Source organism: Tauraco erythrolophus, chromosome 6, assembly GCF_009769465.1.
Source record: "Tauraco erythrolophus isolate bTauEry1 chromosome 6, bTauEry1.pri, whole genome shotgun sequence".
NCBI lineage: Eukaryota > Metazoa > Chordata > Aves > Musophagiformes > Musophagidae > Tauraco > Tauraco erythrolophus.
In genome coordinates this window covers 30,950,224-31,011,171 of record NC_141470.1, presented here as the reverse complement: position 1 = coordinate 31,011,171, position 60,948 = coordinate 30,950,224, and the positions used below count along the sequence as shown (strand labels likewise).

The 60,948-nt window shown below is 41.0% G+C and overlaps 2 protein-coding genes across 2 annotated transcripts; both read left to right on the top strand.

Moving 5' to 3' along the window:
* The first annotated feature begins 1,694 nt into the window (after positions 1–1,694).
* On the top strand, positions 1,695–24,552 carry LOC104378489 (cytosolic phospholipase A2 epsilon). The gene is given in 21 exon segments (XM_086613603.1): positions 1,695–1,830; positions 2,855–2,991; positions 3,812–3,940; positions 4,622–4,662; positions 5,224–5,266; positions 5,672–5,735; positions 6,667–6,836; positions 6,959–7,051; positions 8,162–8,199; positions 9,412–9,470; positions 9,473–9,546; positions 11,048–11,184; positions 11,345–11,569; positions 11,704–11,707; positions 13,003–13,114; positions 13,551–13,688; positions 15,790–15,897; positions 17,968–18,156; positions 19,026–19,192; positions 19,910–20,096; positions 24,242–24,552. Coding segments are annotated over 21 exon segments (2,562 nt in total).
* A 3,716-nt stretch (positions 24,553–28,268) lies between these two features.
* EHD4 (EH domain containing 4) lies at positions 28,269–59,746 on the top strand. Its single transcript, XM_086613017.1, has 6 exons — positions 28,269–28,504; positions 35,819–35,995; positions 40,601–40,698; positions 48,849–49,261; positions 53,561–53,725; positions 56,669–59,746. The coding sequence occupies exons 1-6, from the start codon at positions 28,269–28,271 to the stop codon at positions 57,203–57,205; spliced, it is 1,626 nt and encodes a 541-aa protein (XP_086469143.1). The 3' UTR covers positions 57,206–59,746.
* Positions 59,747–60,948: the final 1,202 nt, after the last annotated feature.

The following is a 60,948-nucleotide window of genomic DNA, read 5'->3' as shown; positions in this document are numbered from 1 at the left end:
CCTCTGGACTCGTTCCAGTAGCTCCATGTCCTTCTTATGTACATTGATAAGATCTCCCTGAGCCTTCTCTGCTTCAGGCTGAAAAGTCCCAGCTCTCTCAGCCTCTCCCCATATGTCAGACGCTCCAATCCCTCCATCTTCTTTGTGGACTTTTGCTAGACTCGCTCCAGTAAGTCCTTACCTCTCTTGTAACGAGGAACCCAGAAATGTGGCCTTGCCAGTGCTGAGTAGAAAAGGACCATCCTCCACACTTTGGAAACTCCAAATGCAGCCCAGGAGGCTGTTGGCCTTGTTTGCCACAAGGGCTTGTTGTTGGCTCATGTTCAACCTAATGTCCACCAAAATGCACAGGTCTTTCTCTGCAGAGCTGCTTTCCAGCCGACCAGCCCCAAGCCTGTTTTGGTGCATGTGTTATTCCTCTTCAGGTGCAGGACTTTGCATTTCCTTTGCTGAACTTCGTGAAGCTCCTATTGGCCCATTCTCCAGCCTCCAGTCCCTCTGAATGGCAGTGCAGCCATCTGGTGTGCCAACCATTCCTCACAGTTTTGTACCACCTGAAACTTGCTGAAGATGTGCTCTGTCCCATCACCTACATTGTTAATAAAGATGTTAAACAGCATTGGCCCCAGTATCTGCCCCTGGGGTACATGACTAGTGACTGGCTTCCAGCTGGACTTTGTGCTGCTGATCACAATCTTTTGAGCCTGGAAATTCAGCCAATTTTTAATCCACCTCACTGTCCATCTATCTAGCCTGCATTTCATCAGTTTAACAAAGAATTTTCAATATCTTATTTCAAGTAAATATTTACCAAAGCAACACCAAAGGAAAAATAATTTTAGAAAGTAGCCTTATGAAAATGTTTCGTCAAAGAAAACGCTCCAGCATATCAGTAAATTCCAGATAAAACACTAACAAAAGACATTCATAAATGCTGTGGCTGTTCACTTGTGCTCGGCTCAGAGTTTTAGCACTGCCAGCTTTCTCAGTTCTCTTACGAGTCTTGTTTTGCACAATGTGTGGTTGAAAGCTGGAATTTAAAAAGGGATAGAGGATCTTGGTTTTCATTAAGGAGAAGAAAGGAAAAGAAAAGAATTGGTTGTTGCAACCACAGCAAAAATACAGAAATGTGTTCTTTCTGCACCTTATGATGGCCAGAAACACAAAAGAAGAGAAATTACATCTCAGATCAGTTTAACATTTGTGAAGTACATCCCATCTCAGCCACTTTGGCAATTTTGGGGATGCTGGGTTCATGTTTTCGGAACATTCAAGTTCAGCAGTGATAAGTGTGTTAATGAGAGGAGAGATGGTCTAGACAGCCTGAAGCCACGTTCGGTTCTTGGCTTTTGTACAGACCTCCAATGTGCTCTTGAGAAACCCTATAGATATGAGCCAGCGATACCACTCTTCAGGATGAGTATGTCACAGCTTGGCAGGTCATCAGACAGTACAGCGAGGGGACATGCTACAGTTAGCGGGCAGATCGGTAATCACAGCCCTCCTGCACATTATAAATTTAATCTTACACTGGTAATTGCCAAAGTTAATATGTTATCCTATCACTTCGATTACATAAAAATCTGGGACGCTGAAATGTTGCCTGTGGAAATAATTTCAAAGACAGAAAGGCAACCTACATCCTTCATGAGGGAAAACTCCTGGCAGTGTCAAGAAATTCCTTCAGATTCAGCATGAAGGATTACCTGGAAATCTCCCTGCCTGACAGGCATCATCCTCCAGGCATGTCCCAGTCACAAGGCCTCTGGATTTCAGGCAACATCTTACATTTAGGCAAAATATCCCAAAGCAATACATCTGATATCCTGGGTAAAGACATCAGGATGAACTCTCTTTTAACCTTGAGGAACTAACTCAAGACCTGTGTGACGCTTACAGATAGTTAAGTGTTCGTCTCTCTGTTCATAAGGTAGTTCTCTCTATTGACTGCCATGGGACCAGACTTCTCCCCTTCTCTTTTCCTATCAAAGCCTGTGTTTACACAACAGGATGGATCAGTCCTGTAAAAAGTTCCTGTTTGAGGCCTGAGAATCTCTTTGGTGTTTGCTTGGTTCATGTTTGCTGGGAGATGGTCTCTTACAGTAAGAGCAGGCTCACTCCCTTCATCCACAAGATGCAAATACTTTCTGCCACTTCATTTTTCCTGGGAAGAGATGTGGAGTAGGAAATCACTTCCAGGTCTTTCAGGCATCAGCAAACACAAGGAAAAAGCTCCAGCTACCTACTGACCTCCTGAAGAAGCAATTGTACTGCTGGTAGACCCCTCCCTTCCTACCCCACCTAAGGAGGCAAGGCTCTAGGTAGCTGGAATAATTAATTTTTCTATCGTGAAGTGTTAATAACCAGGTATGCCAGGTATTTATTATCTGAATCAGACTCAAACCTGATTCTTTTAAGATTTATCGCAAAGCTTAAGTGTCACAGAGACAATTTATGCTCAATCTCTCTCAGGGTCTGAGGCTTACTCTGTGCTGCATCGGTCGCAGTTTCTCCTCCTGCCAAATTTGCTGAGAGCTGAAACAATATTGGTAAGGGGCAATATAAGACTCCTGGCTATTCATATTGTTCTATCTGCTGGCTAGGACTGTATTTTTTTAAATTGTGTAGGATTGTGCATAGTTACTTGAATACACTGTTTATTAAAAATAGTGTTGTAATGAACAAAACATTAATTTTATCCAGCTGTGTGATTTCTATCTTCCTTATTTGGCCAGTGTATATCAGAAAGAACTGGCCATCTCTCATCCACATTCACGCTATAGAGCATTTCAATGCCTTCACTTCTTGTGCTGTGCTTCCTACTGCCAAATATTTTGTGTCTGTGTTTCTGTAGTAAGCCAACCTGATTGCTACGTGAACCTCTGGTTGCCAACTGCTTCAGATGAAAAATTCCACACCAAAACCATCAAAAACTGCAGAAATCCTGTGTGGAATGAAACTTTCTACTTCCGGATACAGAGAAAGGTCAAGGTACACAAACAGAAACCTCTCCTCTTCATCTCATCTCTGTGCAGCTTCTTTTGGTTTAGCCCAAAACAAAATGTCTTCTAAAGCATTTCTAAGCTTTCTTAAAATTCCCGTAGCAAGCTGGAGGAAAACAATTTTGGCTTTTGCTGGAATTCACTTCTGTCCTAACAGAGAGTTATTATTTATATATCAATAATGTGAGCCTGACCTCCTTGGAGAAGGTTGATGGGACTAGATGGGCTGATGGGACAGGGTTACACCACAGGGAAACCATGAAATGAAAATATAAAGCAACACTATAACAGAAAAACACATCTTTCCCTGAGAGGACATGAAATAATGGCATATTAATGCCAGGAAGCTATTAAGTTCTAGTATGATTAAGATTTTTACTCACTTTGCTGCTGGTAATTGCACTACACTCAAATACCTATGAACAGGTGGCTAGATGTGGAAAGCCCAAGGACACAGAAAGCTGGTTATTGATATGAAGTGACCTCTATTCCCTCTATTAGTAAGGAACAATATAGGACTTCTGGCTATCCATACTCCTTCCTAAAAGACTGCATTTTTGGTAACAGCTACTGAAAAGCATAAAAGGTGATCCAAGAGAAATCTCAGTTTGGCCTTAATTGACGAGACTAGAAGCTGTTTCTTATAAAGGAGACAACCCTCATTTTCTTCCTCTTCCTTGTGACACTTTGTCATCAATACTTTTCTACTTCCTCTCCATAAAGCAGGTACTGAACCTGAAGGAGCTGCAGAATGTCATACTTTTTGAGTACATGCTAATGAATTGGACATTTTTCACTTCTTTTCCCAGAATATTCTGGAAATTACTGTTTCTGATGATGACGTCATTCATGACGATGACCATGCAGTTGTGCTTTTTGATGTAGCTAAAATCTCCCTTGGGGAAAGAGTGTTTACAGCATTCCCTCTAAATCCACAGGTAAGAGCTCAATCAGACATTTAGTATGTCTTGACGTATGTTCTCTCTCCTCTGATTAAAGAAGTGTGCTGTCTCCTCTATCTTTTGTCACCAGGACCAGCTTGGTGGTAAAAATGTAATAAAATTTATTAAAATCTTGGAAATCGCACACCAGTGACAAAATTGATGGCCTTCTCAAATTCCTGTAGGTTTCCTCTGGCACAGATTACAGCCAAATTCCCAAGCCTCAGAGTAAATGCAATTTTAGGAAAGCTTTGCACTTTTAATAATCTGACAGAACATAACAGATTATCTAATCTTCATGAAGATTATAAAAAGAAAAACAATGCAAGGACAGGCAAATGGCCTGTTTACACAATATTTTGCTAAACACTAGGTCTTAGCATATTGTGTTCAAGCACATGGAAACTGGCAGGAAAGAAAGTGTGAAAAATAAAGGTTTACTAGGGAGACTTGTAAGCACAAAACACCCTTTGTTCTGCTAGTACAATTGAGATCTTCTTTTCCTTGGGGAATAAAAAGCTGCTTCTGTCCTCTAATGCTGACTATAGCAAGCATGAAACAGAATATAGTTACTTACTAAAGCATAAAGGAAACTGTGCTTGCAAAAACGAAGGTCACTTTGCAAACCTCTGCACATGCTAATTGAGACTGCTTCATTTTTCTTTCTTTCATTTTCAGAGGAGGGAAGAGCTGGAAGTTGAGTTTGTATTGGAGAGCATGTGAGTAAGACCCTATTATTATGGGAGCAGCAGCTTTGAGTGGTGCATAAGTGCAGGGATAACTTCTGTACGCCCAGTATCATCTCAAAAGCCAAATTCACTCTTTTTCCAGACTTAATGTGTGCATCAGAAATGATTGTATGAAAAAAAAAAAAGAGTCATAATGTGGAAAATTATTTCAGAATTTTTAATTCTGTGACTTTCTCTTAAAATTGATATATTACTTACATAGTTCAGAGCTGGTTTTCTGAGGCTGGTAAATCTCACTGCAGTAAGTCTGCATTTTCTGGAGAGGATTCTCTGGGCATCTCCTGGCTGAACAGAATGTTGATACCCAATCTGTGGCATATCTGTGCTATTAAGGCTGTTTCAAGCACTTTCCAAGTGCTTTGTTGCAATTAAATCATTTCTGCTAGGTAGCTATGCAGCATCTAGTAAAAGGAAGCATACCTCTACAAACAATAGGAAGGAGCAAATAAATAAGAGAGAAATACTTGTCCTGTTTAGGACAGTATCCAGATTATATTTTTTCTAAAATATGTACTACTTCTTGTTTTCTAGCCGAGATCCTCCTGAAACCATCATCACAAATGGAGCAATAGTGGTAAAATATTACTTGTTTTGTTCTCTTGTGTTCTTTCCCATATCATTCGTTACCTTAGCTGACTATGATGGCAGTGAGGGAAACATTTCAAGTCTTCATTCTTAAGTGGTGCTTCTCTTAGGAGCTTTATTTTTGAGGAGGCCAGCATGATCTTAGAGGATCCTTCAGATTCCTATCATCTTCCCTTGTCTTGTCTGCATCCATTGAAAATTACAATGTGTTTAGCATAGCACCATCTTCACATGTGACAATGACATTAATTCTCACTTTCACTGGGTCTGGCAGAAGTCTCCAACACAGTTGACCTCCACATTCAAGCAGTGACCCTTCCACCATCTGCCAGCACTGGTGGTGAGATGGTTGGGTGAGTAGTCTAATTTTCTGTCCCCATCACATCTATTCTAGTGTCGTGAAGTAGCCTGCTTGGAAGTTCGCTTGGACAGCAGGATGAAAAAGAAGCACTTTTCAGGTAAGCTTATTAATCCTTTAATGGCATATTAGTGATTTTACTCTCTCTAATAATGCCTAGAAATTGCATCATCCAAATACTAGGGCATTAATTGACCACATGCAAGGCAATTTGTAAAAACTTTGCAGTAGGGAATGCCTCCCATTCATTCTGCAGCAGGTGTAGGTTCAGGGTTCTGACTTCATAGGGAACCTTGTGCCAGACTAGAAACAACATTGTACAGAGGTATCTAAACCCCAGGCTGAGATCCTGAAAACCTTTGCTGTCGTACTGCTGAACCCTGAAGAAGCTTACTACTTTAGTCATGACAGTCCATGGCCTTAACTTTCCTCAGGATCTCTGACAGTTCAGCTTCTGCATATGCACAGAAACACCTCATTTTTTGCAGGAGTTAGCCACCCAGCAGCTGGCTCCTGCCTGACCCTGATCAAGATCTAAAATCTAGAAGTTCCTCTGCTCACATCCCCTGAGGGACTGGATCTGGTAGGCAATCTCAGAGCATGCGTAACACACAGCAGCAGGATTAGCTGATGTCTTCATATAAATAGGGTCATCTGCTGCAGAAACAGATCTTATTTTAGGGAACTGAGAACTTCTGTTGCTCATTATTTGGCCTGGGATAAGAATGATTCACAATGCCAAGTACCTGGTTGCATTCACTGTGTCGTGATGCAACAGCAATAGAAACACACCAGCCTAAAATTCAATGCCATTCACATTACATTCCCATCCAGCTTCTTGTTCAGCCAGTTATAAAGATACAACCACCTGTAATGTTTGGGTCTGGGAATCACATTCAGAAGACAGCTTTTGAAACACAAAGGAAGAGGAGAAGGGGTTTGTTCAAAGCTACATTTGCTTCTTTTCCCCCCTTTCTCTCTGTTTTGCAATGAGAAGTAAATTTTGTGTGCATTTTATCTCATTGTTTTAGAGAATGAGCTAACATTTGCAGTGAGAGGATCCTTTGAAGAAACCCAGAGAGTTTCAGTGGGCCGCGACTCCTGCTTCCCTCTCCCAGATCCCACTTTCTTCCACTATGCCAAATACAAGCAACCCTCACTGGATGCTGTACTCAAAAAGAAGAGGAGGCTTCCCAGCTTTGTATGTTACTCCAGAACATGGTAGACAACACACAGTCCTATGATCCAACCTTAAAGTGTGGGTAGGCAGCAAGAGGAGAACATTTCTGTCTTAACTAAAAAGCACTCCGTGTTCATTTTCAGTGTGGTTGCGTGTCCTGCGGAACAAGAAGCAGAGACATCACCCTGACGCTCCCTCTGAAGTCACTCCCCTCCGAGCAGGAAGTAGTCAGTGAGGTAAGTGTCCACTGGCCATGGGGAATCTTTTGCAAACTTTTAAAAATTGTTGCTGGTTCCCAAGAAGCAGAAGCTGAAGACCAACTCTCTTTGTATGGAGCCAGTTGTTTTCTAACCTCCCTTGAATCTAGGGCAATGCATAATGAAGTAAATTATTTGGAGCAAAATAAAATGGGAAATCCAGGGGAGAAGGAAGAAGAAAAATGTCTAAGCTGTTACTCATGCTTCTTCTATTGTCCATGTCCTTAGCTAGGCTGGAGGTCACCGGGTGCCACCGGGACAGAAGAGAGAGGCTGCAGCCTAGCACATTGGCACCGGAGGCAAACTCCTGCCACACTTAAGGGGTTCTCAGTATCTTTGGCTTCCCCTTGTATCTCACATTGGTGTGTGAGAGACTATAGTCTGCTCTCGTGAGAGCCCACCTGAGGAACTGTGTTCAGCTCTGAGGCCCCCAACATAAGAAGGACATGTACCTGTTGGGGCAGGCCCAGAGGAGGGCCACGAACATCATCTGAGGGCTGGAGCACCTCTCCTATGAAGACAGGTTGAGAGAGTTGAGGTTGCTCAGCTGGAGAAGAGAAGGCTCCGGGGAGATCTTAGAGCAGCCTTCCAGTGCTTAAAGAGGGCCTATAAGAAAGCTGGAGAGGGACTTTTTACAAGGGCATGTAGTGGAAGGTATCCCTGCCCATAGCAGGGGGTTGGAACTAGAAGATCTTCAAGGTCCCTTCCAACGCAAACCATTCTATGATTCAAGACCTATGTTTAATGGCGGATCCTTCCAGGGAGGTGAGGTGTAGCACTGCAGCTCTTTTGCTATTTATTTGTTGGCTAAGTAGTACCAGCGCAAGCTACAACCTGAATTTCACAACAGAGCAAAGATGCAGACTATAGATGATAATACCAAAGTCTTAATTTATTAAACTGGTGCACATCTCTGGGTATCGAGGAAACATTGAGAAAAGTGTCTATCTCCCAATCTCAGTTTACTGAAGTTCAGAGCTTTGTAAATGTAATGATGACCCAAAAGAGCTATGTTTCATTCTGAGTAGGGAAAAAGGACTGTTTTTAACAAAATATCAATATTCATAATTTTACCTTTTTAATTTTCAGCACAGAGAATTTGATTTGCACTTTAAGGTGAAAAAATGGTAAGATACCTTATTTATCTTCCTTCTGTGCTTTTCCCCTCAGTTATTTGAATTTGGATAGTTGTCAATCAAGTTCCAATCCCTTTGTTACTGCCTACATCCTGAATGCTGGCTTAGTGTCCTTTCAGACTATAAAATAAAACAGACTCAGTACACAATACAGAGATTTTCAGTGGCTGAGAGTTTATGTAATGAGACTATACAATGAGTTAAGAGAAAGTTTTAAAAAGAACGTGCTAATTTTCTATTGATATTTTGCTGCAATCAAAATTATGTGCTAAGGGCCACTGTAAACAGTCTTTGATACCTCTACAAATTATTGCCAAATGCAGATTTTCAGCAAAAGCAGCATTTAGAAACTAATTAAAAGAAACTTTTCTGTTTCCAGAAGTCAGAGGATAAAAATAGAAGACCAGTTTCAGAATGCCTAGTCACTCTAGGATGTGGGAAAAAAAGAAATAATAAATGTACCTGCATTTATTTTTTAATGTCTACTCAAAGAGATACATGCAAATTAACTCAATCAGGTGGTTGCTTATTTCTAAACCAAGGAAACACCTTGTGTGTTTTGAGATATGGTTAAGGCCTTAGTAAGATTTAAAGGATGAATATGTTATACTATGCAGGAAGTTCTCTTTCTTACAAAAGTAGATGCATTGTCTATTGTGCTGTTTATTTTCAGTAATATGCTATGAGAGAGACATACATTTTATAGCTGTCATTTAAAAACTTCCTCCTTACCACACCTAAGAATGATTTTCACAGCAGCTTCCAAACTGCAACAGTAGTGCTTATAAATATCCGTAAATTACTATACACACCCACACACAAAAGCCCATCCAAACATGAAAGTCAACAACTTCAGTCCAAGATTTGCAGGTACCAGCAGATGTTTGTGCAACTTTGAATGTGCATTTAAAAGCCACCTTTAAGACACTGCCCTCTGCAGGCTTTGGCTTTATGTCTGAAAGGGAACAATTCTTTCACGTCTGTACTTAATTTCAGGCATCATCGGCAAGGAACAAACAAACCCTCTCAGTCCAAAGGAAGATGTACTGTTGTTGTCCAGGAACAAACTAAAACATTTCATCTCTTCCTGCTTTGCTTTATATAGACCTGATGGTGAAGGCATGTCTATTTATGAAGTAGAAGCAATTAAAACTCTGAATTAGACTATAAACGTGATGTGAGATACCTGATTCTCTGTTCCAGCCAGGAAGATCTAGACGTACGCCTGGGGTTTGACCTGTGTGCCCAGGAGCAGGATTTCATTGCAAGAGGAAGAAGGTGGTTGCAGCTGCTCTGAAGGACATTCTTCAGCTGGAGGAGGACTTGCAGGATGATGAGGTATCTGAAACTTGGTTGTCCTCTGCTTTCTCCACAGCTGAGTGCCAAAATGTAGTATTTGTGTTCCATACCCGTTTTCCTGGAAGTAGTGTAAAGTTTCATGTGCAAGCTAAGGCTGACTTCTCTCTATTCTAGGGAAGAAATGAGTACTCACAGGAAAAGTAAATAAAAACCTGTAGCCATGCTGCTACAGGATCTAGCTTTGTGTTGGATAGTATTCCGCGCAATAATGCAGAGAAGGGCTAGGTGCTCTCAGGACCAAAGCTAAAGCTTCTTTTAGGCCTCACCGTCATCTTGGCCAGGTCTAAACCACTGATTCAGCACTTCTTTCCCTCACGGTTCAAACTGGACTTTATTGTGTTGTGCCTTTTGTGCCAGCATTTAGGCTCCGATTGTGTGAGCACAGCACGCTACCAGTCTGACTTCATCATCCACTGCAGCTAGAGCGTGCGCTTGCCTCACAAATGGGAATGATAACAGACAGGCCAAGGTAGGGAAAAATCAGGTTTCTCTTTTTTAATTATACTCCCATGACTGCAGGGTGAAGTCTGAACTCAGATGCAGAGATGACAAATTTTCCTCAGTTTGCCCTAAACTGAGCTCGGCAGTTTTTTTGCACAGCTGGACTGTTCACAGACAAGACCTTGCCTTTAACTGCCAGCACTAAGCTGTTGGCCTTTTCTTCCCCTCAGATATAGAGGCACCCAAACTTCCCTGAAGAACAATCTCCTAAAGTCTCCTGAGGATTTGCACAAGAGATTAATTTACCCCAATGCATGGCAGCTATCTTTACTGTTAATAGAGTCGATTCATATTTACAGATTAATCCTTCCTCTAAGACTACCAGACTCTGGATTTCTGTATCATCACAGAAAGAAGTAATTGCAGCTCACTTGCAGACTTAGTATTGTATGTACATACACGGCAGGTGGTGTGAGTATGGTTTCTCTTTCCCTCCAGCAAAAGGGAATGGTGTCACCAGCCTCTGGTCTTGCGGGATCTGAACCGGTCTGTGTTCTTAAAACCATCAGTCATGATGCATCTAGTATGGTCTGTGAAATAGCTATACAATAGTAGAAATCAGCTTTAGCAAACCTCAGTAATACAGAGGTTATTACTACTCACATGGAAACTGCGAGACAGCACGTATGTTTTCTGGTCTATTGCATCTGATAAAGATCTAGTTCAGATGGCAGGAGGTACCACTCCCTTTAGTTTTTTTGCTAGTCTGTGTCATTGGTTTCGCAATAGAGCATTGGAAATGTGATGTTTGAGATGATGGATTTCATGCCTTAATGCACAGCTGCTTGGCAGAGGAAACACAAAGTATTTCTTACTTCTTCTATGCCCTATTATTAATTAAGGTTCTTGTTCTCCTTGCAGACTGGTGGCATGCAACATCCTTATTACTTTATTATTCCTGTAACTTTCTCTTTTCTAATCAATGATGTCTCCCTTCTCAAACCATGTCACTAAATACATATATTTTGTGATTGAACAGGTACCTGTGGTGGCAATCATGACAACGGGTGGTGGAACCAGAGCTCTGTCAGCCATGTATGCTCACCTTCTCAGTGTGCAGGAACTGAATGTCTTGAACTGTGTCTCATACATCACTGGTTTATCAGGCACGACATGGTAAGACCAAGATAAGCATCCACATTAAACATATGGATGGTACCACACACACGTGCTTTTCATGTAAATCAAGGCATGATAAATTCCTAAATCTCTGTTTCAGAATTCATATTTTTCCATGTCTTTCTTCTTCTTCTTTCTTTTTTTTTTTTTTTTTTAGGACCATGTCAAACTTGTACGAAGATCCTGACTGGTCCCAAAAGGATCTTAAGGAAACACTCAACGATGCCCGAAAGCATGTACTCAAAAATAAGTTCTTTACTTGTTTTGCCCCCAATCGTCTTAAATACTATTTGAAAGAGTTGTGCCAGAGGGAACAGGAAGGACATCACATATGTTTCACAGATCTATGGGGACTCATCATTGAAACCATGTTACATGAAAGGTATCATAGCAGCACCTTTCTCTTCAGATTTGCATATTCAGTGAATATAGAGGTGAGGGCAGACAGTAAATCAAAAACTGTTTGAGATTGGACAGGACCTCTGGAAGTCCTCTTGTCCAACAGCCCTGCTCAAGCAAGGTTAGCTAGAGCCAGCTGCCCTGAACCGTGAGCTGTTGAAAGTCTCCACAGGAGAGGACTCCACTTCTCTGGGTAATATATGCCAGTGTCTGACTACCCTTACAGAAAAGGGGGCTTTTGCTTGTCTGTTTGTTTGTTTGTTTGTTTTTCAGATAGATGCCTAAAGCGTGTGCCTTGGCAGTATCATTCCTTGTGTTTGTTGGCTGTCTTATGCAGCTCTTAACTTCACACCTGGTACAGAAAGGGTGGGAATAAAGAGAAATAACGGGAAACTTATAGTATCAACAACTTTAAAATTAATTCACATGTAAATATTTAAATTAAAATCCTGCTGTTCTTTTAAAAGAGCTGCACAGTGTGACAAGGCAGAGAAAAATCACAAACGCACACCGAAAGACAGTATCTCTGAGTTGTTAATGGCATTACGTCACCCTGTAAACATTGCCACCAAAAGGCAATGTTCAGGCTCTGTTTCAGTGTTCATTAATATTTCCTTCCCAATAGGCCTTTTATACTTAAGAAAGAGAAAACATTCCTCCTGTAATACAAATAACTCCACACACATCCAAATTGCCACTGCCTGAGCACAGCACAGTGGGACAGACTCCCCAGGAGTGGCTCGGTGGGGAGCTGTGAGTGTCCCTGCAGTGCCACAGCCCTGTCCCCTGGACCAGCACCACTCCAGGGAAGCCCAGAGGGACAGCCATTCCCCCAAGGGCTGCTCCAGCAAGGGGGAGCATCTACAGCTCACCTTCAAGGAGGGTCTGATCTCAACACCCTCTCAAGCCTTGGCACAGCTCCCAAACCGTCCTACCCTTTCCACCCTGCCTGACTATGCAAGGTGCTCTGCAGCAGAAGCAGTAAGGGTCAGGGCTTGCTGAATATTAACTGAGGCTTGGCTCTGTAACAGGGCTGAGGAAAATATGATTTTTCTGGGCAGTCAGGGCAGGGCTTACTCTTTCTGAATGAAATATGTGATGCCAAGAGTGCTTTTCAAATATTTCCAGACATTTTCCTGAAATAAATAACGTGAATAACAACACTTTCTTCCTACCATTGAAATCTCAAATTTTTTTCAGCATAGAACTTAACATAGGACTACTGGTGTGCTGAAGTGCTGGGGCTGGGGAGGGTCAGAAATAGGGATGATAGCATCTCTCTGAACTAAACTGGTGGGAAGCATCCTAGTTGGAGTCCGGTGTGCACTGTGGTGTCAGAGCCTAGGCCTAGATGAAGCGGGAGGCTCTTTGTGTCATCTAACTGTCCTCAGCTACCGTCCTTCTTCACAACAGGAGGACGCCCATAAGCTCACAGATCAGCAGCAGGCACTAAATCAGGGTCAGAATCCCCTGCCCATCTACCTCTCCCTCAATGTGAAGGATAAAATCAGCGACCAGGATTTCAGAGGTAATACTACTCCAGAACTGCATTTAAGATTTAATCCCAATAGAGAGCAATTTAAGACTGGGTATAGAAATCAGTTCAATGCACAAATCCTCTAAAGGGCCAATCCACCTAAGAGTAGAATTTTAATAGTTAAATTTTTGAATGTCTTAGTATATTCAGCTCTATTCAGGATCAAAAGCAGGATGACAGAGGAAGTTATCACGAAATTACCTGCTAAATTACCTCAGAAATCTAAAGTTTGCAGAGAAATTTAGATGTAAGAGGACAATTCACTCTTCATGTTCAACACTGTGAAATGTACAGTGAATGAACATCTGTTTGCAAAGTGTGTTAGCTAGAAACGAGTCTGCATTAACCTGGCCAATATAATATGTTTTATTCAACTAATTTGTGCCTCTGCTGTTGTAATCAGCCTGTCTTGTGCTTTTTCATTCAGAATGGGTGGAATTCACCCCTTATGAGGTAGGATTCCCAAAATATGGCGCCTTCATTCGTGCAGAAGATTTTGGTAGTGAGTTCTTCATGGGCCGCCTGATGAAGAAGATTCCAGAATCCAAAATCTGCTTTTTGGAAGGTGACTTTTTGCTCCATGGAAATGTAATGTAATATAATATAATCCACTCCTGTGCAAACCTCTCTTCTGAAATGAAGCAGTTAGTTAGTATATTTTTTTATCTGCCAGTAGCAGTATATGGTAAAATACTAGAATTGATAACTATCTGCAACATTTTCTATTTTCTCTGCAATTCTATTCAGCTGAATAGATTTATTTGATTTCATGTGTGGTTATGCTTACTTACACGAGGCCTTTGCAATACTTATACACCTTTGTCAGCAACGAAAGTTGTGTAACATTGCAGCTAAGTTAAATAGAATCATAGCACCATAGAACAGTTTGGGTTGGAATGGGCCTTAAAGATCATCTAGTTCCAACCCCTCAAACACAGGCAGGGACATCTTCCGCTAGATCAGATTGCTCAAAAGATTGTCCAACCTGGCCTTGAACACCTCCATGGATGGGGCATCTACAACTTCTCTGGGCAACCTGTTCCAGTGTTACACCACCCTCCTAATGAAAAATTTCTTCCTTATAGCTAATCTAAATCTAGTCTCTTTCAGTTTAAAGCCATTGCCCCTTGACCTACCACTATATGCCTTTGTAAAAAGCCCCTCTTCAGCTTTCTTGCTGGCCCCCTTTAGGTACTGGAAGGCTGCTAGAAGGTCTCCCTGGAGCCTTCTCTTCTCCAGGCTGAACAACCCCAACTCTCTCAGACTGTCTTAGCAGGAGAGGCACTCCAGCCCTCAGATCATCTTTGTGGCCCTCCTCTGGACCAACTCCATCAGTCTCTTCTGCAACCCGAGCCTCTAAAATACAGACTTTTATCTACAATGTTCCTGCCACAACTCTGATTAATCCTCCAGGAAAACACTTCCATTTCAGAATGCAAATAGGTCATAATGTTTACCTTCTTTCCCTCTTGCATAAGAACAGCAAAAATAGTGAAGAAATCTTTTTTTCCCTTTTCGAAAGCAATCTCTTGCTTCATTTTTCTTCCTACTTCCACCAATTGCTTAAAGGAAGTTTAAGGGTTTTTTTGAGAAGTTAAGACTGCTTGCCTATGTGGAGATTTCACTACAGCTAGTGGTGAGGTATAAGGAAGCAGTCAGAATCTCTCTGTCCCCAGCTGCAACAAAGTACCCAGGTTCCCCCTTCTGTGGTCAGAAATACCAGCAGGTCACCAACCCTCTTCCTACACCTCCCATCTAGGCACTTTCTTCTTCCCTTCTCTAGAATGACGCTAGAATGTTTGTGTCCCTGTTCCCTGCCAATGACCCACAGTTCCCTCATTCAGGCAGTGTTACTTAGTTCAGGGACAGAGTTATGTGCAAGGTTTTTCAGCAAATCCCTCTGCGGCTTCTTCGTCCATCACTCAGTTCCTCCTCAGAGCAACAGGTTTAGTTCTGCAATTTGGAGGGTTCAGGAAGGCACCGTTGCACACCCAGCACATCTCACCATACCAGGTAACGGTGTTTTCTCAGCCTGAAGGATGATCGCAGATAGGCGGCAGTCTGGACTGCCATCAAGTTTGCTACCTCTGTTAACTAGCGGAACTTGAAAATGTAACCCAGATATGCCTTAAACCCTTAAAAATCAGAAGACAAATCAAGACTCATACATTTACACTTCCTATTTTCGAAACTTTCAAGTCAGCTTCCTCATTCTAAGGGATATTAATGTATGAATTTTGAACATTTTGCGGTTGACAGTTCTGCATAATAACTGCATACCTGTAACAAGATTATGCTAGAAATAAATAAAACCTTTACAATTACAAATGCTGAGAGCTTGGGCAATAAGAAATGTTGAGGTCAGGTGGAAAATATTAAGATGTACTTGACAAGACGTTATTTGCCATGTAGCAAAAATGAATACGTTAGCAGCTGTACTGAAAATGCTGCCAACCCTCTTCATATATCCCAATAAATTAGATTCTTTGTATACCTTATAGATCCACATATCAATTCATAAAGAGATTCCCATTTTTTTGTGCACTGAGATAATGTAATAAATAAAGTTTGCTGGAGAATGCAGAAGACACTGAAGGTCATTGTGAATGAAAATGCTTCCAGGTCTTTACCAGTTTGCTTTCTGTCAACTATATCCAATGCTACAGGGATCTGGAGCAGTGTATTTTCCTTGAATCTTATGGATGCTTGGTATATATCTGTTCATTCAGAAGACTTCTGGCACAAATGGACCCGAGACAAAATTACTGACATAGGTGGGTTATTCTTATGCTATTATGTTATTTTATTGTCTCTTTTTTCTCTTTCTTTTACTCTCTGTGCTGTGATTCTCTAACTGAATTTTTCAAAGCCATTTTGGAATTCCCTCTTTAGAGCTTCCTGTAATCCACACAGAAACCAGAGTATATTCATGCCATATGTTGCAATATGGTACTCATTTCAGTTACATGACAAAAGAATCCATGGGATCTGTCACAGGAAAAAAAATAAATGGCCCTCATACGAGCCATTTTTAGAGCAGAACAGTAAAACTAGAGAAAACTATCCCTGCAGACTAGGAGAGGCTGGAGGCCTCCCCCAGCGATCCACATTATTCCAGTTCCTCTCTTGGAAGTGGAAGTTGGAGTATGGCATGAGGCTTCACAGAACAAGAGCAATCACCATCCCTGCCTCCCTGGAGCCTACAAAGCACAGATACAAACTTCGGTACTGTCACGTTAAGACACAATATTGTGTTGATAGAGGACAGAACGGGGGACTATCTCGAGCCTTTCTCAATTTGACCAGTCTGCCCCTTTCCCAAGAAAGCACAGGCAGCGCACTGGCACAAATCCCTTATATCCTCTGTGTTAACTGTTGAAGTTTCCGGAAACTTATATTTATATATAACAAATTATATTACATATACTCGTGACAGGATACAGATTCGAAGATAGCCGGTGCTAGGGACTGACTGCAAAAACAGATTGATTTGGAATAATATAAAACTAGAACTGATCAGTGATAATACTATCTAGCTAGCAAGGTGTTAGTAAGTGAGTGCACATAACACAGAGCTCTTACCCAATAGGCGTCCCAATGGAGGGGAGAAGAGAGGTCCAGCCCATCGACTGATCCCAGACATTTCAATAGAGGGCTTCTCCCTGACTTCCCCTTTTCTTTTGCCATTTTATATTATTTCTTTATTTTCAGGTGGAGCTTGAGTGATTCTAGTCATTCATACCTTTATTAGGATTGGTGTAAATTTTTCTCACTTTTATTTAAAGGTATAGACAAGACGAAATTCAGAGCGCCTGCTCAGTGACGGGTGGTCACAGTCCGGAGGCAGGTAGCTTTTGAGGTGGAGGTGTGTTTTGGTATTATAATGACATTATAATGAGCAAAGTTCAACTAAAAGACAAGATTTTGCCATTATTGCTGAGGCAGGAGTTGCAATCCATCTTTCTTGACAGCAGCTATGACTCTTTATCTCTGATAACAAGGATGAGCCGTGGTACCTCCATACCAGTCTACTCCCCGTCTCAGGGATATCGCACATTCCATGGGGCCAGACGCAGGCCTTACCTGTTCACACATCCATTCCCACGCACTCTGTTCTTGGAACAGTAACTGTGTGTCACCTCAAAGCTGCTCTAATATTGCAGCCTTTGAGCTGAACTTTGCAAAGCTGTATTTCTCCATTCTCCCAGTTTCAATTATTTTCCCACAGGTACTATTGCAAGTCATTCTAAACTAGTCTTAAGGATGAGATTTGCAAAACATGCTACGAAACTGAGAAAGGTCTGCAGGGTGGGATTTAGAGGAGAAACACATAAGATAGATGTACTACAGAGAAAAAAGACGAGAAAGAAGAGAAAAGTAGCAAAAAGGCTCATTTATTTTATATTCTTGCACTTACAGAGGGTAGTTTTTGGTTGTTAACACAAGGAGCTTGTATTTGCTAGTAAGGAACATTAATTACGTTTGTGTGGCTGAGAGATTGTGATTGTGTGGCTTTTCATGTGTCTGGCTGAGAGATAAACTGGAACATGGAGTAGCAAAGGAGGACAGGATAATGTAGTGAATAAAATCATAGAAAAGCAAAGGATGTAACAGTAGATGAGACAGGTTAATTTACAGTCCAAACAAGGCCTTTACCACTGTGGACTGAGAAGAAATGGATTTTTTCAAAGCTTAGCTGAAAAACTGCAAGATTTGTGGAGATCCTGGAAACAAAAAGAGAAAGAAGTACAAGTTTTACCGAACATGTTAAAACAGATTACAATTGCATAGATTAACTGTAACAATGAGACCACATACAGGAACTGTTATTCTTTCTTCTGCAGATGATGAAACCTTATTCCCTGCAAGACCAAATGAGCTGGATACTCGAGTGGTTTGTCCCACTGACAGCTTTTCAGACATCTTCAGAGATGTTGCCATGTTACGTCCAGCAGCTTCAGAAATCCCCAACTTCCTGAAGGGCCTCCAGATGAACAACAACTACCTAGAGAGCAAGTTTTCCAAATGGAAAGGTATGGTAATAGAACTCCGGTTTTAGTTACATTTTAAACCATCCCTGTGCAAAAGAAACCATGCTTAAAAGATTATCAAGCCGGATGCCTTTTTGTTCTGTTCCCGTCCTCTGATAATATTTGAAACTCTTTTATTTCCAAAAGCTGAAACTAGCTAGCAGGAGAGGCTTCAAAAACGAGTTCTTAAAAATTTCATGAAGACTGTCAACTGATAGATGAGAAAGACTTTGATTAGTCTACCAGTGAATGTCTGCTGATGTGACAGCCAGCCAGCTTGCACACTTGTGACATGGCACTGGTGTCATCACGTGCTGACTCTTGCCCAGTGTGAAGGAGCCCTGCTTCACATTACCATTTTACTTAGAAGTAAGATACAACCTTTGTAACAGTATTGCCTGTTACACAGTTTGGGAACCAGTTCTTCCATGTTGCACAAAGAATTATTCCTGCCTCTTGTGTGTGTCTTAGTAGCTGTGTGCTTGTTCTGGTGGCGTGCAAAGTACCAAACATGTTTAATCTTTAGTATGTTGAGACAATGAGGTGCCATTTTAATTGTTTTTCATATTAAAAAAAATTAAAAATCAACCTGATCAGAGTCACACACAAAACCAGAGGATGGAATTAACTCTGTTCTCCTGAGCCCCAAGTTAATCTCTCTTAATTACTGGAAAGCCAAAGAAATTGCAGAGTAAATAGTGAAAAGAGGAAGCCAGATGAGGAACTGAGAAATGACTGAACTGCAGCTATAAGCTATATAGGTAGGTCTGAGACACAAGAAAAGCTGAATTCTCTTTTTGTTAATGACTGACTGTCCTCAGCACATCTCTTGTATTGAGGACCACACCTGAAAAAAAATGCTTCTTTTCTAGACTGCGAGCTTGACTCTCAGCCCAACTGCCTGACAGCAGCAACAGACTACCTCATCCTGATTGATACAGCATTTGCCTTTGCTACCAGTTACCCGCCCCTCATGAGGCCAGAAAGGAAAGTGGATGTCATTTTGCATTTCAACTACAGTTCAGGTTCCCAGACAAAGGTAAGCCTCGTACATTCTTTACAGATATCTCTGTTTCATCACTGAGTTCCCAGAATGGTTGATCTTCTACTCATAGAAACTTTTTTTTTTCTGGTGTCTGGGGAGCGTAAATAAGCTAACAGTTTACCAAGGTCACATATCTTTATTGAACAGTACAAGTACTGTCAGTAAGTAAGAGTTTAGTAAACTGAATTTGCCCATTTTTATGTGTAAATGTGTTTTAGCTGATTTGAAGGCAGTCAGATGTTGAAGGAATGAAGCTAAATGTATTTAAAAATTGTCTAAGACTTCTCAATCGAATAATACAGATTCTTATGCATGGAAAAATGCACATTCAGGACAATCCAATCATAACAATAGAAGGGTTTGATGCAGAAGGCCAGATATGCAAATAAATGCAAGCATAGTTGTATTTAGGAACTTTAAATATGTTTGAAATAAAATCCTCTAAAGGCATTTTTAATACCCAAATGTGGGATGTAGATTTTCAAAGACAGTCATGTGAACCCAGATCCATGCCATTTAACTCTGGCCTTCCAGATCTTGGCTCCATATACAGCCTATAACACCTAAACTGAGTACACGCCATAATGTCAGAGCTTGACCCTTATCCCTCAAGCATTTCCAGTGAAATTAGGTCTTGATCACTTTCAGTTCAAGTGCTTCCCACATGTTCTGATGTTTTCTTTTGTTTTGTTTTCCTGCTGTGGCAACCAGCCCCTGAAAGAAGCCTCTAAATACTTTACAAAACAGGGAATTCCTTTCCCTACAAAGGTTCCAGATGACAAGGAAACTCCACACCTGAAGGAATGTTACGTTGTTGGTGACAAGGAGAGCCCAGAAACGCCTATTGTGGTATTTTTCCCTTTAGTAAATGACACCTTCAGGGACTACAAAGCACCTGGTAAGTTTATAGCTACCCCTCACATTAACAGAGGCAGTGGCTATCTTCTTTCTCTTTTTTACTGTGCAATATCTGTCCTTCAGATCATCCTGTAAACACAGATTAAGACTATCTTTGCTTAGATCTGAACCCTATCAAGAGGCTTAAAACATGTAAATTTTCCTGGATGGTGGAGCAGCAGCTGGGATCTGCCTTTGGCACATATGCCCTTCTTCAGATTGCTTTGGGGCTTTTCATAGGTAGACTGTAGAGTTTACTGATTAAAAGTATATTCTGTTTATCTGCTATGGCAGAAGTCAGCAGGGTTATTTCCATTCATACTCGTCATCTGTTCCCGTTAGAGAGTGCTTTGGGGAATCTAAGGATTTCATTGTTTAAAATCATTTCCAGGCCTCCAGTTAAGCAGATAACCTTGAAAACAAAAGTGTGAACTACCAAAGTGATGAAAATATAACATTGAGCCATGCCAACAGCTTCTATTCACTTCAGCGAGTCCTACTTTGAAACGTAAGAAGTTTCAATAGCAACATCACTGGTCACTTCAAAACAGATGCTTTCTAAGTCCTGGTACCTTATTCCATGACTCCACACTAACTCTGTTGGTGCCAAAAGTCTCAGTTACTCCTCCAGATGATAAAATTCCTAACTCATGCTGAGAGAACACTTATTTTTTAATCACTTCAAAGCCCCACAGTATTCTGGAAACCAAAAGTTCTAGGCTAGTATACAGTACATTAAATTTTGTAACAAAACAAATGCAGAAACCACTGTCCCAATTCTATTTTTTTTTTTTTTTAAGCAAATCATAAGAAAAATCACACAGTACTTTTGCTTTGTCTATCTTCTTGATTGAGTTCATTGCACATTTGAGATATGCAACTGGGGTTTGGAACAGGATTCAAATAGTCGAAGGGTATTTACGCAGGTACACACACCATTCTACCCCAGCTCTTAACAGAGATCAGATAATTGAAAGGTTGGGTTTTGTAGTTGCCCTTTGTAGAAAGAACTAGAGAAAGGAGAAAAGGAGAAAAAAATAGAACAGGAACTGAGAATTAGCTTCTGTACTGCTCTGTGAGGGAGTTTGCCTCCTTTCTCCCCCTCGATAATTTCTAGAACCTAGGGATGTTATTCCTAAATCAGCTATCTAACATCAGGTAAGCATCAGATGATGGGCAGATGCTACGCATCAACATAAATTATCAGGGAACCTAAACAGGGGTGTTACTAGGTATGTAGAAGATGTATATGAAGATCTACATGATATCTGCTTATTGAGGCAAGCCTGTGCTGCCTGACCACTTCAGCTGATAGCTGCAAGCTGAGACTAAACAGAAAAAGAGAGAACGGGTCCTTGCTGGGCCCACACGGGTGAAGTCTCAGCTGAGCTTCTTTGGGAGGGCTGCCAACCTCCACGATGCCAGGGCAGATGCTGCAGAAAGGTCTGGAGGCTGGGGATGGATGTCTGCCCTTTGTTAGTGACAGGCAGAGATCAGCTTAATTTATAGTGCTTCAGTATGATGCCATAGCCCAGATCTAGATTGTACATCATCTGAAGTATTACTTCAATTACATGAATGGGCAGTTTTTCCATAGCCAGCTCGTCCATCAGCTTGTTCAGCAAAGGGAATTTAAAGCCTGGCAGTAAATGAGTAAAACTGACATATTCAAGATGCATTACTCCTGCACTCGTTAGACTATTCCACAACTGGAGTAGAAAGGGGAAATCTTTTGTGTGAGGCAGCTTAGACTGCTTCACTCAAGCGGTACCTGTTGCTTATAACTCTCTGCAAAGCCGGGAGGAGTATGTCTAGCAGACTTGGAGAGACCCTTCCAGGAAAAACGGAACCCTTCGATCAATATTGTTAGATCAATGCTGTTAGAGAGGATCCCCCAAATGCATGCGGTCCTGCCAGTGAGAGAGATGCTGACTTTTCACAAAGCCTACTGCCCTGCTTTGGTACAGGTGGTGCAGGTATCTTTGACTGTGGAGGTGGAGTTTTTTGCTACAGTAACAACCTCCTGCCAATGCGATGGTCTCGCTGGAGGCCAACGGAAAAATTCTCGTGTCTCTGATGCTCTCTTTTCTGTGATGAGGGGGGATCAAGCATTATACTTCCTGCCTATGTTAACCTGTGTTACCTATCCCTGACAGTATTATCTACCATTAGTGCCCATTTCGGGGTTGTTACCACTCTCTTGCCCTCACACCAGCTGTTAGAAAACCAAGGGAATGATGGGGAAGGAAAAAGCATGTGCAAGCTTTCATGTCAGGCATACAGGCTAGTGCACAGCAGTGGATCACCATACCTTCAGGTCTCTTACCCAGGGGTGGGAGCCTCAGCTGTCCTTTAGCAGGCAAAGGCATATACTGGAGGCCAGGAATCTACACTATCTAACCAAAATAATTGACCTTTTCCCTTCTGATAGTCTGTTTATTCTATTTACTAAAAGGTAGATATAAGTTCAGCCTGCCCATGTGCTGTGTTCCATCAGTACAGAGTCAAGCCAAAACTAATATGGCCAAGTGGGCTTCTGACACTCTCTGAGGGCAGGCAGAGAGTGCTCACTTTTGCTAGGCTCAGGAGGGGCAAGTTTGCCTACTGTGCATTGAGTATACCACTTAAACACACCCTCAGCTCAGAGGGTGCATGTTGCATCTACTGAGTTTAGTGTAGAGATGTGTTTCCACCAACTCACTAAGTGATAGCGTGTCTAAAACAGCAGCTAAATCAAAAACACTCATGGTGTCACTGTCTAGCACAGATGGCCAGGTCCAAGCTGAGATCAGATCTTGTTTTGAATCATAGGTGACTTATGAAGGTCCTAGAAACACAAGTGAGGAGATGTGTTTCACATCTTCTGCATCCATGTATTTGTTGAGATTTGCAGTTCCTATGGTAAGCCTCGGGTATTTTTCTCCCTGTACCAGCAACATTCTGTAGAGGTCCCTGAATATTTTCTCTGTGATAGCCTGCAAATAAACTTCTGCTTTAGCTTTGGATCTGGTTTCTGTGAAAGGAATTTAAATAAATAAGCTAATTTAATTTGTTTTCAGATCATAAGATATGATGAATGTAATATTTCCAGAGATGGCATTTGTGGGACTACCTGTCTAATTATTTTGCCTGGATCTGTGATGCTTATGTTGATTATTCTGGGATGATGAAACAGGCATGAAGAGCTCTTTCAGTATCCCTGTAAAATCTTAGTGATTTCAGAGAAGTTTACTCTCACTGTTAAGTTTACATGGATTCTGTAGGTTTTTATAGTAGTGAGTAGCTCAAGGAAATTACACTAAATATTTGTACTATCTGTTTCTGGGATATGTTCAGACAATGGCTCTGTGAAGTCTTTCCGTTTAGATAATAGAATCTAGGTTTTTAGGTCTGTTTTCTGTATTTTTTGATAATTCTTCCCGGTAGAAACCAAGAGTTGATGTAACAGATTGGGCTAGGGGATATGCTAGGCTGTGCTGGGTGAAAGAATACCTGTTGGGTTGCTGAGAAGGCAGGTGTGCGTTTGGAAATCTTGAATCACTGAAATACATGGATTTTCAGCAGCCTGTTTCTGAAGGTGTGAAAGCACAGCGGTGAGGAAAATAAAACACGTAAAATCAAAGATGGAAGGTGCAGAAAGTGACAGTGGCTTCAGGCCCATCACCTGGAAAGAAATCATGCTGTCACGAGGTCCTTGCTGTAGCTTTCTGCTTTGGGAGAAGAGAAGGAAAGAGAAGAAGAGTAGCTGCCATTTACTGACACCTGGGCTAGAAGTGTAGGGTGCTGTGACAGCTGGGAGGCAGCAGCAAGGTGGGGGCTGGGGCTGGGAGAATATCAGCGCTGAGGGGGACTTGGGGACCATGCTAATGGCTCACCCCGGAGCTAGAGGAGGAGGCAGGGTGTATCACCCTCCGGTGCTCCAAAGAGGAGCTACTCGCTTTGGCATTTCCAAGAGTACCCAGGACAACCCCAACTCCCCTCACCACCACTAGCTTCTCCACCCTCTGCTGCCAACCAAATATCCCAGTAATAAAACGCCTATGGAGGGGAAATTTTGGGTTGTAATCCAATGTATGTGCATGCCTGAAAAACACCCAGACCCTAATAGCTTGTTGCTAATTAACCATGTCATTCTTTGTCCCTTAGGTGTGAAACGTAGCCCCTCAGAGATGGCAGAGGGTGATGTTGATGTTGCCAATAGCTGTGGTCCATATTACATAAACAATCTGAGTTATTCAGAGGAAAATTTTGACAAACTGGTGAACCTGAGTTACTACAACATCCAGAACAATAAAGATTTGATTCTTCAGGCCTTGCGTACTGCTGTGGAGCGGAAAAAGCAGCCTAAGAAAGAGCAACCACTGCAAAAACCACACAGTGAGGAGGATATTTCTGTGCCTGATAGAGAGGGAACACAGCATTTGGCTGACTGTCCAGCACCAGGGAGTATGAAATAAAATATCTATGAATCCTGTTAATGAAGAAAAAAAGGAGTTTGATTATGAAGTGAAGAAAAGCCAGAGAATGTTAAGAATAGCACTTTATTTGTCATCAAAAACGCTAAATCCTGTCTGTCAGTGAAGGGAATAAACACAAAAACCAGAACTCTCCCTTAATGACTTCCGTCACTGACAACCTCAGGAGTGTGACGTTGTGGCTGAGGCTGTGCCCTGCTTATTCTTGCAGAAGTGACCTTCCAGGCCAAGGCCGAGACGTGCGGACAAGGAGGTGTGAGGAAGTTTACGCTGATCGTGTTTGTGCTCTACCTGTGCTGTAAAAAGAGAGGATTGTCAGTCCAGAAACGCAGCAGAGAACAAAATCCATCGTCTCTAAAACAAAACCAAGAAGCTCATTTGTGAACTACCGAGTCTTTATATGAATGTAAATAAATATTAAACTTTGTATAGTAAAACACTTTTTTGGAGTCAGAGTTGCAGCAAATAAACATTTTCCACAGCAAACACATGTTAAAGTGATTTCTTTTGAGTGTGTCTCTCTCTACTAGCAAGACAATTAAAGACAACATGCAGACTTATTTCATAGCTGCTGAAAAATTACTGAAGAAGAAAGAAACTATGCTTGACCCAGACCTACATGTGAACTGTCCCAGGACCCCAAGAAGCCTAGAGTTTAGGATTATAGTTAAGACTCATCTCTACCAGAATAAGACTCATGCTAATTTATCTTATTAAACTGGATTTAAATGCTATTGTTATATATCAAAGGTTTAAAGCTTTAGAGTTTTTGAGAATATTACATCTGAAAAGACACAAGAAACACAAAGCAGATGTAAAACTGTACACCTAATATCACTCACCCAAATGTGATTTTTTAACTTGCTGTAGAGTATTGCAACTGAAGTTAACAGAACATTAACTTTCAACTTTCTGATGTTTTGGTCATCAAACTACCATAGCTCCTTTCAATCAAGCAGTCTGGTTTTTTGACAGATGGAATCCTACATCTCTCTTTAATCTTTTTCTAAATTAACTTTTACTTAATGCTATTTCTTTATTAGATGTCTTATATCTACAAGCCTATGTTTCCTACAGGCTTCCTTGCTCCCCAATTCTGCTGTACTATCTTTTGTGAAGAGATCCTGCTATTGTGGGCCAAAAATGGAAGCCTCACAAATCCCTTTGCCCTCAAGGTCGAGGGTCTCCTCCTTGATGGTACACAGAAACATAATCCTTGTTTACCACTTATGTCAGTGAACACTTACCTGTGGTGCACACTACAGCAGCCCACACAGCTCTTGTACTGGCTATATGCCCAGGGTTTACGTCCCATGGAAACAAGAGAGCAAAGACAGCAGTTGCACTGATGCATGCTGGATTTCATCACAATACAGGACAGGATGTAGCCAGAGGGCACAGCCAGACCTGGGAAGTCGGAAGCACTCCCAGGTTCCCGTATACAGTTAGGGCTTTATTGTCTGAAGGGCAAAAATTATCCCACTGACAGCAGGAAGCATCTAGGCAGGAAGTCTGAAGACAAGCAGAACGAGATGTGTGAGTGCAAACACTTCTCTGCCCTTCCTGCAGCTTTCCAGCCGCCACGAAGGGGTCATGGAGAACAATGAACGCTTTACTCCATTTCAAAAAGCATACAGTGGACCAGAAATAATTATTCAATATCTCTGACTTCTCTCTATTCAATGAGAACACAGAGGAAAACGTCAGGGCTGATCAAAGAGGTGGAACATCTTCCACACAACGGCGGATAGATAAGGAATCTGCAACCTTGAAGAAGGACAACAGGAGTGAAAGGCAGAGAAGAGAGAGATTACAAAATCTGGAGTGCTCTGTGGGAGATGAACAGGGAGTGGCTGTGCACCTCTCTTCTAACACAAGACCTGGACAGGATCATACAAAACTAGCAAGCAGCAGGTTCAAAGTTAGCAAAGTAAGATAGTTCTGCACACAACATGTAATTAAGTTACAGACCTCTTTGACCCTGGATGTTATGTTGTTGATAAAAGTTTATGAGTTCAAAAAAAAACTGAGTAGTGTTCTCTGGAAAATTTTTAAGGACTAAAAAATACAAAGGCTCTACATATGCCTCAGCCCTGCACTGAATCATCAATTCCCAGAGGCTGGGAGGACAGTCTGAGACACTACTGTACCTGCCCTCTTTCTGTGATGTTCTCCTGTCACTAAATGCTGGATGTACCAAAGACGAGTGGGAAAGCGGTCTCACCCCAGACTGCAGTACTTCGTTTTCCACAGCTCAGATATTTTTGCAGATAATAAAGGATTAGGAGTAGCCAGAACTCCTAAAGATGTGGTGATACACAGTTCACTTAAAAGAAATTATTGAAATAACATGGAGAAGACGTAAGTAACTGCAAGGATAACTTAATTACCTTAATAATTGGATTAACCTATGAGGAAAAGTCATGAAAATGAGAGGAATGCAAAACCAAACTACAAAAAGGGGATTTAAAAAAATGAGGAAGCCAGTCAGCAAGACCCTACATGAAATGGTATAAAATCTTTAGACTCAGCATGGAAATTGCAACAAAAGTGTTGCAAAACACATGCACAGCCTTAAATAAAAAGTGAAGCAAGGAACCAAGAAAAGGCAGAGTGGTTAAATGCTCAGGATTGAGCATTATTAAAGCATAACATCTGTTCTTTGAGGAACAGCATGAGGAGGAGGTAGATGGAAATGGCATATCTAAGCCTGCTGATGTATTTAGAAAAGAGCTGGAGTTTATAGAGAAAATGTAGTACTGAAGATGGAAATTAGGAGGAAGAAAGGTACATAGGTACTCAGCAGATGTGCTGGACTAGCAAAAAGGGATTTAAATTACACGGATGTTGCAAAAGACCCAAGGCCGTAAGTATGTAACAAAAGATACACTTCTAACATAATGTTTACATGCAGATTCAGCAAAAAATTCTCCTCTTTTTTTTTTTTTTTTTTTTTTAACTGGGAGCCCAGGCTTTTGTTTTCCAAGTGGTGATTGAGCACAGACAAACTTTTTTGTTAGAGAAAAAATACACATTTTACTGATTTATCCAATGTTTTACTGAATACGGTATTGTATTCCACTAAAGTCTCTTGCAAAATCAATGGAAAAGGCGATCATCCCACGGGGCTTAACATAATGAGAAGATCGAAGGTTAAAACTAACGGCCTAAAACTACATATGTCCCACAGCAAAATTTCAATGTTATACTAAGAATTTTCACCGTGTTTAAAATAGTTGCCTAATGTCGTAGCTAACCCCCACGGCGCTTAGTCACACTCTTCTTTGGCATCCGAAGGCAGCAACCCTCATCAGAAAAACACGAGAAGCATTTGGGCGATGCGCTGCTCAGATCCGAGTTGTCAAAGGGTTTCCGCATTTCATTTCACCGGGCCGAAAGTTTACCGTGGAAGAGCGGCGGGTACAATTAACCCCCAGAGGCGGACTTGTGCTAAAAAAAAAAAAAAAAAAAAAAGCCTCTGGTTCTGAAAAAAAAAACAACTCTCCCACCCAAACCCAGCAGTCACCAAGGCTACACATGGCAGGGGGTGGGGTACTGCCCGGCCCCGCCGCTCAGCCGGGCGCGGCTGGCACCGCCCCCGCGCCGGGGCCGGGTCAGTCGGCCCGCCAGCCCGCGGCTGCGTGCGCGGGGAGGCGCGGCGGCGGGCGGCAGTGCGGAGAGGCTCTGGCGGCGGCGGGATGTTCAGCTGGCTGGGGAAGCAGGGCGGCGGGCGGGAGCGCGGCGGTGGCAGCGACGTGGTGCAGACGGTGACCGGGGGACTGCGGGATCTCTACCTCCGCAAGCTGCTGCCGCTGGAAGAGCACTACCGCTTCCATGAGTTCCACTCGCCCGCCCTGGAGGAGGCCGACTTCGAGAACAAGCCCATGGTGCTGCTGGTGGGGCAGTACAGCACCGGCAAGACCACCTTCATCCGGTAGGCGCCCCCCGGTGCCGCGCGGTTCCCTCACCCGCGGCCGCCGCCGCGCCCGGCCCCGCTCGGGGAATGCCGGCCGGCGCCCTGCCCGCCTCGCCCCCGCCGCCCGCTCGGTAATCCCCGCTCACCTTCTGCCCGGGGCGTTTCTGCTGTGCGATAAACGCCTCCTCCGCGCCAGCCGCGCACCCCGCGGCGCGCTCTCCCGTGCGGGGCTGCGGCCGCCCCGCCTGGCCGCCCCCTGCGGCGTGCCGAGCCGCGGAGCGGGGACCGCCCGTCTCGGTGAAGGGCGGCTGACAGCTCCGCAGCGGGGTTGGCAAGGCTGGCGTCTGGCTGCTGCCGGCCGTGCAGGGCAGCGGTGACAGCCCGGTGGCCCCCCCGAGGAGCGGGGCTTATCCGAGCGCCTCCCGCCCCGCGCCGGGGATGGGAGCCGCTCCCCAGTCGGTTACGTGCTCTGTAACTCTCCTGCCAACTTCCTGTTTTAAGAGTTATTGTCTCGATTTCATGGTCTTCTGAGAAAGTGTAACGCCGCTCTCTACTTCCTTTGAACTTTTTTAAAATCTCTAAATTATTTCCAAGGAAAAACAGCCACTTGGCGTTAAAACGGCATGGCTGCATCGGCCATCACGGACCGTTTAACCTTATCTCCTCTCCCTTCTTTCCCGAAAGTAGTTTAGTGCAGAGATGGGATGTGAAGATAGAGAGAAATGCGACAACGCTTTTGGGCAAAATACACATGGTATCTGGAATGTCTTCCCCCCCACCAACTCTTTTGGTCGATTGCGTTGGAAAAGCAGTGTGGCTAATGAGGCAGCTTAACAGTGTTGCTGTTGTAGTATTTTCTGTCTTTCCTGCCTGTCTTACTGCTAAGTTGGTTAGTAACTGATTTTAGGAAGCTGAGGTGTGCCTCAGGTATTAGGAACTTGTGAATATTTTTCATATATTTGAGTGCGTTTGCCTCTCATATGCCACTTACAAACAGTCTAAGGTTATACAAAACTCTGCAAAAGACACTGAGAGGTCACTTGGATCAAATTTTGACCTGCTTATTATATCTGAAGTTCATTGTAGTCCTCCTGTAAATTTTAAAAATGTTTCTCTTTTGGTTCCAAAGGTTACTGGCAGCCTTGCCATAACACTTTTCTTTTTACGCTGTGAAAAACCTACCTTCCTTCTTCTCCATTGGAGAGAGAGGCTTACTTTCACTCACCTGCCAGCTTGTTAGATGTTTACAGATCTAATCGTGTTTCTTTTCTGGTTTTACAACTAGCTAATTGCAAGCTTAAAGTTCAACTTGGTTCTTATCCAAATATTGCTGAATTCTTGCAAACACTTAAAATGGGTAATTTGGATTTTCCTAACATTTCTTTAGCCATGCTGATTAATTTTCTTCTTTAAAAGTACAACTGCTTTGTTAGTCTGTATATATTTCCAGATAAGTGTTCTTACCTGGGGACAGGGGATGGTGAGAGCATGGGTAACAGGGAGACAGAACAGGCCCAAATATGTACGTACCAGAACCTGTTTGGCCTGTCAGCTGAGCTGCTGTGTCATTGCAATTTATAGGAAACTTTTTTACCCTCCTGTAAGAGTTTGCCTTGGATGAGAACACGTGTTCTTGGTTTATGGACATTTGACTTTTCTTTATAGTTACCCAAATCTGACTGTTGTACAAGTCAATATTGCGTTTAGAAATGCTGATATTCCTCTCAGTGCCTTAGATGTATTTTTGGTACTGTTGCTTTGTGAGCAACTTGTTATCACCTTAACCATAAAATACTGAGCAATAGGGTTGACTGATAGTAATGTACAGTCCGAATGAGAAAAGAAGTATCATTCAGTACAACTATTTGCATCTTTTTTAGCACTGGTCACTGCTGAGCGAAAATACCCAGACAAATTTGACAGCGATAAAGTTTTCAAAGATGTTTTCTAACGTTTTATTAAAATATCTGACTCAATAGAGGAGATGACTTCTACTGTGATGTGCCCTTTTCTTCACCCACTTAACCCTTTCTCTTGTCCCCATTTTAGGTAGATTGCAGAGTAGATTAATCCCTTAAGGTATTGACCAAGACAGGAATTGACTGTTGAGCCTCAATCAGTCATAGAACAGCTGTTACTGCTTCTGAAGGACCACAGTCTGACCTCACCATGATGAACATTCAATACATGAGTGGTCACTATAGAATAGATAATAATCGGCCGAATCAGCAAGAGAAAACGCTCCATTCAAGATAGGCAGCAATTTAGACAATAGCTTCACAGTGACTGTTATTGAAAATCCAGTTTAGAGGAGAAAAAGAAAAGCAAGAAAGAGAAATGCTTGTATGCTGAAGGCAAGACTTAGAAGACGACATGGGAAAATATTATAGCATCCAGGTCAGCCACAAATACATTTCCCCTCTGGTAGGCTGAATTTTCCATGGAAAAATGTCATACGCTCTCTAGATTGTTATAATTCCAGGTTTATTGTAGATAGTTTTTCTCAGAATGAAGTGGGACTATAGGCTTTTTTTCCTACTAGCCTTTTAACAAGCAAACATTATTTTAAATCTTGATTAAAACTGCTTTTTGTTCCATGTTTCTCCATTTCATAGTCAGCAGGGCACACTAGATCTGCTTAAGTGTTTACTATTAGATTTATGTGTGAACATAACAATTCTGTTTAGCTGACAAATATTCGTTTGGGATTTAGTTTGATGTAGACGTTATCGTGAGAACTTCACATTTTCATACCTCTGACACATCCACATCCACCCAGTTCCTTCCACTAAATCCTGGAAAACACTGATCTGGCAATGAGTGAATGTCCCCGGGGGAGTAAGATATGCAAACAAACGCTTCCAGGTTAGTGACAGCTCTTCTGGTCTTTCACTTGATGCTGTTTATCCTCTTTGCACTTGGAACAATGCAGTGAAACCGGCCAGTTTCGCTGTCTAAGGTGTTGCGTGATGATACTGTTTTATTGAAGTATCTGACAATTCAAACAAATATATCCAGGCTCGAATGGTGATACTTGCCTGATTGTTTTTAACGGGGTGGAAGATAGGTGAGAGCCAAATGCTTATCTTGCATGTGAGTTGCTTGGCCTCACAGCTTGTGCAATTCTCTCTATTTTTTCTGACTACTTTAGAGAAAGAAGCGGGGAAAGGAGGGAGAGGAGAGCAGAATCATATCGTGTGGAAAAGAGAAAGAAGCTTGTCAGCACGAGTTTGTAGTTGCTGACCTTTTTCTTTCCTTCTAACAATGAATTAAACTTCTAGTCTAATCATGTTTAACTTGTTAATAACTCTTCTATTTTAAAAGTGTAAGAGACTGACTTTTTTCTTAAGAACTTATCGAGATGAGGAAAAATAGAAGTAAATTCCTCAGCTCACCAGGTGGTGCTTTTAATTTGCTCACAGGTATTACTCAGAGGTTGAAATGGTAAACTTCCTTCTATTTAACTCTGCCAGAAATGAGTTTTGTGAAAGCACCCTTTTGTGTGCATAATATCTCGAGTCTGCAAGTCATGCACAATGATTTGTATGGCAAGAATGGGCTGCATCTATTTATTCTGGGAAGAAAATATCCCTCTTCGTTTCTTTGGGTGAAAGCTGGAACTTCTTTGTACTAGTTCTACATGAAAGTGGTGTTTGATTTATTTGGAGCAGAATTCTTACATTAAAGCAAACATCCACTAGTTTTGCTGTGTTTTTAAAAAAAAAAGCGTGGAGGATTTGGTGCAGTATGTAGTATGGATGTGAGCAGCCTTAACGAAAGGAGACTTGAGTTTGTGTCCCCATGTGCCACGTGCCACACAGCTCCCTGCCCAGAGCTGCTCTGTCCAGCTCACCTGTGTTCGTGCGTTAGTAGGGTTTAGCTAAAGCATTTGGTTTTTTATGCAGATGGTTATCTGCATCCACAACCATGAGTAATCTTTGCTGTCTCTGGAACTTTGTAAACTGGTTTCCCGTTGGCTGGCTATAGATCTTGCAAAGGAACACAGATGAATGTTTATTGGCAAAGCAGAAAGGTTATAGCCCAGGTAAAAACAAAGGGAGAAGTGTCAACAGGATGTCTGTTGTTTGATCTAGACTGTCTTTGGGAGTTTGCTATTTTTAAGCATTCTTCCTGTGAACCTTTGTGAACTCCCTCTCTGCTGAAAATTCCTGACAAGGGCATTTGGTTGCAGATGCTAAAAATCCAGGTATTTTCCTGTGTTAATATAGCATACTGTACAAAAACATTTGCAGCTTTTCAGTGTACAGAAGACTGATCATCCCTCTTGTGTGGCTAAGTGAAACTGGTATTTTCATGCTGAGAGGAAGTGTGATACAGCTTGTACAGCCAGTGCTCAAGAACTAGGGTTTATTTTAGTCTGTGCTGATTCTTGATGTGCAGCTGTTAGCCAGTCTTAATGGAAAATACCTGCCTTGCAAAGTGTTTCCTGTGTCTGTTCGATAGCTGTATCAGGCTGAGCACTGTGTATGTTGGGTGGGACTTGGTATTTAGAAGGAGATCTTGCCTTCCGTGATTGTTATCAGTGTGAAAGCCTGGGTTTTAAAGCTATGTCTGTGACATTAACTTGGAAGTATCATTCCAGTTCAGGCAGCTAATCTGAATTTGCAGTGTTTGAGTTCCAAGCTGAAAATACAGATGTTAGAAATCCTGAAAGGTGCTCCGTACCACCAACTCTTCGTAAACTCTTCAAGTGTTACATGGGTAGCAACTTCATGAGCAGGCCATGAGATTATTTTATTTAGTAATCAAAAAGATCACCACCGCTGAATGTCCATAACTATGCCTGGCAGGTTCATGAGCTTACAATGGATAGCAATTATCCCATTTTCTTGGAAGTGTCTTATCCTGCATTCAGATGGGACTTCTCTCATGTGCATTTGATTCAGTGCAATGTTCTTCACTGCTGCTCTGGGAGCTTCTTGTCATATATGTTGCCGCGTTATGAATTGCTGCTTCCAGCAGGATTCTGGGAATAACAAGCCATATAAAGAGAATAACTTAATTTTAAGTCTCATAGTGATACTTTCTCTTTTAAAAGAAGGGCAGTCAGGAAAAGCAGGATTGAGAGATTTTGAAGTAGAACATTGTATCGTGGAAAGTCTTATTTTTATTCAAATATATGATTCAAAATCAATGCTATGGGTAAGTCCAGCCTGAAAAATTATAGTGACTCTTGTGAGTTGGCCTTTGCATTGTGTGCTAGAGGGCTCTAGTCTGCAATGGTGAGGAGACAGGAACACTCCTGTCTCCTCTTCTGTGAGGAGACAGGAACACTCTTTTGTGTTTCAGGTGTTTAGCTGTTTGCTACAACACTTGAAAATCCTGGGTTTCCATGCATAAAGGGTTCAACTGCTGAGATATCAAAGGAGTTCTGTATTCATTTTGTTACTTGATCTACTTGATAAGATGAGCGATCTGCTGCATTGTATGCTTCTGCATGTGCTGAGAGGTTTGAGTATTGGGTTTTTTTTGCTTTTGGAGAGGGGCTAGTTTTGTTTCCCTGTTACTGTGCATTAGGTACAGCTTATTCTAGAAGTAGAACAAACTGACTTGGGCATGTTCTGGCATGACTGTTCTTAATGTTCCTCCTTTCCCTCAGTTTTTAACATTGGCATTTTTTTTATTTGTTTGGAAGCAGAAAGCTGCAGGAAATCTCATGTACATAAATAACTGTTCTATTCTTTAAGTCTCCTAGATCATAGGTTGAGCTGATTGGAGCCGGTGTGCTAAGGCTAATGGAAAAAGATCTTTGAAATGTCTAGTATATATTTAGTCCCTTGAATTCAACTTCTGTGTACTGATCTATAAAGTCTGTGAACGTTTGGGTATTGAATTTAAAGACAAACAGAGATTGTTCAGCAAGTACAGACACTTTGTAGAATGTTTTTTTTGCGGCAAAAGCAGCCTGTAAGTCCTCTCAAATCAGTGTTGGTTTATGAAATGATAGCAGAACAGGCATAATGCTGTTGGATTAAGGGCCAGAACAAACCTGTTATTCAAAGACTGTTGTTAATATAGAAGTGCTCAAACCTAACTAGTGCTGTCATTGGATGTAGGACCATCACCTGTCCCTGAAGGATTCTGGTTTAAATCCAGCTTAGATTAAATAAAAAGTTAAATTTTAGTTGGTTAAACATTGTGGAGGGTTCTTTTGAGAACTTCAGGAAACCCCTGGAATTAGTATGAGATGACTTGAGTTGGTTGGAGAATTTTAATGCTCCTGTAGTGTCACATTACAGCATACTTGAAAACAATTTGGTCTTAGTCTTGAGGTGAATGTTTTCAAGATGGTGCCGTTGTGAATGAGGACAATAGCACTCATGCTTTAAAGTTAAGCAGGGTTGTCTGCTTCTGTTTTTGAAAAGTGGTAGTTGTCATAGTATAGGCTGGAGGAACGTGGTAAGCTGGAGGCTTGCTTGATAGGCTTGGGGCTTCTCTTCTCACTTGCCATCCAGGAAAGGATGCAGACAGACTTTTTCTGCAAATACATGCTCCGGTTCCGTTAAGTTTTAGCGTTTAAATAAAGCCTCCTTCGTTTGAGGCTTTCTTGTCTGGAAAGTCAAGACTTGGTGTATCAGACTTGGTCTACTGAGTATGTGCTGTCTGCATCTCTGAGTGGACTAATCAAAGGGAAATGCAAGATGGTTCCCATTGGTGTAGTGCTGTCTGACTTGATGCCTCTCTGAAGTACATTACCGTTAGGCCTCAAATTCTGCAGGTCTGACTTAGTTAACTACTTTTTGATATGTGGTCAGAAGAAAAAAATCCTTTCCTCACTCCCAAACAGTTGTAACTGTACTGTCTCATAACTGTGTTATCTCTTCCTGCGGTAAGATGAATTAAAGTTAGCAAAATCACACTGAGGTCATTGAAGGGTTAGATCTGTTGGCAAACTGATGCTGCTCATGTGCTGTTTCAGACCTCTCCCTTTTAGCAGCAGCAGCACTTGTATAAACTTGAAAACACACACAGAAGCAGCAATGTCTTCTAGTATAACCTACAGCACTGGGATCATTGGTAGATGCATCCACTTGAATGGTTCAGGTGCTGCCGTTGTGGGAATACTTTCCACCCTGTTTTTGTAAAAGGATTTACTTTATTCTTTTACCTAGTTGTGAAAAAATCAGTTCTTTTTTTTTTTTTTTTTTTCCTGCCCCCTGGTTAATAGAAATAATGAAATGCAGGAAAAAGGTAATTTCATTATTCTAGAGTGTGTATATCCTTGGGATTTTTCAATCAAATTGTAGGTATTTGTTTTTGCCATAGTTCACAGTCATTCATTCTGTTACTTTTTGTATTCTACGTCTCTAGATACCTGCTTGAACAAGACTTTCCAGGCATGCGAATTGGTCCAGAGCCTACCACGGATTCTTTTATTGCTGTTATGTATGGAGATTCAGAAGGAAGTATCCCTGGAAATGCCCTAGTTGTTGATCCTAAGAAGCCATTCCGCAAACTCAGCCGCTTTGGAAATGCTTTCCTGAACAGGTGAGATCCGTTTGCTTGCTGTCTTTTGATTTTATTTTTTTAATGTTTAAATTTGTACCTGATACCATTTTCAAGCATCCATGTTTTTTACTGAGTTTTTTCTACTGTATTTGTTTTGAACAGCATGGAATAAATATTCAAATACAAGCAGAAGCAGTGGCAGTTCAAGTGAATTTAAAAACAAACAAAAAAAACCTACCAGTGCTAGGTAAGGTAGTACTAGCATAGATATATTCAGTTACCAAACAGAAAAAAATATTAAAACCAGTTCACAGAAAATTGCTGAAATGCTCCACCAGCTGACATGACTGTAAGATGTTATGCAAGCTGGAACGCAGAGTCAGTTGGGGCACAAATTCTCCCACTCAATAAAACTGATAGATTAGCACTATTATTAAAAACTAGCATCCAAAAAAAGGAAAAAAATACTTTGATGTTGTCTTGTTCCTTTCCACTGGTCTCACCAGAGGTCTTGATATAGCACTTAAAAATTGTGAATTGCTGGATTATCTAAAAAGGCCTACAAGAATACACGAATATTTGAATTTAATTTTTGAATATTTGAATATACGTTCTGGATAAATATGTATTCAGACTGTTAAGGGTTTAATTTTGACTAGCTGGTCTTCAGGCAGTCCCATAGACGGGGATGATGGTGTTAGTTTCTGGATGGCTGCTGTGTATTTGCGAAAAAGGGAAGAGTTGTTCGTTGGCCATGAATATTGCCATAGGTAACTTAACTGGAAACATTTAGCCTGTTACTTAAAAGTTATTAATAACTTTGCATTGTGTGAGCGATCACCTTGTTTTCTTCCTGTATTTGATGGTAGCTTGAGATGGAGGCCTGGCTTTGCAAGCCAATTAATCTAAATTGGTTCTCTTTTAACAATAAACTTTCCTGTTTGGCCGATAACCACTGGCATGTGTGTTAAAAGTTCGTCATGTCTTATCTCTTGCTGTGCTTATTCACAGAAGAAAGTTTATAGCTGCTTATAGTTGGCTTAGCTATCACTTTGCTGAGAGATAAGAATATGTGCTGTGGGAAGCTGCAGTCAAGTCCCATTTTAAATAATATAGTTGTGGTCCAAGACCTCTTTCTGTGAAATTATTGGCTAAGTCTTGTCCTCCAGATCACTTTTCTGTTTCTCTTTCCCTACCATTGTGATCTCTACGAAAAGTTGCTATAATCATACCGCAAATAATATTTTGCACAATACTCAAGTATTTACATGGAACATGTAATAATGCCACACGTTTGCTTGGGTGATTGGTATACACGTAATTTTTTGGTTAAATCATCTGTCTAGCTAGTTGTGTCAGGTCCTGAATCTTATTCAAGCAATATTACTTGCTAGCTAAAAAGATGTACATTCAAAGTAACCGACTGAATTATTCCAGTTCTTTTGGTGACTGCGATGATGTTATATTGCAGTGCTTTGAGCAACCTGATCTTTCCCAACAGTCACATTTGCTCCTTAGTTTTGCAGCAAGGATCTAGGTGCTTGTATTCCCCTAGCATCACCCTTGGTCTGCCACTCTGATCATATTGCTGCTTTTTGAAAACTGGTCAACTCTGCTCTTTCCTGCTTCACCTAGTTGAAAATATCTTGGTCTTCAGTTCAGCATCTTTGAGTAACTTCCCCATTCTTACCTGCAATTACGCCACATATATTACATTGCTTTCTCTCATTTGCCATGCTGACAGTCTTTTGTACCCAATATTACATTTTTCCCTCCTCTCTTAACAGATTTTTCTCCACTCCCTCTCCCTTGCCCCCGCTGTTTTAATAAAATGATTTCCCAGTTCTAGTGTTTCGCTGTATGGAAGAACTTGAGGCTATGGAGACTTAGACTGCAAGGTGAAGTGCCCTTTTCATCTAGGGTGAGGTAGTGGGGAAACTAAAAACAAACAGGAACACAGTAGCACAATCAAGGCTTGTACTTACCAGTTAGCTGCATTCATTTATTGATATTACTTTGCATCTTTTTTCCATTACCCCTTCTTATTTCCTCCTGTATCTCACTGCTTGTGATAAACGTCTCTGTAAGGCTCCTGAGTGTATAAACTTGTCTCTTATTTCCTCTGTGTACTTTTAAGGAAAGTTGTAAGGGGAAGGGATGGGGACAGAACCTAGTGTGCCTTTGTATGCTGGTTAAAGTAACTGGGGAAAGAATATTGGAGCGCATCAGAAGATCACAGAAATAAATTGGTGCTGCTGAGAAGAAACGCATGGTCCTGCTCTATTCTAATGGGTATGTGAATGGACACAAAAAGGAGATTAAATACTTACTAGACGTCATCCAAAGTTAATCTAAAAAAAAAAAGAAAACAAAAAAAACCCACTCCCAAAACCAGATTATTACAAAGTGATTTCATTTTTGCAAACAATGTAACTTATTTTTGCAAGGATAGTGTAATATTGCTGGTTTTCTTTAACAATAGTTTTGCAACAATGTGAAAAACATGACAGTATCAAAGGTCTAATGTGTCATAAGCAGTTACAGTTATCTCATTCACACAACTATTTTTGTAACAGGTGGGGTTTTTTTTGGAAGGGCTGTTGTCATTTAGGTAGATAATATGTAGTTTTGCTTTTTAGGATGCGGCACTTAAAATCACACTTCATACAGGTCATGTGAGAAATAGAGGTTCAGAGCCAAGTCTCAATGTCAAAAAGATACTCAAATACAGCTAGCATTACAGTTTTAAGTCATCTGAAATATTAGTTTGGTGTAAGATTTTTAACCCATCTGTTGCCTTTAGATTATGGATATATTCTAAAAGCTACAGCCAGTTAATTCCAAGTTTATCCTTCTATTTCATATCCTTTTCCTTTGTACTTTCCTCTTCCCTTTGCCACTAATGGCTGCAGCGAAGACTGCAGTGTCTCTACATTTCTGAGGCCTGTAGTTCTCTATTTTCTTGCACGGCCTTTTCCAGCTGTCCCACTTTGGGTGATGCCTTAGTCAAAATACTGCTGTATTGTTCAGCTGGAATAATGGTGCCTGTCTTCCCATAAGATAGGCCTAGAAATATCTCAGGGATACTAAACAAGTGCTGGGCTTTCTGAGGTTGAAATGAAGTGATAAGGAAAACATATCTGAAAATTCAGTCTTCACACTTCCAAATTTCTTCCAAAGCTACTTCGTGTTGTACGTACTAGTGCTGTATTTTTTTGTACTGTTTGACGTGGTCAAATGTATTTTCTTTGTTGCTTACGCACATCTACTATGCTTCCACAAAATGTGTTTACTTCAACATAGTGTCTCCTTTAGATTTTGGAAAGTTTGAAAAATGTTTTTTTAGCTGATGCTGCCATTTCTGTTGTACCCAGGAAGGGATACTGTGTGCTTTTGTTACAGACTTGTTACTACAAGGTCACATGAAAAACAAGGTGAAGTGAGGTGTAAGGATTTTTTTTTTCTTCTTCCTGATTTCCTTTGAACCATCTGAATCATTATCTGTCTGATGATAGCTTCCAAATTTTGATATATCTTACATTTCATATCTGATATTTGACTGCCTGAACTCTTCCTGACTCAGGTTATCTTTGATCTTAAAGTTCTTGATTGATCTTGACTCTGTTAAAACTTGTCGTGTGTGATACCCTATTTTTTGAGGCAGTGTGGTTAAGGCAGGGCAGCCATCCTACGGCCTGAGCCCGCAGCCTCCCCCTGTGCTGGGCTCCCTCTGGGCAGCTGCACAGGAGGACAGCAGGTTATATCGTGGGCTTGTCAGTACGGTTGTCAGCTGCTACCCGGTGAGAAGATTAAACTCTTAACGCAAATCTCTTAAAGGCGGTTTATGATGAAGGGAGGTAAAGCCTGTCAGTTGTGAACTATCCCAGAGTAGTTTGGATTTAACACATGAAGCATTCTGCACAGCTCTCAGAGGGCTTATGAATTATGAATTTTTTGTAATACCACCACTGAATTTGCCTCCCATTGCAGAAGCAGGAGGTTATTGTTTAGAGTACGCTGTGTGTAAGTTGAACTCTGGGTTCTGGCAGTGTGAAAGCTTTGGCTCAGTTTGTGGGAGAAGTGCTGTTGTTTTCAATCAGCTGGCAGCCCCATCTAAGGAGGGTGGTGGGTTAGTGACGGGGACCGTTCAAACGCTGCCGGAGCAGGCAAGAGGTTGACTCGCCAGTGACAAGCATATCATCAGTATGGCTTTCTCCCTGCTTCTGTTTTCTTTTGAATATCTTTGAATTTGGGCAAAAGCTGGAGTACATGAAGAATTGTTTCCTGTGTATACTGATTTTGATGCTAGAAAAATGTTTGTTTTATGGAGTCTTTTTAATGTTGCGCATATAGCCCATGTTGTCAGCTTCTGCAAAATTTGGAATTTTATCAGCATTTAGACATATGTTTTTACAAGATTTTCCTGTGTTTTCTATTTTATAAGAAGCTCTCTGTTTACATTTTGTTTTCTTAAGCATGTATGGTTGCCAAACATAGCAGTTCATTAGGACTTCAGAAACTTTTTTTTTAAAATCTCACCTGAATCTTTCTAAAAGCAGATATGTAAAGGGGAGCTCTCGAGAGACAATGTACATGTGAGCTAGAGCTATTGTTACTAGTTTTTTCTCTCCTCCTTTCCTGCAGGTTCATGTGTTCTCAGTTACCTAACCAGGTGCTGAAGAGCATCAGTATCATTGACAGCCCTGGCATTCTCTCTGGAGAGAAGCAGCGCATCAGCAGAGGTGAGTTGCAGGGCTTGAAAATTACTGAGCTCACTGTTTTTGCTGTACTGGAGAAGTCATCATCCTGATCTGTTGAGGGCCTGTATTAGTAGTATTGAGTGGCGGCATGTCCCAGACTTTTAGTACAAGGCCTATTAAACCCATATTTTAAGGCCAGATGGAGGGTTTGGAATTTTTTCTCTTGAAAACTGGTGGAGTTGGGATTTCTATCATCCTGCTGATATGGTTGCAAATGGCTATGGTTGTATGATCTGTTGAGTAATTAGTGCTTTGACACTCCTGAGAAAAAGCCTTATTTTCATAATTTTAATTGCTTTCCACAAAGTAATGATGAATAGACTCTTATATATGCTATTGGAGTTCATGAATAAAGAAATGTTTCATAATGGCTATAGATCTTCAAGCTGGTCATGTTTAAAAACTGGGCATTGGGCTGTACGTAAGATGCTTCTATTGGAGGCACAGCTGCTAGTGTTGCTTCTTAAGGTTGCTCAGTCATGCCATAATATAATTTTCAGTCAAAAGAATTAAGGTAGCAGGAGGAAGAGGGAATGAGAATATTTTTAGTAAAACGAAAATTCTGCAAAGAACTGAACCTTGGTTTTAACATGCAGTTTAAGGAACTAGCCTGTCTTTGAGAATCTATTAAAACAAAACAGCATAATGTAAATAACTTTCTTCCTTGTTTCCTTCAGCTACATTTAAGGGCATGTCAGAGATTTCTGTGGAATTATAAATGCTAGTGATCCAGTGTGTGGCTTGTGCTGCCTTCTGTTTTCAGACCTTGGCTTAAAAAATGGAAACTTGTGTGTTTCATGTCTGTGGATAGGAAAATAATCAGTTCTTTAACATATCACACCTGGGATCTTTTTGAGGAAATCTTGGAATAAGCACAATATATGGCAACTGTGCAACCATAGTCACTTTGCATTGCACTGATAGAATAAGAGACTAACTTCTTAGGATTGTAATCTAAACTGTGCTTGCTTAGTAAACTGGTCTACTAGATGTTTCTGGGTTTTTTTGTTCATTGACAGGATGTGGAGTTTTTTGTCCTCTTCATTGCTTCTATAGTCAGGTGAAGCATTCATGGGGAGAGCTGTGTTTTCCTATACGTGATATATTGGTGAACGAATAGAGATGAACAGCATTAATGCTCTACATCCGTGCAACCAAAGACTTGAATGTTGTGAAGCCAGATGAGTAAAACAAATACAACATGCTGGTGCTCTTGTTTCTAGGCAGAAATAACTGAGTGTATAACTAATGATCTTTAATCCTGAAAAATCTTCTCATAAGCTGTTCACAAAACATTTAAGTCTCAGTTTACACAGAGAGTCTGATGAAATCAAAGATGATCTTAAATCTTCTGCTTCTCTGTTGTGGATTCCAGCTCCCTTTTTCCTCCACCAAGAAAAATTAGGTGCAGAGAATCATAGAATGGTTAGGGTTGGAAGGGACCTCAAAGATCATCTAGTTCCAACTCCCCTGCCACGGGCAGGGAAACCGTCCGCTACACCAGGTTCCAGGTTGCCCAAAGCCTCGTCCAACCTGGGCTTGAACACTTCCAGGGATGGGGCATCTACAACTTCTCTGGGCAACCTGTTCCAGTACCTCACCACCCTCTGAGTGAAAAATTTCTTCCTTATATCTAATCTAAAACTCCCCTCTTTCAGTTTAAAGCCATTGCCCCTTGTCTTATCGCTACATGCCCTTGTAAAAAGTCCCTCTTCAGCTTTCCTGTAGGCCCCCTTTAAGTACTGGATCACCCTGGAGCCTTCTCTTCTCCAGGCTGAACAGCCCCAACTCTCTCAGCTGGCATCTTTCTCCCTCTCTGCTTGTTCAACCAAGGGAAGATGATGCTTGGCAGCATTCGAGTATCTGTTGCCATTTTCATAACAGTATGGAAGTGAAAATGAAATTAGCAGAAAACTCGAGTATCATATTAATATGCCACTGAAAAAGTGAGCAATTGTGTGACAAAATTCAACGCCATTAGGGACTGCTGTGGAAGTCCCAGACTTCATATCTGGGACAGAGTTATGTTTCACTCCGGGTTGTGTTTTACTGGTAGTCCTGTGTTGCGTAAAGAGCCATATCTCTTCACTGCCATCAAGAATTGCTCTTGCAAGTTAACAAAAGATACGACCGTTGTTCCTTTATTGTTCAGAAACTCCGTTTCTTGATGGTACGTGCCTTATCAAAGGGCAGGTCAACTAAGCCATAAAAACAATTGATAAAGTAGACTTTCACCTGAGTCGACAGTGCTCAGTGATAGCCTCAAACTCTGACCTGTTTCACAGACTTTAACTTGACTACTTTGTGTTTCATGAATTTTTCTTTCTGATGTGTTAAGGATTGTCTTGAATATGTAACTTGGCATAGTTCTTTTGTCACAGATGTGGTTTTCCTCTGTGCTGTTTAGCTTTAATCAGTGTGGTTGTACCATAAATAAGGTTTTGAGAGTCTGCTTTAGAGCACTGTACTTTCTGTGCCCTAGGCCTGCAGAGCAACTGCTGCCAAGGTTTAAGGCTTCATGTACTTAGGCGTCAGCATACATGAAGTACCTATGAGTCACTGTATGGACCTATTGCATGCTCTTGTGATTGGGCAATACTGTGCTCTCTCTCCCTTGTCTGAAATATTCCATGGTCAGATACATTTCCTGTATATGACTCTTGGGCTGCTTTTGCAGTTTCCATACAAGTGGTTTTATGGAGTACAATCTTGATTTAGCCTGTCTGAGCTGCTTCCCGAAGGAGTCGGGCTGACTTCAACGAATTTATGCTACAAGTCTAATTTAGCACATTTTTGAGTTTGAGTTGTTTATATTACTTTCTAAATCACTGTGTGCAAATGTAAGCAGGATTCTGCAAGGTGTCTTCGGCTATCCCTAAATGTGTCTCTGTCAGAGAAGGTTCTGTTTGTATACCTTCAGACCAACAAAGGTGTTTTCCTGCAAAATGTGTGCTGTTACCTCTTAAATTCACTGGCTGCTTCTCACTGGAAAAGATTGCATCAGTGTGCTCCACTGTGGGAACTGCTGTTTCCTTTCACTGTAAAGGTGATAACAGCCTGAAACATAGAGACACTTTTCTATGCTTGCCAGGAATGCTTTGAATATACAGTGTGATTCTTCAGAATTTATTTTCTGACAATTTCACAATGTTATATTTCAAAATTTTATAGTTCAGCAAATTTTTTAGGCTTCCAGTTTCTTTCTATCTCTCAGACTTTCATTTTTCTTATGAATCTTGCTGCTATTTTCTAAAAAATATGTACAAGATGAGATTTTTCATGATTGAGTGATGGAATATGACGTTTAATAACATCTGATAAGTATTCTTAGATGCTTTCTATTCTGCACATAATTAGCATCTGTTTACATCTGAGTTTTTAAATTACCTTTCTAGAAATTTAGCTTGTTTCTAACATTGGTGAGCAGCCACTTTTCTTATTGGCAGTGTTTTAATGTGTTTGATGGAAGAATAACATTACAGGCCCTCAGTATAAAACCTTCACTCTTTGCTGTTGGTGTTTTTTTTCAGTCTTCCCAACTGCTTAACTATTTACCTATGAATGGACATAATGCCTGCATAACGATGAATTTGACAGGTATCACTAGGAGTAAGGTGAAGCCTTCTGAAACGAACAAAACAGTTGAATGTTAACTTTCAGTTTTAATATGCAGGAAAACAGTAAAGGGACTATGTGAAACTACAGGATATGCACTACTTCCCAGTGTGTTTTATTTATAACTCTGAAAAAGCATCCAGGCCATGGGTGAAGGAGCTGATTGCTTTCTGAAGGGTCAAAAATATACAAAGAGCGCAACAATCAAAGCTGTCTCTCTTGACGCACCTTTCCCGCTCCTGTTGTCGGTGGCAGGATGTGCCAAAAGCTTCCTGCCTGTCAGCTCTGGGACTGCTTAAGTGGCTGGAGGAGAATGTGCAGCCGTGTGCCAGGATTGTCCCCGGCCAGACAATGCCCATTCCTGTGCTGCTTCTGCAGCATCACTGGTGACGTTCTCAAAGCCCGTGTCAGACAGAAATGTGCGTATGGTCTGCAAGTTTTGGAAGGAACAATAAGCGTAAGGAGAAGCAACGTCTGGCAGGGTGTGGGGAGGAACTGCTTTTAGAAAGGCAGAGGGATGGGGGTGGTTCATGATTGAGCGGCTTGAAGGTGAGGGTTTCAAGAAGTATGGGAAAGAGCTCGGAGGAAAATTGAAGACATTGGTTCACTTCCATTTTTAGAACTGGAGTTATTAAATACAGGTTATTTTCTCAGTTCAACCTGGCTTATGAAAATGTAGTCATGGATTAAGTAAGGTGATGTACGTAGTTGCAGCATTGTGTCAGGCTTTCCCTCGCAGTGAGACGCTGTACATTCTCCTTAGGATTAGTACACCAACAGAAGTGCAGTAGGAATGTTATCCAGGAATACTGGATCGTGACAAGCTTTCATTAACATAACTGGAGACTTCCATCCCAGATAGCAAAAAGTGCATCCTTCCATGGGGGACCGAGCTCTGTTTGAAAGACTGGGAAGTTTAGATGCTCGTTTGTGGCAAAGTATTAGAAGATCAGCAGGTTGGGCAGGCGGGAAAGGCTGCTCTTACCCACGTCCGAATTGTGTGTTGTAGCCTTGATTGTGTGGTACTTAGACAGCGATGGCAGGAGGGATCGCTGCAGCACTCTGCCCATCCCTGATTGATCTGGGAAGTGGGTACTGCTCTCTGAGTTTGGAGGCTCCTCATTGCAGCGTTCACCTGAGAGATGCCTTCTTCCAGCCCCAGGGGTGGAAGAACTGGACACACTGCCTGTCTGTGCTCAAAGAGGATAGGTGAAGCCCTAATTGTTTTCTGAACTGCAGAAGCTTTGGGAGATGGTTTTAGGGCAAGTCAGAAATAATGTACCTCAGGCCCACAAGGGAAAGCCTGCTGTTTATTTAAATCTTTATTACTAACTGGCACAGAAAATTGATCCATGCTCATGCTGTGTGATTGCACAGCTGTGACTTTGAGCATGGCTGGTGACTGTTGTGCACGAGGCTGGTAGGTTGCCCTGTGCTAAGGACACATGGAGAGCTCATGATCACTCCTCTCATCGGCTGTTTCCAGGGCTGGTAATGACGTGCGGTTTCTCTCCAGCTTTTTCATTCTCTTCCACACTGTTTCATTTTGTTCTCCTCTGCGGTCTCTGCTCAGTCCCTTACTGTGATGCCCCACAGTTGTGCCTCTGTTGGAGGCACAAGGTCACTCCCGCCCTGTGGCTTGGGACAAGCTTAGGAGCTCTGCAGTGCTGCTGGTGGATCACTGCTTTCCTCTGTCCCTTGGCTAGGTACAGGGCTCACTATTGACTTTCTAATGTGCGTCTGCAAGTAGATGTTGTACCTGGTAAGACACAGATCCTCAGGCTGGATGTAATTGCTGGTATCAGTCATTGGCAACAAACCTTTGAAGAAAAAGCAACAGTAGAGCAGCAAGAGGCTGAGAAGTATCAACACCAAATTTTTTTTGTCAAGTTTTCAGCGTTGACCTAGTGCTGCTGAACTTTGAAATCCCTAACTCACATACGTGCGCTGTATGTGACAGGATCCTAAATGCGTTGTGTATCAGTGCTGAAACATTTAATCATGCATCACTTCTCTGCAGTTCAGATACGCTCTAACGTGTAACCACTACATCTGTATATAGAGTAAGTTCACTTCTCATGACAAATTTTCATTAAAGTGAATAGCTTTTTTAGATTTTTTTTATGAATTCTTTTTCTTACCCATTTTTAACAAGCGGACTTTTCTTTCTCAAAGCAAATGCTTCATTAATATTTTATTCATATTTAAAATAAAGTTATTGCTAGTTAACATATATTTGTTGACTGTACAATTGTTTCCACAGTTCAAAATCCATCAGAAATCCGATGGTGGGAATTTCGGTATTTATTTAACCAGCCTTATAAGTCACCTTCTCATATGTGCAAATTGTGGAAAATAATATAATTTAACTTGCTTCCTTTTGCAATTTTGTGTATTTCATTTCAAGCATATTTCCTTCTACATGAGTGAAATCAGAACAGGTTATTGCATAGGTCAGACTTGAGCACTGTTGCAGCTACGTTGTGACGTGCAAATGACATACAAGATCTTGCTTCTCCCTTTCTTTCCTGCTAAATTTTTATAAAGATAAATTATTCACACTGGTTTTGATCAGATTGTTAGTGTAAAGTGAGAAGAGTTCTCTTCCAGCTGTGTTTTGTGCAGTTTTCCTCCTTGCCCTCACCTTTCATCTTGTGTTCAGCCCTTCAGGAACTGGTCACAGGAAGGAACGTACGAAAGTGCCAAAGCAGCATTGTCTGGAAAGGGGCCAGATTTTGCATTCCTTACAAAGTAATGCATTTAATGGGAAAAGTTATGTTGCCTTTTTCATACAGCCAGTTGATGAGTCTGACCTGCATCCGTTTGGATCCTAATAGTACCTTTTTAAAATAGCCCTCTCCTTGCAGTTTGGTGTGTCTGTGCTACATTTTTAGTGAAGTTTTACAGTCTCTCTTTGGGAGGGTGAGGGGGCAGGGAAGACAGATAACTGGGGACGGTTTCTTACTATTAACTAGAATTTCTGGACTTCATTTCATATGCTATTTGTAATTTTTAAACAAAAGATGTAAGACAGTTCTTTCCTGTGTTTCTAACATGGACAGATATGCTCCATGACAATTCTGGAGTTTGCCATTTTTTTTTAGTACTTTCACGTATGTCTGCTTTTCTTGATGTTGGCCCTGGTCAGGTTCTACTGGCAAGTGAAAAAAAGCTGATTTGGTTTTGGATTCCCTGTTAAAGACCAACAACTTGAAGGTATAATGAATAATGACTAGGCTGAACCAGCATTGTTTTAAGAAAAACTAAGCAACTTCACAATGTCCCGATACCCTTTTATTTATACTGTTTAAAAGATGCTAGGAGAATGAGGAGTGGTGAAGAGTCTTTTGTTTGTATCTGGACCAGGTGTATGAAGTGTTTGGATAATTGGCTCATGTATGAGTAGTTTAAGTGGGTTTTCTCTGCTGAGGGGTTGGAGGTTTAAAGGCTTATCTTACACAGCTGAGAAATGACCAAAAACACCCTGGAGGGTTCACTGGTGGTAACTAAGTGTTTCTTTGCTGTTGGCATTTAGATATGCACTACTGGGAGCAAAACTGTTGATTGGGTTACTTTATGCTAGTGCTTGGGTTTTGACTGCTCCCTCTTTTAGCTCCGATTTGCTTCGGAGAGGAAGAGGAGGGGTGGGATGTCAAGTCCCAGCTCACGCTTTGCTGTTCTTTACTCAAACAAGATGAGTCACATCCATGCCATTACCACATCACTAGTGGTGACTCTGTGGATTAAATGTGTCACTTTTATTTGAATAAGGAGTTCCTGAATATTATTTGTTGTGTGGATTAGATATCAGCTGCACTTATAAAAGCATCCAGACAGGTGCTACAAATAGGCTTTCCTCTAGAACATCAAAAAATTTGTTTCGGATGATCAGAAGGGCCACTGCTTGTGTTCTGTAACCTGTCACATCCCCAAAGCCACCAGCAACGCAGGCACATTACTTGTAAATTGGATCTCTGAGTCTGCTGTGGCAGAAATAACAGCAAGTGTTGCAATGGAAGGAGAGATGAGTTTGGAAAGGGTTTTAAAGTCCAAATATTTCCTGTTGCTGACTTATGCTGGAGTGCTGCACCTGTGCTGTTTTCCTTGTTAGTACAGATAGGCAGTGCTACCAAAGTGGCCAGTGATGAAGAGAGCTTGTGGTAAGACCTGCTTAACTTGGGTGCTCTGCTGGAGCCAGAAGTCCTGGGAAGAGGCAAACTTGGGTGTGAGATGATAACTCACAGCAGCACAAAAGATAGTGGCGTAAGAGATGGATGACAAGGTTGAAAGAAGGGCAGTGATAAAAACAAAAGGTGGTACTAGTGAGACCAGTCCAAAGGAAATGTAGGATACAGTTGTCCTGACCTCACTGTTCACAGACACTCTCCTCCAGGTGGTCCATCTCCTCTTTTTTGCTGGTAGATGCTATGATCCCCTTGTTCTCTGCCCCCAGCCCTACCTTCGCTGAGACTCGCTTTCCTGAATGGTAGGACTGTAATGGTGTATTCTTCCTTCAGGCTACGACTTCTGCCAAGTCCTCCAGTGGTTTGCTGAGAGGGTCGACCGCATCATCCTCCTTTTTGATGCCCATAAGCTGGATATATCAGATGAGTTTTCAGAGGCTATTAAGTCATTCCGGGGCCAGGATGACAAGATTCGGGTGGTGCTCAATAAGGCTGACCAAGTGGACACACAGCAGCTGATGAGGGTCTACGGTGCACTCATGTGGTCCCTGGGAAAGGTGATTAACACTCCAGAAGTGCTGCGGGTCTACATTGGCTCCTTCTGGGCCCATCCTCTCCGAAACACAGAGAATCGAAGACTCTTTGAAGCCGAGGCACAGGATCTTTTCATGGATATCCAGAGTCTCCCACAGAAGGCTGCTGTGCGGAAACTTAATGATCTCATTAAGAGGGCAAGACTTGCAAAGGTAAGGAAAGATAAAAAAACTAAGTTAATTGAATGAGCAGAGCAGTCTCTTCTGTCTCTTTCAGTGTATCCTTTCTCACCCTTCCCAATCTTTTTCTACCTATAAACTGTGTGTTTTTCAGCAAATGGATTGAATTGTCAGTTTTTCAAGGAAGAGGTGGCCACTCAGGATATAGAAGCAAGCAGGAGGAAATTGAGACTTGTCCTGGGATGCCTCCCTAACTTTAGAGAAGAGATTTGATGGTTTTTAGGCCATTAAAGCTATTGTTTGCTTGGTAGGGGAGTGAATTATATTTTTTTTTTACACTGTGCAACGAGGTAATCTTAATGTTACTTTTTGGAGATAAACTGCTTCTTTTTTCTTTTTTTATTTTTAACAATAGCTGGTATGTAGAGAACACTTAAAAAAAAAAAAAAAACCCACAACAAAACAAAAACCAAAAAACAACCAACCAAACAAAAAAACACCAAAGGGAGAGGAGCAAAAAACCACAATCAAAACTGTTCACATGCAGCCTTCCATACGCTTATGCCTTAATGCATACTGTCAATCAGCTGCTGTGGAAAAACACTTTGACTAAATGCATTTGTCTTATACCGTGGAATACAAGACTGATTAAAAGCCTCACTCTTGGTGAAGCACAGATACTGATGAACTGGAGAGGTGCTTGTGCATTAGATGGAAACTCTTAAGCCTCTCAGATTGTAACATCTTCATTCTCAGTCAGAGACACTGGATGATACAGACTTGGTGTTGTCATATCCAGAAAAATCCATCTCTTGTTGTCCAGGAACGTGAGTTATGTGCCCCACTGTAGGTAGCCCCTGTCACTGTTCCCCTTGTTTTCAGCTCTGGAGGAGTACATGCATTGTGTGCAACTTACAGTCGCTGACTGGTGTGCATGGGCAGGCTGTGTGTGACAACACTGTGACTGTCTGCAGCTGACTGTTGAATACCTATTTAATTTTTTTATTAGGTCTCTAGTTATCTTTGAATGAGTGGATGTCACTTTAAAGCTTTGTGAATTATCACCAAGTTTTAATTACCTGTTTGTAAACCTTTCTAATTATATTTTACACTAATCTTCAGACTCCCTGCTTAACAATGCTAGTTTCACCTGTCTTTTCTTCTCACAGCCTGACTGCAGTAAGCTTTGGTTGCCGTCTGAAATATTTCTTTGCCTGTTTCTCTGATTCTGCAATGAGGTGTTTGGTTTTTTTTATTGTAGCACTACAGTTGCTGTTAGAATAATAGTTAAAAGCACTGCCAAGCTTCTTGTTTTGAAAAGCTCAAGAACAAAATGAAAATTGGTGATCCAAGAATTATGATTTGTCATTTGGAAAGCTGGACAAGAAGGAAAACTAACTCAGAAGTACTTGGGGAGAAAGCTGGTGGTACCAGACAGAAATCCCAATTTCCTAGGCAGTTATCAAACAGAATGTGAGTTGAGTTAATGCAGTTGTCTTGGAACACATTTTCATGTGTACTTTAAGCAAAAATGAAGAGGACTAACACTTATACTGATACAAGAATAGTCATGTACGGGATGTATACCAATTCCTATGTTGGCTTAATTAACTCTGAGTGTAATGATATACTTAGGGGGTTTTGTGGCCTGAGCTTTAGGGCACCCCATAGCAGTTGCTTCTTTGAAAATTCCATGTAAAATCACGTTCCTGATGATGTTAAAAGTTGCTATGATCTCAGTCTGTTTTGTGGATATTTTTGGCAGCTTTTTTGCTTTCATTTGTTACAGTCGTTTTGGAAAAGTGTCAGATGGATTGTCTTTAGGTGTTTCTATGTAACGTAAAATAAAAATGGATAAAGGTGAATACAAAATACGCTCATAGGGCATGCTAATTAGACAGCTATGGAAGGGAAATAAACTGTTTATCTACAGGAAAGCAGCAATGTAATCTTTCCAGTGTTGTCTTTCTGTCTTCCAAACTGACCTTTAAAGTACTGACACTCAAAAAATCATTTTTTACAGCATTGCATGGTAATTTGCTCCTATTTCTATGCCAGTCTGTTCTTAATCTCTCTTAAAATGTGTACAGTAACCAAAAGCAAACTGTTAACTTGCTGTCAAATTTGGACATTAGGCTTTTTTCTTTTACATTTTTTTTAAGCCCCGTGACTCACTATCCCATTTTGAAGATGGGAACTGTTCTTATCTTCAAGAAACACATGTGCATAGTGGTAGACCTTAGATCACTTAGCATGCACATGAGAAACTGTTAGTGGTTGTGAACTGTAAGCATACTCTTCTGGGTTTGCTAGAATTATTATTTTAAACATAAGATCCATAAAATTGCTTACAATTATTTATAAACTCTCTTAGAAATATCCTGGTTGAATCAGTTCTGTCATTCTGGAAAAATACTGATATCTACCCTATTAGAAAATTTCACGGTTTCATGCAGAAACCCTGCTTCTTTATGCTATTTTGTTTGTTGGTTTTTTTTTTTTCCCTCCTCTGTTGAAATTTAAATTTATCTACAGTGTAAATGCATGCACTCTTTTAGATATGAGGAAGTGATGTTGCTTGAAAGCTGTGATCTTGAGATCATAAAATCATAGGATGGTTTGGGTTGGAAGGGACCTTAAAGATCATGTAGTTCCAACCCCCCTGCCACAGGCATGGACACCTTCCACTAGATCAGGTTGCTCAAAGCCTCATCCAACCTGGCCTTTAACATTTCCAGGGATGGAACATCCACAACTTCTCTAGGCAACCTGTTCCAGTGCCTCACCACCCTCAGAATGAAGTTGTTCTTCCTTAGATCTCATTGAAATCCAGCCTCTTAAAGTTTAAAGCCATTACCCCTTGTCCTGTCAAATATGCAAATAAGATGATGTGCAAATGAAAACTGGTTACACCATTTTTCTTTGAAAACAGAGAGTGGTTTTTCTTCCAGTTTCCAGTAAGCCTCCTAAATAAGTAAGGTTTGTACAGAATACTATATAAGGTACATTCTGTCATGTTTTGGTAGGTATTAAGTATTATACTTCCACCTTTTTCTATTGATGCTTTTTTGTGGTAGTCTGTCTTCCCCCAGTCTTCAAAATTCCAGCTTTTTACTGCTGAACCGTTTGATAGACATTATTTTTTAATGTTTTGGGTTTTTTTTTCTGTGCATGTGAAAATTGTAACTAACTTCTGTTTTGAAAACAGCTGCACCCTTTTTTTAATGAAGAAGGACCTGAGTTCTGTAAAGATTTATCTTGTTGTGGAGGTCATTTGACTTCCGTGATCCTGGCTCGGTCAGAACTTAGGAAAGCAGTTTGATTACATCAAGTTTTGATAGATGTGTATTACTTCTAAAAGAAGGCTGCCCTTGCACCTCACTTGTGTGTGGAACGAGTACCAGTGTCCACACAATGAACTGGATAAGAGAACTCACTTCAGTTAAGAAGTGCAACCACTGTTTCTGTCCTGAACCAGATCACTCGCTGTGTGGCCAAGCAAATCCTTTCGGTGCTGGAATCTGGTGGGAGGGTGGTAAGGGGAAGAGATGAATGATTCAAGGTCAGAGTGGAAAGAGGGAGCATGGGCAGGATGGATGTTTTGATGACAGTGCTGGATTATCTTGATCACGGCAAATGGGAGACTCTAAGAGCTCTGCAAGCACCATTGTGTTTTAGAACTTGTCGTCATAAATTAATATTTTTCCTTATATGCTGGAAAGACCCTGCTCTTCTCTCTAAGGCTTTGCAAGGCAGCCGTGGCATGCTGTTATTACAGTATTCTGCCTGCTCTGTCATCCTCTGGTGACTGCATAAATATAGACTATAGGTACTCACTTTTCTGGAATGCAGTGTCACTTCAGTTAGATAGCCCTGACACTTAATCATACTTGGATTACTTGAGGCATTATCCCATTGCTTCCCACAATAATAAGACAAATGGAGTTACAGATCTCTACCACTGAGACAGATGGACCAGTATGACTGGCACTCTGTGTATGATCTATGCATGTAGTGTCAGGTCGTGGTTTTGGGGCCTTGCTTGTTCTCTCACTGTTGGTACTGCTAGAGTGCTGTATCATGTACATCTGTATTTCTTTTGAAAGTGTTTGCTTTCTCTCTGCCCCTCCAAGGAATACTGAAAGCAGCAAAAGCTAGTTGATAAGTGTTCATATAAACATGAAGTTCCAGAAACAATCATTGATGATATCTTATGCTTGAGCTGACCTAGGGAAACAGACTAATTTTATTTCTTTTTATGACCTGGGTGAAGAGCACCAATGTTAAGTATAGATAAACAGTAGTCTTGATTTCAGTTTTGCTTCTTCTTAGGTTCATGCTTATATCATCAGCTATCTGAAAAAAGAAATGCCCTCTGTCTTTGGAAAAGAGAACAAGAAGAAGGAACTGATCAGCAGGTTACCAGAGATCTACATCCAGCTGCAAAGGGAATACCATATCTCAGCAGGGGACTTCCCTGAAGTCAAGAAAATGCAGGTAAGATGATAGATTACACTTCCACTGAAATAATACTAACTTTCCAACAGGATTGCCAAATAGGAAAAAAAGGTTGGACAGAGTATCTCAGCATTATAGTTTATGGTCTTCAGCAATAGAGTCATAGAACGGTTAGAGTTGGAAGGGACCTCAAAGATCATCTAGTTCCAACCCCCCTACTACTACACCAGGTAGCCCAAAGCCTCATCCAATCTGGCCTTGAACACCTCCAGACATGAGGCATCCACAACTTCTCTGAGCAACCTGTTCCAGTGTCTCGCCACTCTGAGTAAAAAATTTCTTTCTTGTATCTAATCTAAATCTCCCCTCTTTCAGTTTAAATCCATTGCCCCTTGTCTTATCACTACATGCCCTTGTAAAAAGTCCCTCTCCAGCTTTCCTGTAGGCCCCCTTTAAGTACCAGAAGGCTGCAATGAGATCACCCCGGAGCCTTCTCTTCTCCAGGCTGAACAGCCCCAACTCTCTCACGTGTCTCTCACACCTCAATAGAGTGGCTGAGGTGTGACAATCAGTCCTGTGTCTGTTATGGGGTTAGCATGACTTGGAAGCAGTGCAGATCAAAAAAAAACTGGTAACTTGCCTAGTGTGCATCCACAGATACAGGACTATAGAAATTATCGTAAGGAATCAGATCTTCTGTCCTTTTAGTCAACATTTGGTCCCTCACGGCAGATAAATCTTAAGGTTTTGTGCAAATAAAATGACAGTGGATACTTACGGGTTAAATGGTTCTTGTTTTGTATCCTAAATGTGGGTATTTATATCTCTTTTGTAATGCTATCATATACTTGTGTAGGTGAAGATATCCTTAGTCACATATTATTCAATTTTACCCTACTCTGTTCTTGCTGTAACTGATATTGTTTGCCAGTGAGTAACAAAAGCAATGTGTTACCTGAAAGTCCAACTTAAAACCTCTCTTCTGCAGATAGTGCCTTTCAGTTTTTTCCTGTCCTTTTGAGTCTGTATTCTATGAAGAAGGGAGAGCAAAGTTCTCAATTTATACTCTTATTGTTAATTTTTAAATACCTTTTGTCGCTTGTTCCTCTTTTGAACTTTATGTAATCTTACTACCAACTTTCACTTTTTTGCCTTTTTGTTTCTGTCTGCTGATTTGAGGTGAGTTGTTCAGAGAGTATTTTAGGGAAGAGCAACTACTGTTGTGTTAGCAATGCTTTTCAGTTTATTCCTCAAGCCTCAATTTGCAACTTTTGGATCTTAGATCATAGGCTTTTAAATGACCTTTGCATTAGAAGATAATTCAGCTTGGAAGCTGAAGAACATGAGATCAGCAACCTGCAGTTTGGTCTGACTATGGACTAGTCATGAGTGTGATGGAGGACGTTTTCCAGATTGACACTTGGTTATCATTCTGACAATTTATGTGGTATGCTTACACTGCTAATCATAAAGAGTGATGACTGACTGATTAACCTCTCTATACGAATCTGTAGGGATACACAAGTTTATTTTATAAGCTAAAATATTTAAACTGGGAATCAATTATTGGCATGAGACAGTAAATTATAAATGAAGCACAAGGTCTATTTCAGCTAGGTTTTCACAAGCACAATTGTTGGAAGGGTATGACAAGTTAGACTTTAAAAGGGGGTTGTCTGGAAAAAGTTGGCTCTTCTCTTGCTGCTTTTGTTGGTGATGTGAAATGAGAGAGTGAGAGGTGATGTCATTTAGAATATTAAAACAAAATTTGAATGGAACTTTATCAAACTAATAGTACATATCACTAAGCCTCAGCAGCAGATGGCAGCAAATATATACAAGACATCCGTCACTTCTGTAATGAGGAGCAAAATTATGAGAAAAGAAAATTGTGCCAAAACAGATAGCAGGTTTGACCTTTGCTTTTGAGGATTTATTGCATATCATAAATGATATCACTGATCAGTTACTGTACATCAGGTGATAGTGTATAAACATCACCTGAACAGAGCGATGGTTGGTGGTTTTCATCTAAGAAATTCAGTTGTGTATGCATAGGCAAAGCCACTTGCCCGTGTTTCACGTTTCTTGCGGTCATATCATTGTAGTTCTGATATGTATGGGAGCAGCTCCCTGAGGTAATATATGTGATTTGTTAAAGCAGTTTAACACCGTTTTGAGAGGTGTTTTGGCGGGCATTGGTTTTTTGTTTGTTTTTTTTTTTCAGATTTCCCCTGTAACTCTTTCTTCCTGGTTAGCATTTGGCATATAGAAATCATTTAAGGATTGCCTAAAGCATTTTTAACTTTCCAATGCTCTGGTGTAAAACGTGCTTGAGCTTGTGTTAGAATAGCACATATCACCTAGTTAAACATCTCACTGAGGTTAGTAGGAGTTTATGTATGAGATGAAAACTCAGCAGGAACCATATGATTTCATGAGTTCTGGCAGCACTTCTATAAAAACACTGCTGCTGTTACCCCAACTCAATTTTTCTTTATTGGTAAAGGACACTTCTTCATGACCTAACCACAAACAAGAAGTCTAATCTATAAAATCATATCAGTCCTGCAAAATCTTGGATTTATTTTTAACTTTACACACTTGCATAAGTGCTAGCAGGACTGAGGACCTACTTGGATGCATTTGCTGATATTTGGAAGAAAATTGCCAAATGGAGAGTTATTGGGTAACATTCATCAACTGCCATGTTTTTATGCATTGCCGTTTTGAAAATTTTATCGTAAATGTAATTTAATAGATTAGTTCATATACTATTGCAAAATTGTCTTAGTGTGTTTTATCAATATATTGGGTGTATAGTATGTATGTGTCCGCTTTGCTTCTCCTTCAAGAGGTGTTTTTCAGGTATGGAAACTACTTCAAAAGATAACATTGTTTTAATTTGAAGCCCATTCTTTAACCTTTGCAATATACTGGAAATGTTTCTAACTACTGTCACTGAAACCTTTGTGTTGACAGGAGCAGTTGGAGGCTTGTGACTTCACTAAATTCCATTCTTTGAAACCAAAGCTAATTGAAACTGTGGATAACATGCTGGCCAACAAAATTGCCTCCCTGATGAGCCTAATCAGACAGGAAGAAAGCAATATGCCCACAGAGATGGTACGTGGTGGAGCATTTGATGGCACCATGGCAGGACCTTTTGGCCACGGATATGGAGAAGGCGCTAAGGAAGGAGCTGATGAAGATGAATGGGTTGTTGCCAGAGATAAGCCTGCTTATGATGAGATTTTCTACACTCTGTCACCAATCAATGGCAAAATATCTGGGATTAGTGCAAAGAAGGAGATGGTGACTTCTAAACTACCCAACAGTGTCTTGGGGAAGATCTGGAAACTTGCAGACTGTGATGGCGATGGGATGTTGGATGATGAGGAGTTTGCATTAGCAAAACATCTCATCAAGATTAAACTGGATGGATATGAAATACCTGGCACGCTACCTTCCCACCTGGTGCCCCCATCTCACAGGAAACCTTTCCAGACAACAGAGTGAAAAATACAAGAATAAGAATGAGGATTTTAGAAGTCTTTCAGCAAATGTGTTGAAACCACCAAAATTTGAAATTAGACTTAGATCCTTAAACCTCGCAGCACATTTAACGCAAGTTACTGAAATTAGAAGCATGGTAGCAGGGAAACATTCGTGTAGCTGTCCCTGCTGACCTTCACTCAGACGTGCTTATCACAAGTGCCTTGTATAGATCTATCGTAAGGTGAAAATGTTTTTGTAGTCCTGCTTCCGTGTCTTGCTGCCTTTACAGCCATAGAGCAGAAAAGACCGTGTATAAAAATCACTGATCCTCACCAAACCTAAACACGTATCAACCATAAGTTTCTCCAAACTACTTTAAATAGTGCAAGGAAGCTCTAAATGTTAAATTCACCTGCCTATGCAAGGAACGTTTTCTGTGCTAAAAACATTCTTTGGGCATTGAATGAATGTCAGAATCTCTATAGTTTAAGCAAAGGCTGATGTAAAAGGAAATTTTATTTTTATTATTTTTATTATTAATAAAAGGTTAGAAAAAGAGAGAAGAGTAATTGAGAGAGTCTTTTTAGTGCTTAGAATATAAGCAGACTTGTTTTAAAACTTTACTGATTATAGCTAGAACTGCAAAATATTAAAATGATTCTTTCAATGTGTCATCATTATGTCTTGTTATGTGAAGAACTGCTTCTTCAGTTTGATACAGCACTATATACTCAGTATTATCATTAGAAGAACTTAATCTCCTTTCTTCCTTGTATTTGGAGTTTCTTTTGAGGTTTCAGTTTAGCTGCTCTGCAGACAATAAATTCCTGAATTGTTCAAAGTGACAGCAGAATGTTTTCATAAGCTAAAAAAAAAAAAATTAAAAAAAATCATGTTTCCATTGAAATCAAACCTCACTTTCTGTTCAGAAAAGGTGCATTGCTGAAAGTCAGCCTCTTCAAAGGACATCAAATTGTCTGGGGAAATTTTCATTAGTATTTAATTTCTATTTACAGGTAATTATGCAGTTATTTCTGTATATTTTTTTATATAATATTTTTAAGGAAAGTTTTTTTTGCCAACAGGTAGCTGACAACCACAAAAGGGAGATTTGATTTCTGTGGTGGCAGATTTGAAAGATGGGAAGGCTAACAGGAATCTTGACGTTGATTGTGATTAATGATCCCTTCAAATATTATTCCTTTATTGAAAGCAATCTGTGAAAGGAATGGATGTTTAATAAACGCTCATTTTTCCAACAACACAATCAAAGTTGAACGTATCGACTGCTTACAACTGATTTTTATCAGTACCTTAAAAGAATGCAAATTTTTGGCCCTGTGAACTTGAGTCTTTCAGGGAGGGCCAGTGCTTTTCTAAAATCAAACTTGGCAGTCAGTTCTGCTCTGTGCATGTGAGCAGGAATTGACTTGTATTCCATTTGTGGAATGAAATACCCTGCACATCAAAGGTACTGTAGTTTTGAGCACTTTTTCTTTGAGTCTCAGTAAGCGGCGGAAGTAGTGACTTCTGAGACAGCAAGCCAAAAAGTGTTTTAGCATCTTTGCAGTAGGGGTGGGAAGGGAAATATTTTGGGTATTGTCTCCCAGTTAAGATTTTAGTCAAACATGTTCAGATTTGTGGGTGACCTAGGAAGAGCCTCTGCTGCTTTTTTTCAAATTCTTACATTTGTAGGTTGTCAGTCAGGTTTAATACTTCAGATCATTATGGATGTCTTATCTTTTTGCATCTGTTCTATTCTGATGTGAAATTACAGTGAATTTTGGCAGGGCTCTACCATGGCAAAACAATTAAGCTGTTTTAAACAGTGATAGAAGAACACCTTTACCTTGCCAGGCTTCCGGGCCTGTGTCAAGGATATCCTGGCATAGTTAAATTGTTCTTGAGGACTTGCTTTTATTTTAATTCTTAGGTTTGTGTCTTATCATTCAAGCATACCAACTTTATTTCTGTTAGGCCTAATTTAGGAGCCAGATTGGCCTTAGTGCATTTCCGTGCACTTTAGTAGAGCTGTGAAACTTGACCATGAGTCTACCTGTGTGACTGTACATCTGCAGAGTAACTAATTTTCTATGTAATTTATTTTTGATTGAACAAAAAGTAGTCTATAGACATTGCAGGAGTTGTTAAAAAAAAAAAAACACAACAACAACAAACAACAAACATATCAGGCTGCGGAAGTAGTAATGCGTGCTCGTTTCTGTGTAGTATCTGCAGTCAGTAATGAATTCATACACTAATGACCAACCTGACTAGCTTAGTAAGGAAAGCCACCAGGCAAAAGAAAGGAAGCTTGTGTATTGTGACTACTGTAGTGCAGGCAAAGCTGAGAGGATCTGGGAAGCTACTGATCTTCTGTCTGCCTTACCTTGCTCTTGAGCAGCACCGGGTGCCAGGAGTGGACCCGTGTTTTGCATTCCCACTGGGTGTAGCTTCCAGGGGTGATGCTCCAAATGCGTTGGAGCAATGTGATCCCATGCCAGTAGAAATAACCTCCTTCAGTAAGAGGAACAGGATAGTTTCTCAATGATTTTTATTTTCCTAACTTATTGGTAGTAAAATAGAGAACACAGCCTTTTTCTTTAGTTTCCATGACAGCGCACTCACTTGGGCTTAGGAGAGACAAATTGAAATCCATCATTTTGATAATTTAAAGTGTTTTGTCTAGATTGGGTGCAAACAAGATGCTCTTGTTTTCCTGTAGAATTTGGAAGGAGAATGCACAAAGCACGTATAGGAGTAGATGCAGATTTCCTGTTTGTCTGGAGAAATAGAAGTGTTTCAGATCGGCGTGCAGAGCTACACGCACAGATTTCTGGATATGTGGTGCAGTGCGCTAGCGTTGTACTTAGCTGATAGGAATAAAGTGCATTTCACATGGACTTTAAACAGCAGTTTCTTGCACAGCTAAACTGATATAGTAGGTTGCTGTTGCTCAGGGGAAGGAATCTCTTCTCGCTACCTCCTCGCAAACCCTTGGGCCTACCTTGTTTGCCTTGCTGGCTGTCTGGCTTGTCAGATCCTGCAAGCCCATTGGGTTAGTTAAATCAGCCACACGCAACAGGTTGGATAAAAGTGGAGTTAGTGAGTCCATGTGAGAGAAGCATGAGAAGCGAGCAGGATTACCTTCTCTCGTGAAATTGTGTTCTAAGTAGTTGTTGTGAACAGCAGTATGAAGTAACCTTTGGTGTTCAGTTTGATGTTACTACTATCTGGTGAAGAAAGACTAAGATGTTGGATTTGTTGGCAGGTTTATGCCTAGGATTTTTATTACATTTGCTGCTGTCAGTAATTCATCCTGTGAAATTAGTGCCCACTGGTGTAGCCTGCTGCCATAAACCAAAGTAGAGACTGCTTCTTTTACCTCTCTTCCAGCTATTCCACTACACAGTTTTAATTCCCAACCCCAATTCTGTTCCCAAAGAAATTAATTAGAATTTTGTTTTAGGTTAGAACAGAAAAGGTGGAGCTACCGCTCATAACCACACTACAGGACAGCGAGAGCCTTTAAAGCTGTAACAGCTTGAAAATGATGAGTTTACAAAGATTTTTAGGTCAGGGTGAGATCCCAGTTGTTAGTTGGGGATGGTATGGATTTGTGTGGAACCTGGTCTCAAAGCAGCAGTATATGGTCTCTTGGCTTTCAAGAACATCATTCTTGCCCCCACCCGATCTTGAAATGTCCTCTTTTTCTTCTTCTCACTTCCCTCTCTTCACAATGTGCACTCACTTTGATGGCTCTT

Excerpts from the sequence above, each read along its gene's own strand:
- EHD4 (XM_086613017.1), top strand. The coding sequence starts at position 28,269 with ATGTTCAGCTGGCTGGGGAAGCAGGGCGGCGGGCGGGAGCGCGGCGGT. Across the intron at positions 40,699-48,848 it reads GAAGCAGCGCATCAGCAGAG|GCTACGACTTCTGCCAAGTC; the intron begins GTGAGTTGCAGG and ends TTCTTCCTTCAG. Across the intron at positions 53,726-56,668 it reads CTGAAGTCAAGAAAATGCAG|GAGCAGTTGGAGGCTTGTGA; the intron begins GTAAGATGATAG and ends TTGTGTTGACAG.